This window comes from Chelonoidis abingdonii, chromosome 1, assembly GCF_003597395.2.
Source record: "Chelonoidis abingdonii isolate Lonesome George chromosome 1, CheloAbing_2.0, whole genome shotgun sequence".
NCBI lineage: Eukaryota > Metazoa > Chordata > Testudines > Testudinidae > Chelonoidis > Chelonoidis abingdonii.
In genome coordinates, this window is record NC_133769.1 from 268,389,283 (window position 1) to 268,461,371 (window position 72,089).

The 72,089-nt window shown below is 41.8% G+C and overlaps 1 protein-coding gene across 1 annotated transcript; it reads left to right on the forward strand.

Annotated features, from left to right (window-relative positions):
- Positions 1-29,405: 29,405 nt before the first annotated feature.
- On the forward strand, positions 29,406-45,140 carry SLC10A2 (solute carrier family 10 member 2). The gene is made up of 6 exons (XM_032791725.1): positions 29,406-29,800; positions 37,270-37,388; positions 38,322-38,410; positions 40,835-41,010; positions 43,309-43,466; positions 44,980-45,140. Exons 1-6 carry the CDS (start codon positions 29,406-29,408, stop codon positions 45,138-45,140), a joined length of 1,098 nt encoding a protein of 365 aa, XP_032647616.1.
- The last annotated feature ends 26,949 nt before the right edge of the window (positions 45,141-72,089 follow it).

Sequence of the window (72,089 nt, forward strand, 5' to 3'; positions counted from 1 at the left end):
GCAAAGGGCCTTATATATATATATATAATAGATCGATCAATCGATCGATTGATCGATGCTGGTACTAGTTTGCCAAGTCTCAAGATGGCTGATTAGACCGCGAGCTGTGTCTGTGTTTTTCCAGCAGTGAGACTGCACAATGCTACAGTCAATACTAAAGACAGAAATTGCATTTTCTATCTTTGCTCTTTTGTGTATTTGTCTTGTTTTTTGTTCTAGGACAGGGGTTGGCAACCTTCGGCACGCAGCCCATCAGGGTAATCCACTGGCAGGCCACGAGACATTTTGTTTACGTTAACCATCCACAGGCATGGCCCCCTGCAGCTCCCAGTGGCCACAGTTCACCATTCCCATCCAATGGGAGCTGTGGGAAGTGGCAACCAGCATGTCAGACTTTAACAACAGCAACAGCTCCAACCTATCTCAACTAGCTTTCTTCTCTTTTTGCCCCCCCAAAACGGTTATTACCATCTATGAAACTGTCAAATAGAGGCATTTTCCTTTTAAAAAACTCTCTCCAGCAAGAAGGAAAGAGAACAGGGAATGTTGCTAAAATGAAAGCCTTACTAAATACTTTATATTTAAAATGCTTTAACCTTTCTCCTTTCTTTTCTCTATCTTTAATCAGAAATTAAAAGGATTTTTATGGTGCGTTTGCCAGGGTACCAAGCAGGCTGAGGTCTCCCAACTTTTTTTAACACTTTAATGTTGGCCATGTTAACACCTTTGACTTTCTGGACCCCCGTATTCCAACTCATTTAATATAACATGCCCAATTCAACTCAGTTCTAAAGCAGCAGCACACATTGTACAAACTAGCTCTTCAGACTGACAAGACTCTTGGTCTTTTTCTTTTCTTTTTTAAAACCACCAAAAACATGAGCTTGTAAATGCAGGCACCTAAAAAAGTTGGGATAACTGAGGCAACTTCTGTTTGTCAGGAAAAACATCTGAGTCACCGTGTTTGTATCTATATTTACATCAACAGTAATGACAAAAGATGATCCAGGTCATTGTGACTTATGTTAGCTTCAGAATGTATTTTGCAAGAAGAATTCTGTGGATTATTCCTTTCACCTCAGCAGGGAGGTTTCCTAGTCTTTCAAAACTCCCCTCTCCTGGATATTCTTACCTGAAACATTTTTCCAGTATTTTTTGAATCACAGCTCTCAGCAATCTGGGATCTGTTGTGGGTAAAGATCTTCCACTACAAACTGCAACATGTTACTGGTCTGCTGCCACCATCTTCTGCCTTAACCAGTAAGGATAGAATAGAAAAAAGCAGAAAGCCAGCAGAAAAGGGAAGGTTTAAATTCCTCCTTTTCACAGTTTTTGATAATAAAGCTGTAAGCTCTATGGCCAGAAGGTCCAGCTCTCTACTCCCTCTATTAGTGCAAAGGGAGAAGTGTTGCCATAGGGTATGGCTACCCTTGAGAGTGGACACAGGTACAAGTGCACACACTGCTAGTGTGGATACTCCATACTTATACAGTGGATCCACACTTGCCATTCTGGGCATGGGTATATGCTGTGCACAAGTGTATACCCACATCCACACTGGGCCTTCATGCACGCAACAGTAGTGTTATGAATTCAGGGCCAAAATCCCAGAGTCCTTTGTGTCACAGTAGGCACTCTGGGAACCATCTTGTTGTGTGTTGCTGGTGCTGTGAACCACCTGCACACATGTTGGCAATGACAGCTCCTACTCATCTCATTCATCTTCCAAACTACTTTGGAGACATGGAGCACCTTCAAAAGGATTTGTTTCTGCTTCTACTCATCAGACAAGTGTTTATGAGGTCCAGTACCCGACACTGGAAGCTCTAGAGAATTTTCAGATGCTTAAGGCAGTTGACCAGGGGGAGGGAGAATGAAAGTCCACTGATAACCCACAAAATTGATGTTAAGTGCCAGAAAACAGTATGCTCATCGTTGGACCACTGCTTCTGGTCCTGGGGAATCAGTGTAGTGTGATGGGACCATGTCACCTTGGAAAAACAGAATGATGACCAGTGGTTGCAGAATTTCAGGATGAAAGAGCTGACCTTCCTCAAGTTGTGCAAGGAGCTTGCACCAACCCTCCAGTCCCAGATCACTCGATTTTGGAAACTCATACCAGTAGAGAAGCAAATGCACATTGCTTTGTAAGCTGGCACCACTTGATACTTACAGGTCAGTTGCAAAACAATTTGGGGTTGGGAAGTTAACTCTTGGGGTGATGGATGTATAGGTGTGCAAGGCTATCACTGCTGTGATTACCAGTGGTTGGTTGCCTTCCCCACTGCTGAGAAATTATAGCAGAATTTCAGAGGGTGAGGTTTCCAAACTTCAAGGACCATCAATGTACCACACATTCCTATCCTTTGCCCACCAAAAGGGGCCAGTAACTATGTGATCCAAAATGTTACAATTCACTGGTTCTCCAAGGCTTAGTGGACCACAGGGGTCAGTTCAGGAATATCAGTGTTGGATACCTGGGAAAGGTTCATGACACCAAGATGCTTAAAGGTTGAGACTGTACTGAAAATGGCAAGAAGGGATTTTGTTCTCCAGGAACATTTTCATTATGTGTGGTATTTCTGTGCTGACATTTATTTTGGGCAGCTCTATACACCAACTCCTACTGTAGCCAATGAAGCCATAGCCCAACATCCCTGACCCAAGGAAAAGGGAATTCAACTACAGACTGAGTAGCTGCAGAACGGTGGTGACGTGGACCTTGGGCATCCGCAAGCCTGTTGGTGATGCCTTGGCTGAATACTGAACGACAATGTGGCCAACACAGTTTGAATTATAGCAGCATGCTGTACTTTTACTCAATCTCTATAAATGCAAAGAGGAATATTTCCACAGAGAGTGGGCACAGCAGTAAGAACTGCTTTCCAAAGCCTGTACAGGTAGCCTAATTCAACACATGTACACACTGTTCCTGGGTGTACAGCAGGCCAGGGAAATTCAGGATGCAGAGTGCTCCTCCACCATGGACCACCAGGGAGCCAGAAGGTGACTTAGAACTGTGCTGAGGTAGATGTGTGATTTTATTGCTCCAAAAGCTCAATAAAGCATCCACATTTGTGTTGCATGACACTAACTACTAACTGAAAGCACACAATTTTGGCCTAAGGACACTGTTAATGCACTGCAATGCCACCATTCATCAATGTTTCTGTTACACGTTAAATGCTTTGATTTGATTTGGTTTATGAGAAGCACTTAAGCACTGTTAAAAAAAAATTGGAAAAAAAATATGTTTTTGTTTTGGATGGGACTTCACACATTCCTTCCTCACAATGTTGTAAGATACTGTTGTCATAAATGGATAGGTAGGTAAGGGTTAAGTTTCTTTTACCTGAAAAGGGTAACCGAACACCTGACCAGAGGACCAATCAGAGAACTGGATTGTTTAAAGTCAGGGGCGGGAATTTGTATACCCGGTGTCTTTGTTGTTTTCTTAGCTATGAGGAAACAAGTCTCTTCTAATTCTCTCCTAATACTTCTTCTAAACATCTGTAAGTACCCAGGAACCGAAGTAATTCAGCTATGATGGTCTTTGGGGTGTATTTACCTGTATGTTAATTTGTTGTGCTGTGTAATTGGGCTATCTTTTAAATCAGACTGTTTCTTTATATTTTCTTATAAGCAAGAGCCTGTATTGAGTTTCTTAATGCAAGATGATTGTTTTATATTTTCTTTTTTTTTTCTATAAAGTTTTCTTTTTAAACCTTGTGAAAGTTCTTTTCCTAGGGAGGCAAAGGAAAAGCCAGGCTGTGGGCTATTTTCCTATTTGGGTCCAGGAAAGAGCAGACTACGGGAAAGAGACAAGATCATCTCTGTTCTCTTGTGGTTGAAGTTTTTTCCTGTTACTGCGTACGAGAGCAGCACGGGGAAGGCAAAGCCAAGCTGGTGGCATTTTGCATCTCAATGTCCTGAGGGTGAGAACGCTTATCGCTTGGGGAAGTAGAGAGAACGGTTTCTGGCAAGGCGGGAAGAGGGGAGAAGGGATTTTTTCCCCTGCTTTTAGCATCCAGGGATTTGGAATCTGGAGGTCCACCCAGGGAGGGTTGGGGACACCAGAGAGATTGGAAGGGGTGAGGTCAGGCCCCCTAAAGTAAATTACCTACCTGACCTGGTGGCAGCCCAAATACCCAAGCTGGTAGTGAGCTTGGGGGGAGTTTCAGGTAAGCCCCCAGACTTTTGGACGCAAAAGTCCAGGTTTGGGACAGGACCAGATTGTGGACACTAAAGTTCAGGTCTGGGACTGGGAGGCTAGATTACCACAACTGTGCTGATAGTTCTTATTAGGGCTACACAATTACTCTGCATGACTATTCCCATAGTTGACCATTATGACTGCTTGGGCGAAGAGGGGGTGTACAAGCACAGTGTGACCTGTCTTCCATATCACTTTACTTTTGTTTTCTTTGTATTGTGAGTTAATTGAAAAGTCTTTATAAGTTTGTTAGTGATTTAACTTCTCTGTTGCTCATGTTGCTCCTTTTACAAGCAACCGTTGTTTTACATCTTACTTCATTGCCAATAACCCTTTTTATTTGTTTGTTTTAAACACAAATGAGCCCATGGTCAAGGGCTGGAGGGGTGGTAAGGGTTAGTGTGAAGGATATCATTATTTGCATTTCAGTGGCTCCAGGCTTATGCAGATAACACAGTTACGTGCTGTGGTTCCTGCTATCCCATCCCAAACCTCTGTGTACTAATCACTTTGATCATCTTTGGAAAACAAGATGCATGCACGTACATGTGAAGTGAACAAACTTTTCTTTACAAACGTACATCTAACTAACTGCAAAAATGCTTTGTAACAGGAACTAATTATACAAAAAAACTCAGGCAAATTCCCTGACGGTACGCAAGCATTACTGTCTTTAGGCACAACTACAAGTACTTCCCTTCCCACTGTCCTTGACAAGGAGGGAATGCCCTGAGGAACACTCTGCAGGTGGACAATCCAGGAAATCTCCTGCAGAGGGGGAGAGTGCCAAACAGGCTTTGCTACAGGGTCAGGATTGGGTTCTTTGTTGTCCCTCTGAATGCACTGCCAAGTTTCCATCTTGCTCATCCTTGTCAGGCTGGGGGATGGGATTCACTGGCTCAACAGCAGCCTGGGAGGTAGCTGGAGGAGATTGAGGGGGAGGAGAAGATGGAGGAGGTGCTTCTTGTTCCCAGACAGAAGCAGCAGACAGGGTGGTAGGCAGTGCCCAGAACCATTTCACCTCCAGCTGAACTAGGATCAATACCCTCCAGGTTGTGCTAATGAATAGCACTCAAGGCGGGAGAACTGAAAAATGCTCAGTGCAGGTCACTACTACCACCACCAACAGGGGGTTCGGGACCTTTATATCTTTTTTTGGTGTCATACACCCAAAGGGAGTACTGTGGGAATGGCCTGGGAGGATTAAAGATACCTGTGACCTGGCCACGGCCTCCATCCACACTGCATTGTAGAATGGGTACAGGGCCGTGCTACAGCACTGGCGTGTATAGATCCACCCCCCTCCTGCATGCCAGGGGTGCTGGAACAATTTGCATAGTAGGGTGCTGAGAGCCATTGAACCAAACTGTAAACTCTGTCTATAATGGAAACCACTTCAAGCCAGTGGGTGCTGCAGCACCGCCCCACCCCCAACATCCCTAGTTCCAGCCAGGAGCGGCGCCAGAGTTTCTGGTGCCGTAGGCAGAATTCGGGAGGCGGCATTTTGTGTGCCGCCGAAGGACCCTCCGCCGAAATGCCGCAAGCGACAGTGGCAGTCATTGAGCTGCTCAATTGCCTGCCGCCGTTTTCTGAGGCATGTCTGCAGAAGGTCCTTCTTCGGCGGTGCAACGGGAGCGGAACTGGAAGCTCCCACGGGGAATGCACAAAATGCCGCCCCCGAATCCTGGCACCCTAGGCAACCGCCTAGGGTCAACTAATGGAAGTGCCGGCCCTGGTTCCAGCACCTATGCTGCATGCTAACTTTGGCACACTTCACACTCCTTCAGGAACATGCTTCCTGGGTTCAATTATGGACGGTAGGGCAGTTATTGCACAACAATTCCCATGTAACCATGTACAGTCAAAGGGTACATGGGGCCTGTAGATGTGCGGATTCACTCCTGCGGTGCCTTCTCTGGTGACGCCTGGGAATTAGCTCCTTCCAGCTCCAGAACACCCTCTGCAGGCCGGTGAGCTGCCTGTCCTCTGGCCCCTGTGTCCCTCTCTGGACCCAGTGCCCCTTTAACTGAGGTGCTGCCCCCTGGCAGTAGCTCCTTTCTCTTAGGGTCTCCCCTCCCTGGGGAACCCCCAACCCACTATCTCCACTTTGCCTAAGTTTTGGCTACTGCCCAGTCTCCATCTAGCCCCCATTCACTGGGGCAGACTGCAGTATCAGCCACTCATCAGAAGTAAAGGGGTGTGGACCTGCTTCCTTGGTCTACCCCTCGGCTGCCCTCTGAAACCTCCAGGACCTGTTGGTCTTGTGGTAGGCTGCAGCCTGGGGCTTTCCAGGCTGGAGCTCCCCGGCTCCTCTGTCTTTCCCCAGCCCTGCTCCATTCAGGTACCCTGTCTATAGCTCCCTGCAGCCTGGCCCATCTCCCTCTACAGCTAGAGAGAGACTTCCTGGGCTTCTGGTTCACAGCCTCTTATAGGGGCCATCTGGGCCTGATTGGGGCATGGCCACAGCTGAGCCTACTTTCCCCAATCAGCCCAGGCTTCTTTCCCCAGCCCCAGCCCTCTCCTAGGCTATTTTAAGCCCCAAAGGGCAGGACCAGAGGACCAGAGGACCTGGCTACAGGGCCATAAAAACATTCATTTGGATAGGCTACATACACCCAATTCCATAACTATGTGTAAACCTGTATTTTTGGGAGTAGTGGTTTTCCAGAGAGCTTTGGAGAAAGGAGCTTATGTCCAATCAGGTAGGACTTTCCTCGATCATCCTAAGTGTTCTTGGTTTCTCTCCTGTGAGAGTTGGCAGTGAGAAATGACTTAGAAGTCTTTATGGCAAGTGAGGACAGGATCCGACGCTCTGCTGTGAGTCGCTGCAGAGGACAGAAATGGTGCTGCCTCTGTACCTCAAAACAGCACCCTGGAACCCCCATATTCACCACTGTCATAATTATGATGTTTTGTACAAAGTATGCCTTGTGAAATATCATTTTTAAAGTCTTGATCTGTTGAGCAGTACTATCCTGTTGGATTATATGTACTATCATTATACGTGAAGTTATAAAGTTTTACCGTGTGTGTGCTACTGAAATATGTTGTGAGGTTGAGAACACCCACGATCAGCCTGTCAGGTACAACAATGGAGTGCTGATGGCACAGCTGTGCTGCTGGCCCATTAAAGGAAATCCATTCTCCCAGCAGAAAATGTATCAGAGCAAGCACATAGACAATAGAGACTGCTTGACCAACCGGGGTGGACCCTCACATCACAAGCATCCATCTTTCCAGCAAGCTGCAAGAAACTATAAAAGAGGGGAAGTGACATCATCACTTGACCTCTCCCCTGAACTCAACAGCTGGAAGAAACATATGGAAGACAGAAACTTTGAATTGGGGAGAGTGGTCCCAGGCTAGAAAAAGAGTCCTAGCCTGTGTATTGAGGATCTGTAACCTTCTTTTCCATATGTCAGGGTGAGACACTGCTTGATTCAAATCCTGTTTAGTTTGTAGAACTCAGACTGCGAATTTGTTTTTGTTTCTTAAGTAACCAACTTTAATCTCTACACTTATGACTTATAATCATTTAAAAAGCTAGCTTTCTGTAGTTAATAAATCTGTTTATATTTTACCTAAAACAGTGTGTTTTGGTTGAAGTGTTTGGGAAATCTCAGCCACGGTTACAAAGACTAGTGTGTGTCCTCCCCACATCGAGGGAGGGAGGGGCAGACTGGGTAATGAATTTATACTGGTCAGGCTTCTGTGGTGCAAGGCTGGGGAGCTGGGGGGAATTGGCTGGATCCTGTCTATTGTTGGCTCATGAATGGGTGGCAAGGCATTTGTGCAGCTCAGTTGAGTGTGTCCCTACCTGTGGATGTCTGTATAAGTGTAGTGCAGAGGTTGGCAACCTCTGGCATGTGGCTCACCAGGGTAAGTCCTTTGGTGGGCTGGGCCAGTTTGTTTACCTGCTGCATTGGCAGGTTTGGCCGATTGCGGCTCCCACTGGCCGCGGTTTGCCGTCCCAGGCTAATGTGGGTGGCGGGAAGCTGCAGCTAGTATTTCTCTCTGCTTGTGGTGCTTCCTGCTGCCCCCATTGACCTAGGATGGTGAACTGCGGTGAGTAGGATCCAAGGTCCGCCGAACCTACCGACACGGCAGGTAAACAAACTGGCCCAGCCCACCAGGGTGCTTACCCTGGAGAGCCACTTGCCAGAGGTTGCCGACCCCTGGTGTAGTGCCTGTCAGAGATTTGTGGCTTGACACAGCATCACACTGTAAGGAATACCTCAGGTTGGTGAGACAGAGGGCTCAGCAGTCCCACAGTCCAGGTTGCACCCCAAGGACCCCATCGCAAGTGCTGAGTGAACTCTGCCAACTTAGCACTTCCGTAAAGATGAACCACTATGCTGGGTTAGCAAGCTTCTTGGTGGCAAGCTACGCTCTGGAACTGGATAGACCTATAAAGGAACTCAGACTACTAATCCTTGCTGATCCAAACCATGAGTGGGGGGAGGGATAACTCAGTGGTTTGAGCATTGGCCTACTAAACACAGAGTTGTGAGCCCAGTTCTTGAGGCAGCCATTTAGGGATCTGAGGCAAAAACCTGTCTGGGGATTAGTCATCCTTTGAGCAGGGGGTTGGACTAGATAACCTCCTCAGGTCCCTTTCAATTCTATGAGTGGGATAGGGTGCATGGGAACTATTTATCACCTCTGGGATATATTTTTTTGTGGTGGGAAGCAAGTTAGATGGGCTACTATCAAAGTTTACTGTAAGGAGATATATTTCATTGTTTATTTGCATGTATAATCAGTTGCTATGTCTTCCTAAGTTTATGACTGTGTTCTCTTTCTGCTAAGATTTTCTTGTTTGTATATAATCCTGGAATGCTTGTAACTGGGGCAGTTCTGCCTGTTAAGGCCATCAAAAGAGGGTAGGTTCAGTTTTCTCATATTTCTGGGTAGGGGTTCAAGCAGATCTTCTTTGTGAAGAGTCACCCTAGATGTATTGAACCCCACAGCTGTTGCTGCCATTAACCACCTGAGCTACAAACAAAAGTGATACTTCGACTGAATTCTTACTTATAACTTGACTAAGGCTATGGCTACACTACACTACAGAGCTTATAAGGGTGTAGTCAGTGGCACTGATGCCGCTGTAGCGCTGCTAGTGCAGACATTCTAGGACAACGAGAGAAAGCTCTCCCATCAACTTAATTATTTCAGCCCCCGCCAGCACCGATAACTATGTTGGTGGGAGAAGCTCTTCTTCCAACATAGCACTGTCCATACTGACCTTAGGTTGGTGTAATTTATGGTGCTCAGGGAGGTGACTTAATCACACCCCTGAGTGACATAACTTATACCGATTTAAGCTGTTGTGTGTACATAGTATAAGTAAATGTGCATGGGGTTGTCAGGGAGAGGTAGTACCTCTGATGGGGGAGCAGTCGTACTCCTAGGAGTAGCTTATCCACTTTGGTCCTCACTTGACACCCAGCTCTCACCTGCGGCTCCAAGTAGCTGTCAGCATGCGACAGCAGCCACACCCCGGAAACCATCTTAACTGGCGGGCTAAACCAGGTGAGGGTAGCCGATGAGTCTGAGACCCTCGGTGAGTTAGGGCCTGTCTACCCATTGCATGCGAAGGCTGGATCCTGCTGACTGAGGAAACCTGGTTCAACGGTCAGGAAGGCAGTGACAGCAAGTGTTGTGGAACGCTTAAGAGCACGACAAGACACGTAGGCGTCCTGGTCATCCACTGCACCCTGCCCTATCTCCAGCCGTTTCAACTATTGTCCTGCCACTGGATACAGATAGGAACTGAGAAGAGAGAGTGAGGTTGACATCGTGCAACTCTTCCTCACTTTAATCCAATTCATGTGCAGGTCTCGACATCATATCATATCACATCATATCAAGTCCTGTGGCAATGGGCGAGTGACGAAGCAGCAGGTGTGGATACACTAGGAGCTGTAGCCATGGACCTGCACACAGGCGGCTCAGGTATAATAGTCGTTCCTCACTGACTGAAGCATCAGTGGAGCTCGGCATCTTCCTGTGCGACTGAGCAGCCCTATTCAGGATTGCACTGCTCACCTCCGTAGAATGAGGAGGGGGATAGAAAAGGTGCCCTAAACATTGTCTGCTTCACCTTACCCTGGCCAGCATACCGCTGCTGGCGGGGATCCCACAAAAGTGTTCGAACAAAAACAAAACAGAGTAACACTGATCACCATTGGCACATGGAATGTGCGCATGCTACTGAACAACATCACGGCAGACAGACCGGAGAGAAGAACAGCACTTGTCGCCAGAGAGCTCGCACGCTACAACATTGACATTGCAGCCCTTAGCGAAACTCGCCTTGCGAATGAAGGACAGCTGTTCTAGTCAGGCGGAGGCTATACATTCTTCTGGAGTGGCCGCAGCATTGATGAGCGTCGCGAATCTGGAGCTGGGTTTACCATCAAGAATCATCTTGTTCGGAAACTTGCCAGTCCCTCCAAGGGTGTGAATGACCGATTCATGACAATGCAGCTCCTGCTTCAAAAAAGAAAACAAGCTACTTTGATCAGCACATATGCTCCCACAATGACCAACCCAAAGGATGTGAAGGATAAATTCTACGAAGAACTAGATGCTCTACTATCATCAGTGCACCGCACAGACAAGCTGATCCTGCTTGGCGACTTTAACGCAAGAGTTGGATGCGATGCCGCAGCCTGGGAAGGAGTCATCAGGGAAAAATGGAGTGGGAAAGTGTAACAGCAATGGCCTGTTACTGCTGAAAACTTGTGCAGCACATGACCTTCTGATCACGGTCTTCCACCTCCCTACCCGTAACAGGACTTCATGGATACATCCCTGTTCCAAGCACTGGCATCTGATCGACTATGTCATCATCAGGAGAAGGAACAGACAAGATGTCAGGGTTACAAAAGCTATGTGCAGCGCTGACCGTTGGATGGATCACAGGCTCATAGTATCCAAAAAGAAGCTTCATATCATGCCGAAGAGACAACCACAAGGCTGTAAGGCTCTCGAAAGGATCAACGTGTCGAAGTTGAAGAACAGCCACATCACTGAAAATCTAGCGGAAGACCTAGAGAATGAGCTTGCTGATCTTCGTATTGAGGATGACGCTGAGAAAGACTGGGAGCGATTCTGCAACACTGTCCATACAGCTGCACTGAAGGTATTGGGGCCCTCCATACGCAGGTGCCAAGACTGGCTTGATGAAAATGATGCAGAAATCCAGGTCTTACTTGCTGAGAAGCACTGCCTGCATCATGCATGTCAAAACGATCCATCCTCAGCAGCAAAGAAGACCGTCTTTATTAACACTTGCAGAACAGTACAGAACCGACTGCGCAAAATGAGGGACTTGTGGCTGAGTGCCAAAGCAGATGAAATCCAGGCGTATGCGGACAGGAATGACTATAAGCAGTTCTATGAAGCCCTCAACACTCTGTGATCCATAGTCTTCTGGGAGCTTTCCCCTCCTGAACTCTGATGTCACTGTGCTTCTTACAGAGAAGATGCAGATTCTCCAGAGATGAGCTGAATATTTTGAAGCAGTTCTCATCTGCCCCTCAGTCATCAGTGATGAGGCCATTGACAACATGCCTCAGGTTGCAGTCAATGACTCCATGGATGCTTTACCAGAAGAGGACGAAGTGAAGAAAGCCATCAACCAGCTGTCAAGTGGCAAAGCCCCAGGGTCAGATGCCATACCAGCAGAGGTGTACAAAATCGGTGGACCGTGCTGCTACGCAATCACTGAGTGTTTCAGTCCTTCTGGAGCAGGGATCTTCACAGGAACTTAGAACGTGTCCATCGTGCACCTCTAAAAGAGAAGGGCAATTGCCAAGTATGCAAAAATCCGCGGAATCTTGCTGCTTCTACAGCGGGAAGTTCTTGCACGGGTTCTGTTGAACCGATTGATCATCACCTGGAGCAGGGCTTACTGCCGAATCACAGTGCACTTTCGCAAAGGATGGGACTTTTGACTGTCTTTGTGTCTTGTCGCTACAGAGAAATGTCAAGAACAGAATTGTGAATCTACATAACTTTTGTGGACCTTCACGAAGTGTTTGACTCTGTCATCCAGGCCTGTGGAGGTCATGTTGAATACGGCTGTCCAGAAGATTCAACGAAGTACAATTTCTCACGGTATGATGGCTCGTGTCCTGGATGATGGTGGAAGATTGAGGCTTCCAGTCACCGTGGTGTCACAAGGTGTGTTTTAGCACCCATTTGTTCAGCATGATATTTTGCCACTCTGACTGATGCCTTTCAACACTGCTGAAGAGTAGGCCTGAAGTACAGAACTGACGGGAAACTATTCAATTCTGAGGTGACTGGGTCCATCACCAAGGTGAAGGAAACTGTACTTCGAGACTTTCTCTTTGTCAATGATTGTGCTCTGAATGCTAGTACAGAGCCAGAAATGCAAGTCAGTATGGACAAGTTTTCGTCTGCACGCAACAGCTTCGGTCTCACCATTAACATCAAGAAGACTGAGGTCATGCACCAGCCAGCTCCCCACACTCCATACTCAGAACCGTCCATCACTGTAAATGGACAGAGACTTCAGGCAGTGGACTACTTCACGTACCTGGGCAGTACCCTTTCCCGAGCAGTGTCAATCGATGCCAAAGTAAACTACCGAATTGCTAAAGCCAGCTCTGCACTTGACCTATTGCACTCCAACATCTGGGAATGTCGAGCCTACCAACGAAGCTGAAGGTCCACTGAGCAGCAGTGCTTCCAACTTTGCTGTATGCCTGCGAGATGTGGACTGTCTATTGGAGTCATGCACAAAGGCTCAATCACTTCTACATTTCCTGTCTGCGAAAGCTTCTAAAAATCAGATGGCAGGACAAAGTGCCCGATACTGAAGTCCTTACCAGAGCCAGTCTGCCGTCAGCTCACACATTGCTGATAGGAGCCCAGACCAGATGGGCCGGACATGTCATGAGAATGTCAGACGAGCACATTCCTAAACAGCTCTTCTACGGAGAACTCACCCAGGGAAAGCGCTTTCATGGAGGACAAAAGAGGCGGTTTAAGGACACGCTGAAGACCTCTCTGAAGTCCCTCAAGATCAACAGCACCACATGGGAAACCCTCGCACTGAACCGTCCAGCATGGCACAGCCTCATTCACACAGGCAGTAATATCTCTGAGGCAAGGCGTACTGCTGAGGCTGAAAGAAAGAGTGAGCTGCACAAATCCAGGGCTGCCCGCACATCATCGACAGTGCCATCACATGTCTGCCCGATGTGTGACAGGACGTTCCAACCCGAATCGGACTGATCAGTAATCTTTGGACACACAGAGCCCGGTCATCGAACGAATGAGTTGTTGAGGTCTTCATTGACAATGATGGACGAACATCAAATGTTTTCATTTCAACAGATGCTATAGTCAGTGTTCAGCCACTATAGTGGAAGGTACTATAGAAAACCTTAAGATAGAAAAAAATCTCTTTCCAATGTCAAGTGCAGCATCAGAGCACATTTTACAGCTATATGTTATACTAGTAGTGTGGGCTTAGAAATAAACAGCAAAATTAACCAACAGCGCTCAATTTTATTGTCTTTAAATTCATGGGTTCTTGATAGTAGGATCATAAGGGATCATAGGTTGGCCTGCACTCATCCCGCTGCAGGATGTGAGCCCAGAGTTGCTTTCACGGCTCTGTATTTGAGCATTCTGATTTATATTATATTATTCAGCTCATGTATTTGCTTGACTAATACCTGATCTGCATATACAGATATGGATTTTTCCACATGCTAATTTTGAAAATTTGGCCCTAAATACCTATTAAAACAAGAGGTCATTTCTTATTTTACCCCAGTACTGTAGCCCAGCGATGCAGATGTTACACAACAAAACATGCCAGACTAGAGATTACATAGAGGAGGAGCTGTGTTACAAAGACAGTATCAAATCCGAGTGTGATTATGTGCAGGAGGAAATTCAGTTCATGCTCTAGAAGGCTTGGAGCTGTGAGGCCTTTCCATTGCCGCACTCCTGGTGATCTCTTTATTAGTGTGCCTTTTCACTGTAAAGTGCTGCAGCCTGCTTCCCATTTCCACCACAGCATGGAATATATATGAAATATTCCACAAATGAATGGCCTCAGGCATATGCTGGGGGGATCTCCAAGGAATAAACACATGTGATTAACAAACTGGCCACCTGGCACAACTGTTGCTCCACATAAATGCTGCTGAAACAGCAGCTCTTTTGCAGTGGGAAAAACAGTAGAAGGAGGCAGTGCCTGAATTTGAACTAAATCTGAGCTAGAGAAAAAAAGCTTCTCTCTGATATTCTAAGGAAGCCTAGAATATAGCTCTCTGGACTTTGAGTTCTAGCTTTCTCATATTTTAAAAAAAAGATGACATATTTTACAATGTAAAATGACTTCTCTAGAGTCTGTCTCTGAACCATAGCTGATTTCCACTCCATGCGTTCATTAATGGTCTTTTCATAATCTCTGCAGGCCTACCTTGCATATTATAACTGGCCTTTTGGCTAACTCTGGATTATCTTTTAAAATATTTCCAGCAATACGATGTGAAGGTAAAATCTTTATAAGAAATATTTTTCTTAGTACTGTTGTGAGCAACATTTTGCTGCACACATAGAATGGCACAAATGGTGCCTTCAAAACTTTTTATTAAACTTTGTTAAAAAAGGGATTTCAGCTAATGGGGTGCTGTCAAATCTTCATTGCCTACCAAGCCCCATTCTCACAGAAGAGACAGCACAAGGCCCTTTTTGACCGCTACCATTGTCAGACACAGAATAAAAATACTTTGCCTCTCCCAAAGACTAACCCTTACTTAAATTTTTTCTTACTACCCCTATCCCCAACCAAATGAGTAGCATCACAGCCAATACTGGTCTACCCTCAAGGACATGATCCTGCCCGCTTCTAACTCTTACAACCATATAGCTCCCTGGCAACATTTTCAGAAGTAGGTGACTAAAGTTAAGCTCCTAAATCCATATTTAGACACCTATATAAATGGTCCAATTTTCCAAAATGATCAGAAACTAGCAGCTCCCACACAGGGATTTGCATACATTTAAACTTTTGAAACAATGGCTTTAATAGCCACAGAACCACAACTTTAAAACTTTTATTTCAAGAATTCTTCCTTAACAATTGCTGTGACTACAGTCTTTCACACACAATAAAATTATCTGAACAACCAATCCATCACTGGAATGATGGATTGATCCCTGCTGAAGGCTGCAGGGATCTAGATACTGTTGTGCAGTCCTGACAGAAGTTTCCCATTGTAATGAAAGAAGACATGGCAGTCATGTTAAAGTTAAACTAGGATGACAGGTCTGGGGTAAAAGCCTATTCTCCACAATGGCAAGAGGCAAGAATTTTTTAACTTGATTTTCCAAAAAATAAGGTGCACATGCCATTGCTGCTGTTGTGTATGCAAAGTGGATATTTGTGCAAGCTACAGTGATCATAAAAGCATGCACATGCGCACACACACACACACACAAAAGGCACATAGGGAATTGCAGAAGATGTAAAGCAGCTTCAGGCTTCAAGAACTCTGCTGGGTTTCATACAGGGCCTGAAGCAACAAAGTGTACCCCCACCCACCTGAGCTATGACACTTACTCAAGACTTCGCCTATGGAGTCATAGATCTAGGGTCCAAGGGTTGAATTTCATCAGGTCCCAAGCAGAGAGAGGATAGTGCTAACCTTCCTCATGAAGGAAAGGAGATAGCTATGTGGGAAAAGGGATGTGCTATGTCCGCACTACTGGCCTAGTCATCTGGCTCCAAGTGTCCATACTGGATTTACATAATTCACTTGAGCCAACGTTCAGGAAATTTTATAGGAGCTAAAAATTTTACAATTGTTCATAATTGCCTGGATTCAGAAAGGCATCTGTGAATACGAAAAGGTGATTGGATTCACTAAGCCCAGTCAACATCTGTGAGAGCTACTTCTGGATAAACACTCAAGGACAAGGAGCAGAGGAACGGGGATGACTGACAGAAATGGAACTTATCTCATTGTTCTTGCTTTCTTCCCTTTTTTTGTGTATCATTTTTTCCCATTCCTCTTATGTTGTTTGTCTGGGAGGGGCTGAAAGGATGGAGAAGTTTGCTTTGGAATGAAATGGTGTGATCGTGGTAAAGCATCAGAATGAGGGAGGGTTACTCTAATTGAATTGTGAAATATGACACACTTTCAATCTTTCTTACAAAGCAATAGAGTTGAAGTCTGAACAACAAATTACACTGTGTTCAGAGTACATGAAAAGCCACGATACAGACTCATTTATCTGGTAAATTGTGGCCAATCAATGAAGTATAATAGGTGCTGTTTATTCAGATTAATTGGCTATGTTGCCTTGGAGATGCAGCTATAGACTGATTTTAATTAGAGAGATTTAAACAATTAGTAACTTTGCATGTGCATATGTTTTGCATTACGTTACAAGTAGAGATGTAATACCTGAACAAAACCAAGTTGTAAGTATATGTATGTATTCCTATGAGCACTCATGTTTTAAACTATAAAAAAGTAACAATTTTTCTGACCTTATTTATAGAGCTTTTGGTATAATACATTTTTGCAAATGTATGACCCAATTCTGCAAACATTACTTATGTGGAGTAGTATTTACTTACACAAAGTAGTTCCACTGAAGTCAGTATGACTATTCTAGATCAAGAAGCAGAACTGGGCCCAAAATAATTGAATTATAAAGAGAGATGCTTGCAAAGGATAAGATTTTCAGAAGTTCCTACAGGATTTAGAAGTATAAATTCCACTGGCTTCTGGAAACCATTCCCAGAAATCAGTGCATTTTTAAGAAAAACAACAGGTGACACTGTAAATTTTGAAAACATTAGGATAGAAACATGATTTTTTTTTTCTTTGAGGAAGGGAAGGGTGTTTTAAGGTTGATAATACAACAGACAAAAGTGTCATGGTCAGAAGGAATTGTGAGGGATGAAGAGCCACACCTCTTGCTTATGATAGAATATTGTGCTTTAACCATAAAAGGGTATGGAACAAAGAAATTAGAATGCAGTTAGATTTTAGCAATCAGTGTATTCTGTTCTCAGTGAAGCTCCCATTTTATGTGCCCTTAAAATGAGAACTGTGTATTTATTTTTAAGATAATCCAAAAATGCAGGAGTACATTGGGATTTCTGGGTTGTAGAAGGTAGTTTGCAAAATATAGAAAATTATTGTATAGATAGAGTTCTGTGTTTATAGATTTTGATGCTATTCTGTTTGGCTGATTGATACAATGTTAAGAGAAAGGGTGGCCAAGGACTGAATTAGTCAAACAATAGAAACCCTTCCATGGACTTTGATTAATGGGGATCTCATTGGCATGTTCATTTCTGTGAACTGCCAATGAATATGGCTTTTATCTCCTGGAAACTGAACTAGGCAATGACAATGATATTTGGGGCTGGCCATTTGCTGGTTTACTCCATTGGAATGAAGATGAGAGGGAAAGTGAACACGACTGGGGTGTTTCATTTACCAGGTCAAAGGACACAGATCACCTTCAAATCTGGCTGCCTATATTTTTGTTTAAAGTTTAAAACGAAATAATTACAATAGTCATTTGCTTTCAAGGCCAACTCTCAAAGCAAACTTTCAATGTTCTCAAACTCCTTACAGTTTTCTTGTTTAAAAAAAAAGTAGACAAAGCATTATATTGTCCTTTTGCTGCCAACGTTTCCACCACAATGGTTTATTGCATTGATTTTCGGTGGGTATAATTAAGTTATTGCAGTGAAATTACACTAAATTAATTCAAGCTGAATCCCAGGGACAAAATCCTAGCACTGAGTTCTACTGGACTGTAGACTAGTCCCCACCATTTGAAAGATAAAGTGGGTGAGGTAATGTCTTTTATTGGAGCAACTTCTCTTGGTGAGAGAGAGAAGCTTTCAAGCTTAATAGTTCTCTGTAAGCTCAAAACTTTGTCTCTCTCACCAACAGAAGTTGGTCCAATAAATGACATTACTTCACCCAGCTTGTCTCTCTAATATCCTGGGACGGACATGGCTCAACAACCCCACCACTTAAGACATTTAAAACCAGAATGGGTCCTATGCATGGTGCACCCTCCCTGAGATCATCTGCCCACCTTTTTCACATTTGAATCCAGTTCAAAACCTCTTGAAAATCCATTTCTTCCATGTTTGAAGTGTGACTCATGCTGACAAAAAATTTTAATTAGGAAAAAAAGTGATTTCTCATTCCCCCCCTAATCTTGGTCTACTTGTCTATCTATCCTTACTTTGCAGCTCCTAGGGACAATGACTGTTTTGTTCTCAGTATGGAGAGCACATAACAGGAGCTACTGTAAACAATTTACAGACTGCATTGAATATAGTTAAATATGCTATAAGGAAAAGCTCTGTCCTTGCAAAAGGATGAACTAAATTCACTGGATTTAAGGTTGCACCGATACTATTGATAGACATACGTGTCTATGAGCAGGAATAAACATTGACTTGGACGAGATGGTATGTGAAACTACAGTTGTTCCAAACATTTTCCTTCCACCAGATGCCACAGTTGCATGATTTAGATGTTCTAGGACTGGAATGGGGATTATTAGAGGGGAAGAGGGTCCACAAATTGGCACAAGAAGAGGAAACTGGCACAAAATAAATTTATGAAAAGGAACCTAGGATTAAAAGAAAAGAGGATTTGGAAAGAAAGTAATTGGCCTAGTAAAACCAGGTTTATGAAGTACTGCATGTATTAAAAATGTAAAAAGATGTTACTCAAAATCCAATAAACTAGCAAATATGTAGCTAACTAGAAACCAGGTGCAGGAAAATATAAGACAAATTGCTGGATATGTTTGAAGAATGTAAAGTTGATTAATTTGTTTAATAGGCATAAGTAGCATTTTTATCACTTAATTAATCCCCACCACTTGGAAATTAGTTCCTCATTACAAAAATATTTTGATGATATTTCTTTGTAGGGAAGGGAGCATATTGGAAGCATTCCATTTCTAGAAGACTCTGAACTAAGAAATTTTATGAGCATTAAACTCTGCAGAGTAATTCTTCCTTTTGGCTCTTCTTTGATAACCCTCATTCTTTTGTATTCTAGGGTGGTTGTTGTTTTTATATTGATGCTGTTAGCATGTTCTCAAAATGCTCAAAACTAAGCGCCTCACAAAACCAAGTGAAGACACAATCCTTCCCCAAAGATTGTACGCAAATTTGAAGGGACACAATAAGGGAGAACCATAGGCCAAAAAAAGGAAGGGAGGTGGGGGAGAGGAAATACAAAGCTGACACCATTCATAGTGATCACTTCTTGGTGATCCTTTTTCTGATATGAGGAAGAATGGTCATGTTTAAGGGACTCAGGAGATCTGGGTTTAATTCTGAGATCCACCATAGACTATGTCCTTGTTTACTTGGACAAGTCACTTACTCTGTACCTTTAGTTCCTCAGCTGTGAGCTGGGGATAATGACATTTCCTTTTTCCCCACTTCTTCTCTGTCCTATCAGTGTGGCTCCTCCTTTGTGCCTAGTCAGGGGAGTAAGGGAGTAAGTCCCTTGGGGTAAATCCACAATCAAGTCCTTAGATTGTAAGCATTTCCAAGCAGGAACTACTATTTATTACGTATGTTTACAGCATCTAACACAAAGGAAGAGGGCACTGATTTCAGCAGGGAGTCAGCTCTAGATACTACAATGATGAAAGTGTTAATCTGGTTCATAATTCCAATACAAACCAGATCCCACAAGAAAGTTTCTCCAAAGATATTCTAAGTTGCTGAAATCTATATTAGTTTTACATCAGATTTGATTAAGGTTAATTTCTGATAAAAATGACATTTCTAACTTTGTACACACACATACAAGAATATCATCTGGATCACATGGTTACTCAAAAAAGCAAACAGTTTCTTGATGATTTTGTTACCTTTCCTCTACCCTTTACTTCTCAATTTGGAACAATTTTATTTTTAGCCTGTCTCTTATTAAAATGTTTTCTCAGCATAACCTGGCATACTGTAAACTATCATCTATTTGTTAAACTGTTAATGAGATTGACAGATGTGATACAGCATGGCCAGAGGGCAGCAGGAGAGTGCTAGCAGGGACTGCAAGGGGAGGAAGGTTTGCTATAGATTAACTAGAGCACCTGAAGCCAATTAGAGCACCAGCAGTCAGTCATGTGATAAAAACCCCCTGCTTCAGCCAGACAGTGTGGGAGTTGGAGCAGGAAGGTTTGGTTGGAGCAGAGAGCAGTTTTGAAGAGAGACCAAAAGGAAAGTTTGGAGGAGTGCTGTGGTGGGCTGAGAAATCCAAAAAAACCCTAGGTAAGGGGTACCTGGCTTATGCAGAAGGAGGGCAAGAAGCCCCTTCACAAGCTGAAGGGCAGGAGAGGGAAGCAGCCCAGGGGAAGGAACCGCTAGTTCAAGTGGTTCACCACAAACCTCAGGGCTCCTGGGTTGGGACCTGGAGAAGAGGGTGGGCCCAAATCCCTTCTTCTCCACTCCCCTCCTCAAGGACAATAGTGGGGTAATTTAAAATACCAATTCAGAGGCAAGCAATGATGCCCTGAACCTTCCCCAAAGAAGAGAAAGCGTGAGATCCAGCATAACAGTATTGGCAATTTGCCACACAGAGAATACAACATTGTGTAAAGAAGCAAAAGGTCATCTTGCATTTTGGGTGGCGGCATTCCGGACTGCCAAGAGCTCAAAGGACTGCAGCAGGATCTCACTCTTGGGTTATGTAATGTTTAAATAAAAATTATAGAACTAAATACAAACCTTCTGTACCTTAATAAATCCAAAACTACATGGGTTTATGAATAAGTACATCCAGATCCATTCTTATTTCAAGAGGTTCTCATTTACTCTATGCATGTTTGGATTCACACCTCCAAATTCATCTGCTTATGCTAAACATTTGTTGGGCCCCAACTCATTTGCATATTGAGAAATGAGGGCAGAATTTGACCTGGAAGGTTTACTTTTTTCAGTTTTCAAAGGGGTTTCTAATAATTGCAATGGCTACACTGAGCTTCCCCAAAAGGCAGAGGAACATCACGTACAAACAACCAACAAGAAGAAACATCTAGCAGATCCAATATCCAAGTCTATTCTGTTGGCAGGGTTTTATGTTGCTTACTGAAATTTACTCACTTTCATTGGTTCTCTAATGATTTACATTCATAATTTTATCATGAACTGTGCTCTGGATGTGCTTTTTAGGGTGAAAAGTTTCCTTATCTTGTAATTGTGCATAATAATGTATCACACCCCCTCTTGCCTAGTGACTAATTGGATACTACAGGACTAGGCAATTATATGCAAAATTAGAGGAGTTAATTTTTATTCTGAAAAGAGATTAAAAGACCCTGTAATGATATTCAGTAAGCTGTTGAACCAGAGAGGGAACCACCACACTAGAGTTTGGTCCAATAAGCCCAAATTAAATGTTTCCTACAAAGTAAAACTGTAACTTCTAAAGTTAAAGTAGAGACATTGGGCTAATTTGCATAATGTATTGTCTGTCAAAGTCCAAGGTCGATACTTGCTAAGGAAAATGAAATACGTGCTTGTATTAACAGATTCCAATCCAATAAAATCATTTGAAAACTTTTACATGTACAGTTATGGGATGACTCATTTCTCTGACTTCAATAATATGGAATTATTTACCTTTCAGCTGCTTAGGCAATGACATTTTAGATCACCCTTACAGTTCAATGACCAAAAGGCCAAAAATTACATTTTTGGCAAATCTTTGGTATTTGTCTTATAATATGCAATCCTTACTGCACAGTGTGAAAGTGTAACTCTCATCAGGCGTTCTCATAAATGTAGTAAAAAAAAAAGGAAGAGCCCTTTGGAAGCTAGGGCATTTGCACTCTGTTGCTCTCTGTTAGATAGGTAATCACATGCTTCTGAGATGCAATATTATGTTCTCGTCAAAATGCTGGCGTTTGGCTACAACAGACAGACACATTGGATTAGATTTTCTATCAGGATTTCAGTATGCTAGCATGAAATGTATCACAGAAAGCAAATGTATTGCTGTATTTCTTCATGTGTAGACAGGATTTAAAAAACACTTTAGCAGAAAAATACTCCTCCAAATTGACTGACTGCACAGGCGTAGCCACAGATTGAAAAACCACTTCTCAAGGATAGTGCCCCAGAAAATTGACTTTACGCATGATGCAAGCATATGCAAGCACCTAATGCTTGTTCCTAGCTGGGCTTGTCTGCTTCATGTTTATCTGCAAGACGAGTTGCCTGAGCAAGAAAGCATGTGTCCTGGAGATGTCTTTTTAGTCTGCATAGAAGCATGGAGCAGACAAGCAGAATGTAGAATAGAATTCCATGCATGTATGCACACACCTCAGAACTAGCCTATTAGCTTGTTGATTTAAAAAATTACACTGAAAAACTTTACAGGGATTTACATTTGACAAAAATAAACTGAGTTGTTTAATTCTGCAATGATGAAGTTAGAGATTGAAAAGACATTTGATTATGCAGACTATCTCCCTGAAAATGCAAAATTGTGCTCTACAGCCTGTTTCCTGTATTTTGTCCAAGCTAGTTTTAGCAGTCCCAGGTGACAGGGATTTTCCACCATCCTTTGGAAGAAATTTATGTAGCTAAACGTATTTTAACATCAAGATATTTTTTCTACCGTTAGCATAGATTTTCCTTTTCTTAATTCCTTCCATTACTCTCAGTTATACAGTACCGCTGTCTCCAAACTAAGCAATTATCCTCCTTGTCAATAATATCTAGGGTTGAAATTATTAACAGTTAAACAAAATACGAGACAGGAGACACACAGTAACAGGTTATGGTTTAGTGTGCACTTACTGTTCATGTATTTTTGAACTACTGGATAAATAACTTGGCTAACACAGAGCATATGTATTTAAAAATACATAGGGCCAAATCCCCTTCTGGTGTTAATCAGCCTAGATTTATTTGCTTCAGTGGAACTACCACAATTTACCTCAGAGAAAATCTATCCTATTGCTCCTGAAAATTCAACAGAGCAGTATTCATTATCTAAAGTCACAAATATTGATGTCAAGTATCAGAGGGGTAGCCGTGTTAGTCTGGATCTGTAAAAAGCGACAAAGAGTCCTGTGGCACCTTATAGACTAACAGACGTTTTGGAGCATGAGCTTTCGTGGGTGAATACCCCCTTTGTCAGACACATGGCAAATATTGATGTGACACTGTAGTTACACTAGCATTAATACCATGAAGGTATTAGGTACCATGAAGGTACCATGAATAGTTAGGACTTTCCAGAGCTGTTCTGGAGGTTGGATAACAGCTTTCATGTGCAGAAGAGTCTGCAGGCCATAGGGATCATCCACCACTGAAATTCAAATTCACAATTTGTGGCAGCTTAAGTCAGTTATGACTTTCTGAACACAGGAGGGTTACAGTGTGCAATAGAAATGACAGAGTACACATCCCACAAAAGCTCCCTTAGGAATTATGCTCCAGTCAGTTCTCCACTGGTATCTAGCTTCACCATAACCTGTGCGGAGGGGGAGCTATGTAAGAAAATGGAGGCAGCATAGTTCAATGGCTAAGACAGCAGACTGAATCAGGAGAGCTCAGTTCAGTTCCCAGAAATCCCCAATTGAGTAGGTGACATACAGTAAAATAACATTTCCTAAAACAGGAATACTACTTACCATTAGATTAACAGTGTCATAGGTTATTGGGATCTGTGCTATTTATTTCCCCACAGTATCACATTTCTGTTCTACCTAGATATTTTGCAAAAAATGCAAAAGCCCACTAGTGATTTTTACTGAAATGGATTAAAAAAAAAAACTAGCATGTTAAAAGAGCTACAGTATTGACCACTATGGAAAAAGTTCTGTTATCATTCCCAGATTTCATCCATTACTCTTGGTCTTCTCATTTCTCATTCTGTCCTGCTGTTATTATAACCTACATTCAACCTAGTAGGTAGAACTGGAACAAATGTGTTGCATGTCTGAGTTAATGACTCAACAGTGTCAAATAACTGGCTCAACTGGAATGATTTAATCAAAGATTATCAATCAGATTAGTACAGCACTATAAGAAAGAAAGAAAGACATTGTTAACCCTTTTTGTCAGACCAAGAGTTGGTTCTGTCTTTCTCCTTGACTGTTTGTGGAGGGACCCGCAGTTTTCATTTCCCCCAGCTAAGTTCCCATACCAATATCATTATATAGAATTTTAGACAAATAAACCCTCTTTGTCAAGAATATTCTCCCAGCAACATATGTTCTGAGGTCATTTCTATATATTCTCACTTCACCTGATTTATGTGTGAAGGCATTATTGACAGCTGAGAGAACTAACAATTCCTCAAGATAATCTCTCAGTGGGTCCTTCTTACCCTACAATCATTCTTTCCTATTGATTCCACAACAGAAAACATCTGCTGTAACAATCGTCCTTTATTAGTTTCCCAAGTCTATATATACTTACGTAAGCATTACGGACAGACAAGTTTCCAAGAATATTTGGAGTTGTATAGACATGAAGGCACCGAAGATTGTTAAAGGACAGCATAATGGAGAAAATTCCTGACTAGAATTACTTATCACTCAAGGACCAGTGTTCTGGGCCTTAGAATTCAGACACATTCTTTGCTGAAGATAAAGATTCTTAGGATTAGTTGCTATATAAATGAATGAAAATATGCAAAGAGAAAGAACTAAAAGGGTTAATATTTATTAACAGATACTAACAAACCGTAGCCTTTTACCTCATTATCCCCAGAAATAAAACTATTGTGTCTAAATGGGACGATGACAAAAAATTCATTAAAAAGCCATGTAACTGATCTAATCAGTAGTTCAAATTGGTGCCTCAGTAGGTGTATGAATGAAATAGAGGCACAATCTGCCACCCACAAAGATCCCTAGCAATCATGGGGAAGGGTATCCAGAATCCTGTGGAGGAGGATAGATCTTTGGTCACTCCCAAAGCAGCAGGATCCTTTAGGAGGCATCCAGATAATTCCATTTCAGTCACAGCCCAGGTAACAACATGGATAGCCATTGCCGAGAAATGAGAGAGTAGCATAGAGAGAGGCTCCTAGTCTGTAAACTTCACAGAGCTTAATCTCACACAAAGAAGTCTCTACTGGCTGGGATTGTAGAGCTGATAAACCCCCTTTATGTGGAAACCTAATTGAGACCTACCAGATCAAAATCCCCTCCACCCACAGGAGTACAGGGAAGTTATCTAGTTCCTAGTGTCTCCAAAATGCAAGAATAAATGCAAAGAAAAGCATCAATTATTCCCAAATGGTGTTTTTGCCTATTCATTTTGATTACGCATCATATGCAATACACAGCTGGTTTCTTACCTTGGCCCTGTGTGAGTAACATGTCCATCCCAAACTCATCCAAATAAAGCCTAACCATTATGTATGCACTTCATTGGTTTTATACTTGTATATCATAGAATCATAGAACTGGAAGGGACCTCGAGAGATCATCTAGTCCAGTCGCCCACACTTGTGGCAGGACTAAGTATTATCTAGACCATCCCTGACAGGTGTTTGTCCAGCCTGCTTTTAAAATCCCCAATGATGGAGATTCCACAACCTCTCTAGGCAATTTATTCCAGTGCTTAACCACTGTGACAGTTAGGAAGCTCTTCCTAATGTCCAGCCTAAGCTGACCTTGCTGAAATTTAAGTTGATTGCGTCTTCTCCTAGCCTCCAAGGTTAAGAACAACGATTTTTCTCCCTCCTCCTTGTAACAACCTTTTATGTACTTGATGTATACTTATGAGCATATACACCCATTAGACATACAAGAAGAAAAAGTAGAGGGAAACAGCAGCAAATATACTTCCCAGCTTGTTGGGAAGACTGTGCTGCCTTCAATAATCAGTAGCAAACTGGCCACTTTAGAGCTGCAGTTGTTCATCTGCTCCAAATTTAAAGAATCTGCTACCAGCATAGCATACTGGGCCAGACTTTTCAGAGGGCAGGTACAGACTAAGGACCTCAGTGCTAAACAATCCATCAACTAGAAAGATGAGAAGGCATCTTAAAACCTGTGTTTGAGGTAGTTATGACATGGTTTCCTCTGGTAAGAAGTGTTTCTATACTGAATGATAAAATATTTTTTGGACTTCAACCACTCCTTATACTTCAAATGTACCGCCTCCCTAGCAAATGTATGTACACACACACACATACACACTCACACAGAAACTTTAAGATAAAAAAGCAGCTCTTGGACTGGGATATCAATTCAGATTGGTTAGCACAATTAACCACCAGGCTAAAAATTATAAGGGATGCTGCCTCCTGTGGTTATTTTGGGATAGCACCTAAGTCCACCAAAATAATTATTTTGGCCAAAACAATTCATGAATAGTTTTGGCTGACCACAAGTGCATTTTGCAGCACATGAGCTGTTTGTCCAAAAAAATCACCCAGCTCTTCTAGTGGGCATTAGAAATGAGCTTAGAACACAGTACTGGTTGTCAGGGACCTGCATGCTATTTCAAGCTTTTCTATTGACTTCTTGTGTGGGGAAGTCACTTAACCTCTCCATGTTTCCCCATCTACAACATAGGATAACACTAGCCACTTCAAAGAGATATTGGGAGATCTAATACACTAAAGTTTATGAGGCTAAGTATCATACAAATATCTATCTATAAATAAAATTAAAAATAGTAGCTCCACAGAGAGGTAAAGGTAGGAGGGGGAAGCAGATTCCAGGCAGGGAGGCTGGGGATAAGGAGAGATGACATGCCACAGGTGTCTAGGGAGTCAGGAACCATGTGGAGCTCTTTAAACAAGTGTTTTATATTTTTGCCACACTCTGCAGTGATAGAAACCGAGGCTCAATCCTGTAGCTCTTTCTTATTCATGCAAGCAAACCAACTAAAATAACTACTCACATGAGTAAGACATGCAAATTTTGATCTTAAAAGCTAGCATTTATCTATCTTAGAATTTATTTTTATAGATTTTAGTCATTAAAAGCCCTACTGCAGGCTCTCACACTCTTTGACGTCACATGAGAAACACAGTGACTAATGAGGCAAACTTTTCTATTGTGCAATGCAAGTCGATTGCAATGAGCCATACAATGTGATAAATGCTTACGGCCTACCTCCAGCAAAGCACTTAGGTAGAATCACCCTAATGGTTTCAGTGAAACTACTCATGTGAACGAAATTATTATTAAAATTTATTATCTGTATTATAGCACCTAGGAGTCCTAGTCATGGACTAGGATTCCATTACACTGGGCATTGCGCAGAGTAAAAAGATGTTTCTACCCCAAAGAGCATATAATCTAAGTAAAAGGGGGTGGGAGGAAGATCCCTGCAAATGAGATGGTGGAGTGACAGGAGTGGAAGTGAAGGGCACTACTGAGACTAGGTGTGGGGGAGCAGTCTCCAGGCTGGGAAGATGTCAGGGTTTCCTACCTGGTCCATTCCAGCCTCCACAGGTCCAACTCTCTGGCTTAATCTTGGGCCCCGGGGCAGCCACTCCAGCCTTTCTGGGTCCCACAGCCTCTTTGCCTCCATACTGACCACCCAGGGGTGCACAAATGTATACCATGTCAGAGCCCCCACAATATTTCCATTGTGGGAATGCTATCCCATCCCCAATTCCCCAGTTGTGCTGCCCCAATCTAAATATAAGACAAGAGACTACAGATGAAGACAGATGGGGGAGTACAAGGAACCAGTGAGTATATGCATGAGTATTTGCATCATCAGGGCCTTCATTTCTAATTTTTATTTGAGCAAAATGTTTAGTCTCTAATTCTGCCCAGATTCAGCCTCACTGATTTTGTTTGCACTTAGTGCAGAACCCTGCCCACAACATTCTCAGTGCAGGATAAGGACCGTAGTTTGTTCTGATTTCATTTCTGCATAACTGCTACAGAACCTATTGAAACAATGGTATTTTGTACGCCATTTTCCAGTGATGATAGTTGTACACATACACACAAAAAGTACCTGTTATTGTTAAAGCAATACCCCTAGCTCCCCTAAAATGTAGTTTTGTGCATATTGTGTAGTAAATTCAATCCATGGGCTTTAAACCCGCAGTTTCTCATACTTAAGAGGATTGCTCACCATTCCCGAACCCCATTGACTTCAAAGGCATCCTGTGCAGAGGGAGCAGTCCAACCTCACATAAGAAATGGAAAGATTGACGTGATCATAGACTCATAGACTCGTAGGTCAGAAGGGACCAATATGATCATCTAGTCTGACCTCCTGCACAAAGCAGGCCACAGAACCCTACCCATCCACTTTTATAACAACCCCTAACCCATGACTGAGTTATTGAAGTCCTCAAAATTGTGGTTTGAAGACCTCAAGCTGCAGAGAATCCACCAGCAAGTGACCCATGCCCCACACTGCAGAGGAAGGCGAAAAACCTCCAGGGCCCCTGCCAATCCGCCCTGGAGGAAAATTCCTTCCCGACCCCAAATATGGCGATCAGCTAAACCCTGAGCATGTGGGCAAGACTCACCAGCCAGCACCCAAGAAAGAATTCTCTGCAGTAACTCAGTTCCCATCCCATCCAACATCCCCTCACAGACCATTGAGCAGACTTATCTGCCGATAATCCAAAATCAATTGCCCAAATTAAACTATCCCATCATAACATCCCCTCCATATACTTATCAAGCTTAGTCTTAAAGCCAGATAAGTCTTTTGCCCCCACTACTTCCCTCGGAAGGCTGTTCCAGAACTTCACTCCCCTAATGGTTAGAAACCTTCGTCTAATTTCAAGTCTAAACTTCCTAATATCCAGTTTGTACCCATTCGTCCTTGTGCTAAAGCTATTTAACAAACCTAGCTCACGCTTTTAAATATTAACACGATTGCTCTTCTGGTGTGGAATTGAACATTACGGCATGAATAAATGATTAATTAAAAGTTTGCCACTTCAGTAAGATAGCACCAATTATATATACCTTTGTGACTCAGCACAATACTAGACCCTAAACTGGTAGAAACTGAGTTCAAGTATTTATTGCTCTTTATTGCCTCTCATGACATTTAAAAAGAGCTACCAAGAGAAAAGCATTTGCAGAGGGCTTAAAAGTTTGACCTGGATGAACTGCGAATTTCTTTATTTTAAAACACAGCAATAGTGACTTTGAGAAATTTAATTTTGGCGACTTCAAGATGACGACAGCAAACTCAACCACAAATATTTCATACTGTTCTGCAAATGCCACCATTTGCAATGGCACTTCATGTGTTATAGCTGATGACAATTTTAACCAAGTTTTGAATGTAGTTTTAAGTACTGTCCTAACAATCTTATTGGCATTGGTGATGTTCTCCATGGGCTGCAATGTGGACATAAACAAATTCTGGGGACACATAAAAAGGCCATGGGGCATATTTGTGGGCTTCCTCTGTCAGTTTGGAATTATGCCTTTGACAGGCTTTGTGCTGTCACTCATCTTTAATGTGCTTCCTGCTCAAGCTGTTGCTGTGCTGATCATGGGATGCTGTCCAGGTGGAACATCTTCCAACATTCTAGCATATTGGATAGATGGGGACATGGATCTAAGGTAAGAGCATCACTTCTCTGAAAGAATTACTTTCTTTTTTAAAATTACCCATTAATCTCTTTGGAGCAGAAATGAAGGATGGGTCAGTGTTTAGTGCAGTAGCATAGGATTTGGGACAGTCAGGTTAAGTTTTCTTTTCCATCAGATTTTCTGTGTGACCTTGAGCAAATCACTTAGCCTCTCTGAATCTCAGTTCCTCATCTGTAAAAACTGGGATAATAGTATTTCCCTAACTGACAGGGGTGTTGTGAGGATAAATACCTTAACGATTGTGAAATACTTTGAGATCTACTGATGAAAAATGCTGTATAAGAGTGAAGTATTATTATTTACTACACTATGTATCCGTTCAGTTCCATGCACAATGGGGCTCTGACCTGGTTCAGGCTTCTAGGGACTACTGCAAGATAGATTTCATAACAATTAACTTTATAAAGAGAGGTCTATAATCAATTGTTGTTCTAATGTCTCGTTAAATAAATCACCAGTGGAAATATATTTATCCATCTATGTGTTCTTCACAATGGCTAGATTTGCAAAGTTTTTATCCAGGATCCAAATTCATTTGTAACAATTCTGTATGCATCTGGCACGCATGCAAAGTTTTCAAAGAGTGTTTTGTAGGATATAAGCCATAGTCTACTTACTGGTTGCAATCAAAATGCTTCTTTGTGAGTGTGATGATCTCAGTGGCAGGTCACTTGGCTGCAACTTCAAGATGCTGTAAAGTCAGAAATTGTGATGTGTCAGGCAGCTGGCATGTTTGCGGACATCAAATATGTACTTAAGGTGAACGCTGCTTTTGATGCAAATCCCAAGACACTTATTTTTTCCATCATTTAGCTCTAACAGCCTCTAAAAAAGAGCAATTTAAAAAAAACTGATTACCTTGTTCTAAAATAAACAAAAAAGTTTCTCTACTTCCCACAGAGTAACATAAATTACAGCATGTGTCTACTTCATCATATGCCAGTCTGAAATAGCAATGGAAAAACTAATAGAAGTAAGAAAGATGGAGAGCTAAGGTGCATAGATGAAGAATTTTAATATTTGTGGTTTTAAAAAGGCATTTTACCACACTGCAAACAGTGAATTTCTCTGTAACATACAGGTGTTAATGTAATATGTGGTTTTTAATACAGTCTGTAATCAGCTGTGCTAATCACCAGCTTTCTTGCTCTGGAGAAAAGACCTAGAAATATTATAAATTGCCAAGTACTTTATTTCAGTAAAGCACTGATCAGGCAAAACCACAAAGGGAAGGAAATTCAGCAAAAAAGGCTGAAATTCTGTTTTGGTCTCGACCCATTTTTTCAAGGTAGAACAGTGTATGTAGGGCCAAATCTTGCTTTCACTGATATCAGCGTAAATTCAGAAGAACTCCATTGAAGTCACGGGCATTAATCTGGATTGACACTGATGTAAATAAGCACTGGATCTGGCCATTTATTTGAGAGAGGAAACTTCTATGACCCTTACAAAGGGAAAGATAAATGCCTACAAAGGGAATATTCTTCAGGTAGAGACTTTAACCCTGAGACTTCAATGGGCTTTCAATCAGACCCTCAGGGTATATCTACACTGCAAAAAATAAACCACAATCGTGGCACTGAGTCCACGTTTTTAGCCCTGGAGCCCAAGTCCCACAAGCCCAAGTCAGCTGACCCAGGCCAGCTGTAGGCCTTTCATTGCAGTGTAGACATACCCACAGCGACCATGACTCAGGGCCCTGAGGATGAGGGTTGTGTAAAGTAGGGAACAATGTAGGAATCCTCATGCCTGGTAGAAGAATGACCACATGAAGGAAAATATTGCAGCCAGCACTGCAATGCAAAAACTGTGCATGTCATACTACATAAGTGACTGGCCATTAAATAGATGATATTTTATTTGTTTACACAACAAACCACCCCAAGTGTGAAAGGGCCATTGCATTCTAAGTCTTACTTCAGGGTGCAAGCTGATCACCAGCTGAGGGCAGAAATAAATTTCTGTCCATGACATACTCAGAGTGAGTATATACCTTCCTCAGAAGATCACCCTTATTATAGAATTATGATTATTTATTTGTATTACCATAATGCTTAGGAGCCCCAGTCATGGACCAGGGCCCCACTGTGCTAGGTGCTGTACAAACACAGAACTAAAAGATGGTCCCAGCTTCAAAGAGCTAACAACCTAAGTACAAGGCAAGAGACAACAGATGAATAGAGACAAGGGTGTACAAAGAAACAATGAAACAATGTTGGTCAGCACAATAGAAAGTAGTCAACATACCATTGAACACTCAGCAGCTTGTCAAGGGTTTTTTAGGCATCATAAAAAAGGAGAGTTTTAAGGAGGCTTTGACAGGGGATAATGAGGTAGTTTGTGGATGTTAACGGGGAACACTTCCCAAGCATGATGGAAAAGGCATGACAGTGCTTGTTTGAAAATGGGCAATGGATACTGGCATCATAGGCCAATCACAGGCTGGAGTGAATGCGAGATACGTAGAAGGGAGATAGGCTGCAAAGAGTCTTGAAAGTGAAGACAAGCAGCTTATGTTTGATATGAGTGGATACAAAGAGAGGTGTGCCATGGTCAAAGCTACAGGCTAGGAAAATAATCTTTGCAGCAGCATTCCAAATGGATGTGAACAGGGGAAGATTGCATTTGTCAAGACCAGAGAGAAGGATGTTGCAGTAATTGATACATGAGATGATGAAAGTTTAGATGAGAGTTTTAGCAGCCTGGATGGGTAAGAAAGGCCATATCTTAGAGATGCAGTGAAGAAAGAGTCTGCAAGATTTAGACATAGTCTGAATGGGAGGACCTTTAGAGAGTGCAAAGATGATGCAGAGGTTACAGGTCTGAATGACAGACAGGATAGTGGCATTGTCTGCACTGATTGAGAAAGGAGGTGATGGGAGGATTTGAAAGGGAAGAAGAAGAGCTCTGTTTTAGCCATAGTTATCTTGAGACGATGTCTAGAAATCCACAAGATGTTGTAAAAGAGACATGCCACAATAGAAGTTCAGACAGCACAAGACAGATCTAGGGTAGAGATGTAAGTTGTCAGCATAAAGATATTAGGTGAATTTGTGTTTGCGGATGAGTTTACTCATAGCCAATATGCAGAGGGAGAAGAGAAGACGACCAAGGACAGAGCCCTGTGGACTCCCAACAGAAAGGTGGAGAGAGGATGAGGGGACTCCTCCAAAGGACATGCCAAAGGAACAATTAAAGAGCAAGGAGAACCAAGAGAAGACAGTCACGGAAGCCAAAGGAGGGCAAGATTTCAAGAAGAGCATGGCTGACTGTGTCAAAAGCAGCTGACACAACAAGGAATGAGGCTGGAATACTTGTTCTGAGCTTTAGCTAGGAAAAGGATATTAGAAACTTTCGCAAGAATAGTTTCCGTTGAGTGCCAGGGGCAGAAGCTGGTCTGGAAAGAGTTGAGGAAGTAAGTGGAGGAAAACAGCTCCAAACAATGATCACAAACAGTTTCAATGAGCTTAAAGAGGAAGAGTGAGAGGAGATGGTAGTTGGAGAGGCCTGGGTAGGTTTTTTAAGATGGGAAAGATGAAAGCATGCTTGCATTGTGAGGAGAAAGAACCAGAGAAGGGAGGTTAGGGAGAAAGGCAAAGCAAGGGGTGAGAATGGGCATGAGGGAAGTCAGGACATGGGCCAGTGACCTCACCGACTCAACTATATACAGAGAATCCCCTCTTGTTGCAGACATCCCTCCTCCTCTATTGGAGTGAGGGGCTTGAGGCAGAGAAGGGACAGACTTTGAGGAAGAGTAGATTGGCCAACAGAGAGGTAAACCCATATCATCCCCTGTAACAAAGCCCAAGACCTAACTCCATCTTTTACATGGAGCCCTCCAACTGGGCAGCCATAGCCAAAGGGCTAAAGTGAAGGGCCAGAATCAATGTGAAAACACAGGGCTTCCACATGGATGGTCCTGACCTCTCATGGATCCCTCACGTTTGAAGGAAAGCCCCCATGGCCTACTCTGTTGGCACAGTCAGGGATGCATTCAGATTTCTGTCGTAGAATTATCTTCCAATGGGGTTACCACAGGAGAGGGAATTTAGGGCCAGGCCTTTATCTACATTGCCCATGTGCCTGAGATTCTCTTTGTTACACATCTACCTTTTCCCTCTACCTTTTCACCCCAATGGTAGTCACATCTCTTTGACAAAGCCTATCAACCCACACTGCAGTGCTGATTAATCAAATGACTGAATGTCTTAAACAGAAAGAACAACTTCTAAAGCCTTCACATTTAAAAACAGAAAGATCCATGAACAAATAAGGAAGCAATAAGTCTCATGCAAAGCTTCACTATTTAACTGCACTGCTTTTCACTGAACCCATCCTCCATCCTTTGGCCTCAATCCTGCAATGTGATGAACATGGAGAGACCCCTGACACCTGTGTGGTGCCCCAACAACTTCAGTGGGGCCCCTCAAGGACACAGGGTTCCACCCCTACACATCAAGTAGCAGAATATGGCCTTTGTTTGCACATTGGCTATTTAGGGCCTGATCCAAAGCCCACCAAAGTCAAAGAGAGCTTTAGATCAAGTCCCCAGATTAGAAGCTTTTTGGGACAAAGACTCTAGATTGACTTCTGTCTTGCAAAGAACCCAAGGTACTAAATATATATAAATAGATAATATTCTGGAAATTTCCCATAAGTACCCCACGGACAGTATATTTTTAAACTGCTCTAAGTATCTTTTTACCAGAAGCAGTGTTGTCATGATGTACCAAGTAACAAGGTGGTGTCGATTTTAATAATTGAAGAGAGTACACCACTATTACCTGAGGTGTGTCTCTCAGCTCCTGCTGATTCTATGGGAGATCTTTCTGATTTGTTTTCATATTTCTAGTATTTAAAGAAAGGAAATTATAAAACAATACCTTACATTAATGTTAACCAGAAAAAACTGCTTATTTACCATTGAGCCTACCCTTTGGGCTGACTTTTCCTCCCTTAATTTCTCTCTTTGCATCTAGGTACCAAAGGGGCCAAGTTACAGAATCTGAAATATCATATGGTATTAGATAGTATATCCTATGATATACTGTATATCACCTGGGCAGGCAGTGTGGTTCCATGGTGAAGGCACTGATGCTGATCTAACTGGCTAACCTAATTGCCTTCACATGCCTGACTAATCTAATTGCCTTCTATGACGAGATAACGGGCTCTGTGGATGAGGGGAAAGCAGTGGATATGTTATTCCTTGACTTTAGCAAAGCTTTCAACACGGTCTCCCACAGCATTCTTGCCAGCAAGTTAAAAAAGTAAGGGCTGGATGAATGGACTCTAAGATTGATAGAAAGATGACTAGATCATCGGGCTCAACGGCTAGTGATCAATGGCTCCATGTAGTTGGCAGCCGGTATCAAGCGGAGTGCTCCAAGGTCAGTCCTGGGGCCAGTTTTGTTCAATATCTTCATTAATGATCTGGAGGATGGCGTAGATTGCATCCTCAGCAAGTTTGCAGATGACACTAAACTGGGAGGAGTGGTAGATATGCTGGAGGGTAGGGATAGGATATAGAGGGACCTAGACAAATTAGAGGATTGGGCCAAAAGAAATCTGAATCATGTTAACAGGAAAAGTGCAGAGTCCTGCACTTGGATCAAGAATCCCATGCACTGACAGACTAGGGAACTGAAATGACTCAGGCAGGCAATTCTGCAAGAAAGATTTATGGCTTACAGTGAGACAAGAGAGCTTGAAATGAGGTCTTCAATAGTGTCCCTTGTTCCAAAGAAGGCCTACAATGCATTTTGGTGATGATATAAGTAGGGAGGCATTGCCCAGCAGATCAGGGACTGATCATTCCCCCATTTGCATTGGTGGGGCCCTCATCTGGAGTGCTCTGCTCCAGTTTTGCGTCCCTAACAACTACAAAAAGGTTGTGGGTAAAAATTGGAAAGAGTCAGCAGAGGGTGGCAACAAAACTGATCTAGCGGTTTGGATGCAACAGTGCCTTATTGAGGGAGGCCTGAGGGAACTGGATTGTTTGTCTGCAGAAGAGAAGAATGAGGGAGATTTGATAGCTGCTTCAACTACCTGAAAGGGTTCATAAGAGGTATGGATCTAGATTTTCTCCAGTGGTAAACAGATTGACAGAATAAGGAGTATTGTTGATTCACATAGTTGAGTGTGGAGGTTTTTAGGTTGCATGTATATGAAGGAAAAACTATTTCACTAGGAGGTTGGTGAACACATGGAATGGATTACCTAGAGGTGCTTGAATCTCCTTCCTTAGAAGTTTTTAAGGTCAGGCTTGACAAAGCCCTGGCTGGGATGATTTAGTTGGGGATTGGTCCTGCTTTGGGCAGAGGGTTGGACTAGATGACCTCCTGAGGTCCCTTCTAACCATGATATTCTATGATCTCAGAGTCCTTGGTTCTATTCCCAGTTCCATAGCTTGCAGTTTGACCTTGGGGGAAAAAATCACTTCACTTCTCTTATGTCCCCTTTCAGTAAAATTGGACTAATACTACTTACCTCCTTTATAAAGGAATTTGGGCACTACTGACAAACAGCCATGTATTATTACTAATGGTAAACAAGCTGCAATAGCATGCATGGGTAAGGAGCCAAATCAAGGTTTCCCGGATAAAAATAATTGGACATAAGGTTTATTCAAGTTAGAAACTTACATAGAGCCAATTCCAACACAGTGCTCCAGCAATTAAGAGCCAGTTTCTGTAATACTTTACACCATGAGTAGTCTTATTGATTTAGTGAGCCTAATATGACTAAAAGTGGCAGAATCTGGATCAAAGATGGGAGTACATAAAGCTTACCGGGTATCTCTGCTCCTATCGCCTCCACATGCTTAATTCAGCGTGAATCCCCATCAGATAATCTCCCAGTCAGTTAACCATACCCTTTAGCTCGCCTAGGTTACATCTGCACTAGGGATATGGGTCAAGTCAAATACTTGCACTTGCTTGAGGAGAGCCAGCACAAATATAAATAGCAGTGTAGCTGCAGCAACATCACAACTTAGCCATGCCAAATATGTACCCATAGGATTCAGGCAGGTTTGTACTCAGCACAGCTAAGCTGTGCCTCCAATGCCTGTACTACTGCAGCGACACTATGATTTATACTCCTACTATCTCAATGAGAGCTGGCACAAGTGTGCATACATGAGCTGGAAATCATATCCCTAGCTTGTAGTGTAGATGTAGCCCTAGGCGCAACAGAATAGTTTAGGGTGAAGATTCCATCTTAACTGGAAATAGTTCACTTTTTTTTTTTCAGGATAACATGGCACTCTAACATTTCTTCAATTTAGTTTTTTTGTGAATTAATATGCAGGATAAATTGTCTGCAGCCAGTAGCATTTTCTTCACCATTTTTCATAAATTATTAAATTGCAATAAGAAAATGGAAGACTCCGTTGGAGAGTATGAAATGAACTATAACTTTTGCCAATTTCCTTGCAGTATCAGTATGACAACATGTTCAACGTTGCTTGCACTGGGGATGATGCCACTTTGTCTCTTTGTCTATACCAAAATGTGGACAGACACTGAGTCCATCGTAATCCCCTATGACAGTATAGGTGAGTCAAATCAATGTTTTCTTTCTCTCTCTCTCATATCTTTCTCCTTTTGGAAGCAACTACCTTTGTACCAGCAGCCTATAGTATCCATTCTGACAGATACTAGGACACTCCGCACCTTACAGGATGGAGCCCTACAGCCATTACTATCTGTACTATTTATAAAAAGAGTACAGATATTTACCGTAGGGTAACAAATTTCTATATCCTTTGTGGAGATGTTGTAAGGATATAGAAAAAAAACAGGTATAGAGATTTGCCCCACTTTTGGATAAATATCTGTGCCATTTTTGTAATGGCTGTAGGGCATGGGACTGCAAGATGCTGAGTGCTGTGGCCCTGATCCAGCAATGCACTTAAGCACATGCTCAGATTTAAGTTAGGTTGCAAAAAAGGACAACTGAATGCTTGAGGTCAGTAGGGCTACTCGTATGTTTAGGATTCAGCCCTTAATGTCCACTGGTTTAGGTTCCGGAATCTGTTCCCTACACAACAGTGAAGTCACCTTCATGTACTTAAATTTCAGCTCCAAAAGAGAGTCATGTAAACCATTTGTGTTCCTAATATCAGCATTGGGAAAAATGCCCACAATGTAAGAAGCTCTAATATGAGTGCTGCTATGGCACAGTAGTAACACCTGCAGGCAAAATGCACGTTTAATACCACAGTAAACAAACGGTACACCACACTAAAATAGCTGTATGCTTTTTTACCCTGATGAATATATATGTCACTACAAATACCTCACAAGGTTTCTGAAGATAGTACAATTCATATTCTTATGCTTTACATTACGCTCTGTATGTGGATGTCCATGGGTATAACCAGAAACTTACATACAGCAACCTGCTATTTAAACATATTCTCACTGTTCAGTGTCTGTTTTCTTATTATGACTGTTCTCTGTTAAATGTTGTTTGTTCTTATTTTCAGGTATTTCACTGGTAGCTCTTGTAATTCCTGTTTCATTTGGAATATTTGTTAATCACAAATGGCCCCAGAAAGCTAAAATTATACTTAAGGTAAGATATCAAACTTTCATATACTGATCTGAACCATTACTCATTGCGGGTCAGGTTATGGCTTCAATACTCAAAAAATATGTTTCTACTCACAACAAATAAGAAAATCAGTAACTAGCTTCATGATAGCAATGAAATTCCCCATCTAGCAACATGTTGCTCCAATCCTGAACAAATGTGTGCGAGTTGCATACATCATTATAAATCAACATTGTTCAGTGATTTCACATGTGATTTGGTATTAATTGAAATGGATTATGGACCCTATCCTACAAGGTTCTCATTGCTTCTGAGAGATGCTGAGTACCCTCAACTCCCACTGATCATCATTAATTAGTACACATATTTTCTCATTAAAATAATCTTTTGAAGAATAGTTATTCCCTTAATATTTGTCATCCTTTCAGTGATATCAGAGCTCAATATAATGTTTCTCTTTATGTCAAATTCATTTTCTTAACATATTCATTTACTGTGCTATATTTCAAAATCTACTCATAGCTATTTATAAACTTGGACATGGTATATTTTTGGACCCAAAAGAATTGACAATTGCATATTAAAACTGGTAGTTTTATTTTTTTTTAAATACCTTGGTAGCAATGAATGGAAGTTTCAACTTTCAGACATGTTTACATCCTACACATAAACAGAAGGTGCATAATAAATAGTATACATGCACACTTTGCTTTGTGTAGGCCAATGAAGGGTCAAGAATAAGTCAAGAGCAATATGAAGGAGACAAAGCTGACAAGGTTTGGTTCAAATAGGGGGAATGAGTACAACTAGAATTTACTAGAATGAAATCAAACCAGATTTGCACAGCCGGACGCTTTTCTCTTCACTGGAATAATCTGGTTATTAGCTCATCGCAAACCAAAGCAAGAATAGTCACATCAACTCACTATTCTTGTAGGCCTGGGCCAAAGACCATTGAATTCAGTCTTTCCATTGAATTCAATCAGAGCTGGGTCAGACCCATAGTCTCTATGGTTGAATAATTCACTCCACCTGAGTCCAGCTACATAACCCCAAGTGTTCTCTGACAGTGTATGCCATCAGGGGTAGAATTTCTCCTCAGGAAGAGATTTAGCCTTTTCTCTGCCAAACACAGGATGGGATCTCCATACATCCCATCACAAGGACCTAAATTAAGTTTTCAGTACTACAAAAAATAAGTAAAGAAAAAATTGTAAATATAAGTTGTGAAAAGACAATCATTCCTTTGGAGACTATTGCAGTAAGAATTTAAAGTGGTGTTAAAATTTTGACTCAAAGGATCTCCTGGTGTCCCCACACATTACTTTTATTGTTAACTGCATATCTTACAATTATATGTCCTAATACCTTGTTTCAGCATATCTTGCTGTAATAGGGTTCACAAACCCCATACTGAGCATAGCCAGAAAGGAGAACAGAGTATTCTCCATTTCAGAATACCAGGCTAACAATATGCAGTACAGCTGACAGAACTACCTGTCATGGAGGCAAGCACCCACAGCTGGGAAAACAAACCCATCTATAAAGGGAGCAGAACAGAGGGTGGGGGGAAGGCAGAAAGGCCTGGTATGATAGAAGGGTATCAGCCCAACACTAGGATGTGTCTAAGGACAAGTCTACACTACATCGGCATAGCTGTGCTGCTGTAGCGCGTCTGTTAAAGATATGCTATGCAGACAGGAGAGCTCTCCCATTGGCATAATTACTCCGCCTCCACAGGAGATGGAAGCGATGTCAGCAGTAGCATCTTCCGCCAACATAGTGAGGTGTAAACAGCACCTAAGTAGATATAATTTACGTCACTTGGGGTGGGGGGAGGTCTTTTTCACACCCCTGAGAGATGTGTTACATCAACTTAAGTGGTAGTGTAGACCAGTAGTAAGAAACTGACAGGGAGACAAAGGAAGACTGGAAGCACTAGAGATTAGTGGGAGGAAGCGGTGGCCAGCACATCCCTCAGCCCGCGCCGCTTCCCACAGCCCCCATTGTCCTGGGACAGCGAACCACGGCCAGTGGGAGCGGCAATCAGCTGAACCTGCGGACGCAGCAGGTAAACAAACCGGCCTGGCCTGCCAGGGTGCTCACCTTGGCGGGCCACATGCCAAAGGTTGCTGATCCCTATAGGTTAAATTGGTGGATCAGGCTAATTTGAAATGAATAGAGAAAGACCAGTTAGAACGCTGGGACCTCCAGAGACGCTGCCCCTAGAGCAATGGATATTTGGCCTTTTGAGTATAGGCAGCTAGCTTTCATACTATCTACTGCAGCTTTTGTGAATCATTAATGTAAACCCTTTCTTTTTAAATGTAAAACTTATTTCAGTATGATTAAAAGAAAGATATGTTTGTGCGTGATTAAATCATGGTGATCTACTTGATTTAGCCAAGGTTTATTTTAAAATACAACCCTTTTTAATCCCTTCAGGCAGGTTCCATTACTGGACTAGTTCTCATATTGATCGTTGCCGTAGTTGGAGGAATATTGTACAAGGGATCCTGGATTATCAGCCCTCAACTGTGGATCGTTGGAACCATATTTCCAGCTGCTGGCTACTCTCTAGGTTTTCTTCTGGCTCGCATCGCTGGTCAGTCTTGGCAAAGGTAGAGATTGCTCAGTTACGTAGTGTGTGTAATCTTATTTCAGTCATAAAAGAAAATTGGCCCATATGATGCTTATATTTAGTGCCTAACCACTAACTCACTCTTAAGAGCTAGTTATGTTACAGAGTCACAACCCACAACTTGGTGTATACATCAAAGTGCAACTTTTGTTCTGAACACTTTTCATTATGGTTTCTGGCTATTCTTTAGTTCCACAAAGCCTTCCTGAAAGTGATTGGGTGTCCAGTAGAGTTCCCTAGGAAACCTAGATGTCTGTGCACCTGATGTTTTAGTTTGCAACCACCTTTTTCCTTCACAATAGAGGTCGTGTTGTGACTGACTTTCAGCTGGAAGAGCAACATGTTACCCAAATGTTGACAAATTAGGAGCCATCACTGCATATCGATCCCCTACACACCTGCATATATGTATTTGTCCACATCTTTCCGAAACTAGAACTCAGAACTGGACACAATACTCTAGTTGAGGCCTCGTCAGTGCACAGTTGAGTGGGACAGTTACCCTGCATGAATGATTAGCCTTTTTCATATTGTTGACCCATACTCATTTTGTGATCTTCTATGCACATGCATACATAGGCTCACATCCTTTTCAGCAGTGCTACCACCTACCCAGTTATTTCCAATTTTGTAGTTGTGCTTTTGATTTTTTTCTTCCTGAGTGTAATGCTTTGCATTTGTCTTAGCTGAATTTCATCTTGTTGATGTCAGACCATTTCTCCAATTTGTCCCAGTAATTTTAAATTCTAATCCTGTCCTCTTAAGTGCAAGCCTGGTGTCATCTGCAGATTTTATAAGCACACTCTCCACTGCACTATCCAAGTCATTAATGAAACTATTGACTACTGGATTCAGGACTGACCCCATTGAATTTTACTATATAAGTTCTCTCAGTTTGACAGCAAACCATAACTATCCTTTGAATCTGGTCAACCAACCAGGTTTTCATTCACCTTGTCACAATTTCTTCCAAGCCACATTTCCATAGATTGCTTATGAGAAAGTCATGTGTGACTGCATCAAAAGCCTTACTAAACATCAAGATATTACATCTACAGTTTCCCCCCACTCCTAAGTCAGTAACCTTGTCAAAGAAGAAAATTGGGTTTGTTTGACATGATTTGTTCTTGACAAATCCATGCTGGCTATTCCTTATAACCCTGTTATCCTCTAGGTTTTTACAAAGAGATTGTTTAATAATTTCTTTAGTATCTTTCAGGTATCCAACTTAGGCCAACTGGTCTATAATTACCTGCATCCTCTTTGCTCCCCTTTTTAAAGATAGGTGCTATGTTTGTCCTTCTCCAGCCCTCTGAGAACTCATGGAAGACAGGTGAGGTCCCAAAGATCATTGTTAACGGTTCTGAAATGGCTTCAGCTAGATCCTTAGGTACCTTAGGATGAATTTCATCAGGCTCTGCTGATTTGAATACATTTAACTTATTTAAATATTCCTTAACTTGTTCTTGAGCTTCCATTCCTTTCCCCTTGATGTTAATATTAATTGTATTAAGCATCTGGACAGAATTAACCTTTTTAGTGAAGACCGAAGCAAAGTAGATATTAAACACCATAGCTGCCTTGATATCATCAGTTATTAGCTTTTTTGCTGCTAAGTAGAAGATCTACACTTCATCTGTCTCTTGCTCCTCATGTATTTATACAACCTCTTCTTATTGCCTTTTATGTCCCTTGCTAGGTGTAACTCGTTTTGTGCCTTAGCTTTTCTGATTAGCACAAGCATGTAGAGACATTCTTTCGTATGCATCCTTCGACATTTATCCATGTTTCCACTTTTTGTATGTTATACCTATACTAGGCAGTATGTAAATTCCCCTCATCCCACTCTTGTGGCTACGTCCTACAATCTTCCTTTACTTGATCAATCTATGCTATGTCATTTGCAAATAGTTGGATATGTCATATGCTGTGAGTCACTAATAACGCCCATGAAATCCATAGACTCCTGCTGACTTCAAGGGGCATACCTTAAATTCCCTGGCCAATTCTCTAAGTGTGGGCAATGAGATCTCACCACATGAAAGATGCTGAGAAGAAAATCCTGCATTGCCACAGTGGTCTCTGTACATTTGTGAAATGGGTCCTTTCCAATTCTCACATTTCATTGAGTTCTGTAACTGGATTATGTAAACCAGATGGTTCTTTTCTGCCCTGATATCTGTGATTGTATGTCTCTTACATTCCTTTGTATTCTTTCAAAGTTACATAGGCACAACAGGATACCATATGAAATTTTTCTTTTTATCATTCTCTTTAGATGTCGTACAGTAGCTCTAGAAACAGGTATGCAGAACACTCAACTGTGTACAACTATAGTCCAGCTCTCCTTCACCTCTGAACAGCTTGCACTGATGTTTACTTTTCCACTCATCTACAGTATTTTCCAGATAGTGTTTGCTTTAATATTTGTAGGAGGTAAGTCACAGATATCTTCTACTATACTAATAGCTTTATTATTAGTATTTATTCCTTGGGGTCCAGAGATAATGAGACAATTAGGAAGATAAAAATACAATATGAAATGATAATTTAAATAATGTGTCCCCACTGTGCTAGGCACTGTACAAGCGATAGGAGACATGGGCTTCAATTCTGCATTCTGGCTGGGTCATTTACTCCAGCACAAAGGGGCTCTAAACATCTAGAATTAGCTATCTGGGAATGTCCCCAATTCAGAAGCATCCCCTGGAAGGCATGCCAAGGGTATGACCATGGTAGGAAGGAGGTACACTAGCACAGAACAGATGTGATTGGACTTAGTGCACTCCAACTATTCTGAGAAGTTGCAACAGCCCATACAGGACCAGGACAGTATAAACTATACCTGTCCCTGCTGCTACTCTTTTCTACTTCCTGTATGAAAGATGTTTTACTGTATAGGGCACTGAACTGGGACTCGAGTGACTTGCATTCAGTTTCTGGCTTGGCCACAGACTTCGTGTGACCTTGGGCAAGTCACCTAGTCTACTCTGTGCCTCAGTTCCCCATCTGTGAAATGGGAATAATACTTCACAGGGATATTGTAAGGGTAAAATCCATTAATGAATGTGAGGTGCAGACATACTGTGATAATGGCCATAGATAGATATGCTGGAAGTGTAGCTAAAGTAAGAGCCTCATCCCTCTTCCTACCTTTTTACACCATATAAATGGGCCAGAGCAACATAAAGGGGTGGGGGTGGGCTAAAAAGGGAAGGCAGTGTGATCTATGGATAATGCACTAGCTTGGGAGTCAGGAGCCCTGGGTTCTAGTTCTCAATCCACCAGTGGTCAGCTGCTCTTAAGTCACTTCACAGCTATGTGCCTGGATTTCCTTATTTGTAAAATGGGAATAATGATACTACTCTCTTTTTAAAGCAGCTTAAGAGCTAATGATGTTATAAACTAGCTAGATGGTGGTGGTGGTATTTTAAGTTCCAGGTCTATCCAGGGGAAGATACTTCCAACCCAGACATTATGAAAGACAGCCATAAGGCTGCCTCCTCATTAACTCCTCCCCCCAGAATCCAAGAGGTACAAAAGTGTCACTTAACTATTCTTCCCCCACTCCCTCAGCTCCTGCACCAAGTACAGTCCAGTCAGAACTGAGAATTGGTACCATGGGAATTGCCTGAAGAAGCCAACATTCTAAATTAAATAAATAAATTAAAGCCTATAATCCACTGGATGATCAGAAGACAGTCAAATTCCCAATGCAGTGCAAATATTTATCTTTATTTCAAATATACTTTTTTCCAGGATGGGTTACTATTGACAGACTTTTGTGTAAAAAGCTATGTTAAACATTAAACAGTAGCTGGATCTACCTTTTATTAATATTAGGAAAGTAAAAGTCTTTAGTACCTTATACCACTAGCTTCTGTGTATTATTATAAATTTCTGCCTTTATTGTAACATTATATATATATATATATATATTGATTCCTAGTCTACTACTTGCACAAAAGATTCTGTAGCACACCAAAGACAGACTTCACAGAACCAACAAGTGAAATTGAATCGACACCAGAAACATATGCCCAGATGAATGGAGGATTTACATCAAATGAAAAAAGTACAAGAAACACGAACGACGCTATCATCTCCTGACATTGTGTAAAAGAGTTTCGCAACGATTGACTGGTGAACAGTTTCTTTGTGGTTTTGTGTTTTAATTTTTGAATGAAGCTTGCACCACCAGGATACAAATCTAGGTTTGACACTAATTTGCTACAATATTTAGTGTTCCATAATTGTCCATTTGATCAAGGAAGGACAGAGTAAACCTAGAGGAAAGCTGAGCAAAATTTCAGGCATAAGTGTCCTTCCCCCCGTCCCAACGTAAAAATGAAATGACAATCCAAAGAGCAAATAATTAGACAAAATTTCATTTTGGTCAGCATGAGCAGCCAAAAACATTTTTTTTGAAATAACTGAGTGCCATTATCAAGGTATGCAATTTGTTGTTTTTAATCTGACATATTTACTGTTTATCACAATAGGCAGATCAGATCAGGACCCTCAAATTCCCTGTGTTTCCCACAGACATAGGGCTTAAAGTGAGTTTATTTCTCATAGTCCCGGGGGGGCAATGGAAACCACACAATTTCAAGCCATCTCTTTCAAGAAGTACCAAAAGGATTAAATTTATACTAAAGCTATTATTTTAATAAGTAAAAAATGTCTCAATTTGTGCCTATATTCACTACAGTAAAAATTTTCATGTCTTCAGTTTAGGTCAATTAGATATGAAGGTGCCTGATATTCTGGTGAAATCAGGAACTTAAAGATTTATATTATCTAAACTATGGACAGTAATTGTGAATAAAAATGTACCTATTTATTCCTGAAGATTGGAGGCTACTGTTTGAAAATCTGCCCCTGAATGCCTGAATGATCCGAGTTCAATTCCAAGAAAGCACAGTAACTCTGTAAACCCCAAACATATTCAATAGTCCAAATTCAGCAGTCCTTATGCAAGGAAAACTTACATTTTAATGCCAATTAAAGGTTAGTTGAATAAGGACCTCAAGAATGAGCCAAATATCAACACGTGGAAATAATCACTCTTTTTCAGAGATTAGTTAACTCAAGGAAACATATCTATGTGTTGTAAGTTCCCCACCACACACATTAAAGCACTTTATATTTTCTATCCAAAATATGCATTTTGCAAATACAATTTAGGTAAGGAATTTAAGCTCCAGCCATACAGTTTTTCATCATTTCAGAAACATGCTCAGTATCAGAGTGAATTACTTTAATGTATTAGATGTGGGGGAAAGGGTCTTAAAAATCATTCATCACTTAGCAAAGTGCTGGGAAGCCTTAAATTGTATTGATTTGGGAGTTGAGGGCTCCTAACCTTCTAGGAAGTGCTCAGCATTGGCGTGAGCTGGCCCATACCACCACCTTCACTTTTATTTAAACAGGCAGGTACTCCGCAGCCTAATATGGAGAGATCATAAAACTGAAAAGAAACTCAGCAAGCAAAAGATAAGCATTTAACTCCAACAGCTGTGGGAAATGTCTTTGGATCGGATTGTGTTCCTCTTGGGTCAATGGAAGTTCTACTGTTAACCTCACATGGGTTAGGGAGCGGTCTTCATGTTTGTTCCTGTTTAAACTGCGGAAGCAAGGCAGAATTCTGCTTTGTTAAAGCTAGAACCACCTCTGAGCTTTTGAAATGAAAATTTTCTGTACATTCTTTTAATGTATTTTAAAAATATATTAAGTTTCATAATTTGTCTTGCTTGTATCATATTAAAGCATGCGTCACAGGGTACACTCACTGCTGAGATAGCCTCGTCCTGGTTGCTCTGGGAATTAGCTCACTCCAGGTCTGACACTCACTTCTGTCATCTCACCCTCACCACAGCCCGCTTGGACTTCACATATTTCCTCTTTGTGACTCAGTCCTCCAGCCAGGTCATTATGTAGTCCTCCCCTGCAAGGTATCAAAGTCCCACTGGATCAGCTGTATTCATCCACTCCTGACAGTCTTCCAATCCACAGGTAAGTGCTGTGCTACTTTCCCAGCAGCTGGTAGGGGAACCCAGACCCACCCACCGCTCCAGGTTCCAATCCAGGGACCCTATGTCTAGCAACTATGATCTGCACCCAGACACTATTACTATTTCCCTGGGCTTTTTTTTCTTTCCTGTCTGCTCTGTCTTCTGCCCCACCCTCTGGATTTACCAGCCCAAACTCTCTCCAACCAGGGAATAACTGCAGACTAAACACTATAACCCCAAACACACCTCTCCCGTAGAGTGAATGCAGAGTACTTCCCCTGTAACCAGCTTCTGCTGCCAACTTCCTGGTTTTACACCAGCCCCATCTGTTCCTTCTCAGCTAGGCTGAGAAGACTTTCAAGCCTTCAATCAGGCTTTCAAGCCCTGACTGTCCCCCAGATGCAGCTTATCAGGTTAATTAGACTAATTTAAAATGCTCTGCCTTGGGTATGGAGTGGACACCATGCCCAGTCACAAACAGATATGTGTATATATAAAAACTGAACGAACGTTTGTAATTTTGGTCACTGGAGTCATTTAAGATGGAAAGAACCCAGCCTGAATCCCAAGACCTAGGAGTTCACAAAAAACCCTCTTCTTACTTGTAAAATTAACGTTTGATATGAAAATAATCAGGAGACAATGAACATGGAACACTATGATGTCCATGTTTTATTACAGAATCACATTTCAGCACAGAAGTTCACTTTAAGTTCTATGAGCCAGATCCTCTGCTTAATGTAAGGGGACTGGGGGCGGTAGGGGGGAGTTGATTGACCACCTCCCAGTACGAAAAGAAAGGGAAAACTTAGACTGACAGTCCTCAGGGGCAATGGGGAGAGGTCAACATTCCAGATCAGCCTGATTGACAGGGCAGGCAGGCTAATGAGGGTGTCAGAAGGCCAGGGGTCCTAAACTCCATGTGGCCTGGAGCTGTCTGGGACAGAGTGGTGCTGAGTTAAGGAGAAAGAAGGTGCCTGGGATGAGCTGGAATGCTGTGCAGGCCAGAGCCAGAGGAGCCCTGAGCTGAGCAGAGTCATCCTGGCCAGAGTCAGAGAAGTAGACCAGAGAGCATATCCATGCTGGGAGCCATAGTAGCCAGGGCCAGAGGCGCAGCCCAGAGAGTGGTGCTGGAGGCAGAGCAGTGCTGGGGCTGGAACTTGGACTGGAGCAGTCTGGAGCCAGGTGCAGTGAGCAGCTGGGAAGAGCGAGGGGAGATCCTGGACAGAGGACCCAGAGCAGGGAGATGAGCCCAGCCAAGAGGCTTTGCAGGCCAGACATGGAGGGGGATCATAACCCCAACAGGGCAGAGGACATGCTGGGAAGAATGGACCTGCATCCTAGAGCCTGAGGGCATGTGGCCACCACCAGAGCAAATGTCCGACCTGCGGCATCCCTGCAGCACAGCCAGGGGCCTGACCAGGAAGCCTGGCGCTTGTGAGGAACAGAATGTGAACTGCCCTTACATTCCAGAGAATGCTGGTTGTGATGTCCCCATGCCACAGAGCAGGGTTATATGTGTTCCTTTAACCTTTCCCATTTTTCTCTTATTTTTTAAATTCTTTGCTGAACTACATGTAATGATCAGTGGGCCAGGGAAGAATCCAGTGCAGAGAGAGCACCTCGGCGTGGGGACACCCAAGCCCCTGACCTAAGTGACCATGACAAGATTGGGGATGGAGCCCCACCAGGATTCCTGGTCCGAGCCTTGTCAGGGTTACAAGGACAGTGGAAGAGGAGTCCTTCAGGTCAGGCAGGCCTCTGGGTAAAGGGAGTGGGAGTGAGGACTCAGATCCTTTTGCTAGCCCATTCCACCAGGGGTGTATATAAACCACAAAAGTTCCTCACATAGCAGGACCTTTCCCTCACTTACATTTAGGCTGCTTATTCCACTCCAGCAAAGCAATTGGAAAGTAAGTGTTACCAGCTAGTAGCAATTTCTCTAATATAAGGACAATTTCTAGCTGGCTTAGCCTGCTCTACCCTATTCCCTTTCCCAGCCTCTAGCATAAAGGTCATGTCAGGGAAAGGGAGCACGACTGGAGCATCACTGCTTTTTGACAATCCTCATCTGTGGAATAACTGTTTGTAGGGGGAAGAGCATTGGACCCATGAACAATTTAGAACATCCCTCGGTCCACGCCGCTTCCCACAGGCCCCATTGGCCTGGATCAGAGAACCATGGCCAGTGGGAGCCACGATCGGCCGAACCTGAGGATGCGGCAGGTAAACAAACTGGCCCGGCCCGCTAGGGGCTTTCCCTGAACAAGCGGTGAACCGGCTTAGAGAACCACTGTTCTAAGTTGAATCAGCACCCACCCAACTCCAGCATCTCTAGATCTGTAGAGCAGTTCTCAAAAGATGTAAAGCCCCATTTGTCCCCCAGCTGAGTATCTGGCCCAAAAGCAGTAGATAAAACTATAGAAAATTGAATATATTTCCCTGATTAAGGGTTTGAAGTTTAGCATAACCATTTCCGCTGAATCAACAGTGGTTGGACTCATAAAGACACACAGAGCTCCTGGCATATGGTAAGTTTGTCAAAGTAAGACCATGCCAGGAATTGAGGAAAGAGCCTTAACAATTATATGCTGTTGACATTCTAGTAGTTGAAGGCACTTAGTGGCTTCTGTGAGTTAAGTAGTATCTCACAGAACTGGAACCAAAGTTAGGTGAAAATCATTAGAAGGGTATGGGGGTGGGGGTAGAACCTAGTAATTGTTTTCCCCAGTCCCCTGGTCTAACATTGCTACATGAAGATGCATTGAAAAGATGACTGTCAAAAGAAAGCTATCCCATATTCATTCCAGATGAAGAACTGGTTGCAACAACAGCATGCCATAGGATACTTACATTACCCATATGCATTCAGGCATTCCTTCAAGAGTTTACTCCTGGAAAGATGGCAGAAAAAATTATTAAACAATCAGTTGGTAAAGACCTAGCAGATAATAAAGAATAGCTAGCATGGATTTGTCAAGAACAGATTATATCAAACCAATCTAATTTTCTTCTTTGACAAGATTACTGGCCTAGTAGATGGGGGGAGCAGTAGATATATCTTGACTTTAGTATGGCGTCTGACATAGTAACACATTCTCATAATCAAACTAGGGAAACATGGTCTAGATGAAATTAGTATAAGGTAGGTGAACAACTGGTTGAAATATGATACCTAAAGAATAGTTGTCGATCGTTTGCTGTCAAACTGGAAGGACACATCTACTGTAGGCCCACGGGGATCAGTCTGGGCCTGGTATTATTCAATAGTTTAATTAATGATTTGGAGTGGAAAGTATGCTTAACATTTGTAGATGACACCAAGCTGGGAGGGGTTGATAGGCTTTGGATGCCAGAATTAAAATTCAAAATGACTTTGACAAATTGGAGAATTGGTCTGAAATCAACAAGATTAAATTCAATAGACAAGTGCAAAATACTACTACACTTAGGAAAGAAAAATCAAATGCACAACTACAAAATGGGGAATAACTGGCTAGGTGGTGTACCATGGAAAAGGATATAGGGTTATAGCAGATCACAGATTGAATGAGTCAACAATGTGATGAAATTATGAAAAAGGCTAATATCACTCTGGGGTGAATTAACAGAAGATTTGTTTGTAAGACACAGAAAGTAATTGTCATGCTCTACTTGGCACTGGTGAGGCTCAGCTGGAGTCCTGTGTCCAGTTCTGGGTACCACACTTTAGGTAATATGTGGACAAACTAGGGAGAGTCCCAAGGACAGCAACAAACATGATAAAAGGTTTAGAAAATGTGACCTATGAGGAAAGGTTAAAAAAACTGGGCCTAGTTGGGCTTGAGAAAAGAAGATTTGGGGGTAACTGAAAACAGTCTTCAAATATGTTAAAGAAGACTGCGATCAGTTGTTCTCCATGTCCGCTGAAGATAGGACAAGAAATTATGATCTTAATCTGCAGCATGGGAGATTAAGATTAGGTAGTAGGAAAAACTCTCTTACTATAAGGGTAATTAAACTCTGTAAAAGGCTTCCAAGGGAGGTTGTAGAATCTGTCTTTGGAGGTTTTTAAGTACAAGTTAGTCAAACACCTGCCAGAGATGTTCTAGGTTACTTGGTCAGCAGAGGGGGCTGGATTTGATGGCTTCTCAAGATCCCTTCCAGTCCCACATTTCTATGATTCTTTTACACAAACAGTGGGCCAGATTCATTCCATCCTGGTGCTACGCCATTAACTTTATTGAAGTAACACCAGGTATGAATTTGGACAATTTTTTTCTGCCAACAGTACCTGATTGTGTCACACATCTCTTATTTTAGACCCAAAGTCACCACTGCCCCATGCTTGGTTGAAGATGTGGGTGACATAGAATTACGTACAGTTACTTACCACCAGGGACTTAAGGTTGTCTGTTGTGAATTTTGGTTTGCTTTCTTTCTTTGTTTCCTAGAGGTATTGCCAGCTGTGATGCTAGGCAGTACTTCGTTTAATAATACGTGATCATCATTTAAAATTCCAACCACAGCATGCAATTATTTTTTCTGAAAAAAATTCAGAATCTAGCTATACTGCAAGTTAAGAATTGTCATGTAGTAATTAAATGGAGGGAACACAGTATGCTAAGAAATGAGAATTAAAAATATAGCCCTATTTGTTAGGACTGAGAGAAAAACTGTAAGCATTCCCATTTCATCACTAAGACCATCAACATGTTATAAGACTATTGTGAAAATATGTATTAGACAAGTTTTAAACCACATATACTCCTCAATCTAGAAAAGCACTTAATGAGGTATTTTGGTTTATAAAGTGAACACTGTATAGGTATTTACAAACCTTTCTAACTCATTTTTATTCAGTAGTCATTACTGGCTTTAAATAATCTATGGAGCAAACACAGATTTAGTCCTACAATAAAAATCCATGTTTTTAAAGCTATTGATCATGCATTAAGAAGATGAATTTTCAACCTCAGTATACAAACCATTTTATGTATTCATTTCTTTTTTAAAGTATTACAGAGGAACAAAGTACATTATGGACTAAGCACCTGATAAATTTCCTTTAACCACAATGTCTTACATTTTGAACATCCAAAAATGACCCCAAAACAAATCTTTTTTCAGTCATCTTTATCTTATAAACAAACCAGTTTTTTAAATGACTAAAAAACTATAGGGAACTGTCTGGCTCAGAGTACTGGTAATGTTGTATGTAGCCTTCAACTAGTAAGAACTGAACGTTATTAATAACTAAGCCCTATCTGGCGGCCTATATGAAAAGAGTTTGTGATTTCAGTCCAATTAGGTTATAAAGTCAGAAAAGCCAGTGCTATAACTGATACTAATTGATATTATTTTTGGCAGCCTCAGCAGAGAGGCCTAGTGTAATGAATTGATGTGCTACAGACAACAGGCTTTATTACTGTGTAAATCACACACACATGGGGAACTGCAGCTCCAAAAATCACAGGCTTCTATTACTGGTAAATGGTCCTTGATCTTCTTTGCAAACCAGCCACACCACTCAAACACTCATAGATACAAGTACATTACATTAGGACTGTGTCAGAATGAAGATTAAACTAACCTCTCATTAAGCAGCAGTCTTGCCAGGCCAGGACTGGAAACCAGTATTGGGAAAATGCCACTGCTGCTTCTTAGACTGACTTATTCTGTGCATAAGACTTGAACTTCCAAAGCTTTCAGCTAAGCATTAAATTTACTTAAAAATATAAACTGATTGAAGCAAAAACTGTTAGTGGCCAGGTTCGTTGCCAAATTTCATACCAGAGTATATGTATATGGCTAAGTCATAACCCCCAAAAGATATGTAACATAATGAATAGTGATGCTATAATAAACAATATTATAAAAAAATCTACTGCCATTGGCTTGGTGTCTATTGAGTCTATTTTGTAACTGAAGTCTATTTTGTGTTATATGGTATGCTATTATGGAGCCTGTACATTTCACAGAAGAAGAGCTCCTATAAGGTAAAACACCTTTACCTGTACCTAGTGATACCATCTTTCATTTATCCTGGTATATAACCATGATCATAGTAACGGACATTAATAACATACAGCCAGATCACACCTGACCCAGAACCACATGAAGGGGATCCTCTCTGCAAACTAATCATCCTCTTCAGAAATAGAAAGTGCCTCCACCATATCACACTGCTCCCCCAGGATTCTGGGTCAGGAATCCATGCCTGAGGACAGGGCAGGACAAAAGGGAATGGGGGGTATGAATACCTTCGGGAAAATCCAAGAAAAAGTTAATTCACCTTAAGTTCTCCCCTCTATGCTGTGAATTTCTTCCTTTGTTCCAGGAGCATCTGTCATTTAAAGAAACCCTGGCAGTGTGTTTCCAGTCGAGACATTCTCCAGGGGAACAGGGTTGGGGGAAGGGTTTCAGAAGTTCTGTGGACATATGGCCCTCTGCACAAATGCCCCGTGTTTCTTGCAGATCCTCCATGATTCACAGAGCCTGGAAGCTTAACTCCCTGCTCCTTCAGGGGCCAGACCAGGGGGACAGAAATACCTCCCATGCAACAATTACAATTCCATAAGATTGTGAGTTTTCCTCCCACAGGGCACTTCTCATGAGATTTTGTTTAGAGTTTGGGCAATATTCCAGAGTCTAGTAAATATATTATTTTAAAATGAATCATGTAACTTTAACAAGCTTTACCCAGCCCAATCTCTTTGCACAGAAGGATCTACAGAGGGTCTTCAGAAGGACCATAAGTAAAATTCACTGAGGACATTGAAGGCTATGAATACACAGATAAACAACACAGAGACTATGCATAGCTCATTTTGCTATCTATGGCCTTGATTCAACACCCATTAATAAAATCCAATATTATCAACCCTAAGCACTTGAAAATCATGAATCAGGCCCCAAAAAAGTAATGGGATTGCTTTAAAATCATAATACTGTGTGAATAATAAATTTGAGGATGGGTTTTATTTACCTTCTGGGCTTTGAGTATGTAGGGTTCATATTTTCACACTTTTCTCAGCAATCGTGAGGAATAGAAGTTTGCTTTAAAAAAGAAATCTGAGATCCTCATAAAATCACAGGATTCCAGAAGCTGTGGGTTTAAGGAAAAAAAAACACCAAATATTGCAAGACTTGAGATAAAATTGCAAAAGTTGACAACACTGCCTGGAAAACTCCTATTTACTTCAAGGAAGGTTGTGTAGTGTATCCTCTGTTTATTAGTTATTTTAGTATAAATTATCATCTTTCTATTGAACATTATGGACCAAATTCTGTTTTTAGTCATGCTGGTCCAACTCTAGGCAAAAGCATAGCCCAAAGGCTTTTTCTGAGAACATGCAGTTCATGGATACACTCCCTTATTTCTCCAAGGACTCACTACCTTGTATAGATTTATATGTCTCAGATGTACTTGACCGTGAGGAGCATAATTCATTTTATACCTACACAGTTAGTGTTATCTCACAGTTTATAGCTATAATTTAATTGTAGCAGATATGCTGAATCGTTAAATTGTAGAAAACCTGACATACATTTTTAAAATGAGCTCCCACACCTCACTTCCTCTTCCCTATGATGGGTTACAGATATCACCTTTATCACACATTTTTATTGAAGTCCTTTCAAGAATTTTTGCTTTTCAGTACAAATATCACTATACAAAAATGATAAATAAATGCTATAAATTAATATTTACCCATCTGTAATATACAGCATCATGTCAACATACATATGCAAAAAAAAATTTTAAGCATCTTAATCTATAAAGTCAACTAACTCAGTACTTTACAACTAATGGAGGGACAACACTGATAAGGTAAGGAGGGACGAAGCAGCTAATTTAAACTCTCCTCTTTCCCAGACATTGTCCTGGTTGGAACCCCAAGGCTCCTCTCTGCAGACCCTTAAATTTTCCCCAGAGTCTTATGGCCCAGGAACTACTTCCTCTTTCTCAGCATCTGTTCCAGAAGTCCTGGAATGGGGTTTGGCTGGTGCCAGTCCTCACTGCCTGTTACAGGGGATAGATTACCCTGCTACAGCGCCCAGTCCTGTATTCCTTACACAATCAAAACTCCCACTGGCTTTAGTGTGGACAAAAATGCAGTACCAGGCCCTTTCATATTTCCTTAATGTTGCCTCATAGACCTATGACAACCCTGATTCATGCTGTTAATCATCAATGAAGTCACATAACCATTGTAAATGAAATTTCTTCACTTTAATTCAAATGTTTTCTCTTTCGGTGGATAAAATATAGGCTTCCCAAGTGTCAGTATCTTTGACACATTGTTAACTTTAAAAGCGGGGGGGGGGATTAATTTAGTACCATTTATATGCTAGTTAGTTAGAGGATTTTGTTAGATTTTTATTGATAAGCAAATTAATGGATTATCATCAGGAAATGAAAGGGTACTCTGCCCTGGCAACAAGGGATGAGAAATCTCCCCCAAACGTGGAGGAGGAGAAGCCATGTACCCCCATGGCTATGGCTGCAATCCTCACCACTCCCAAGATGAAATGAAAAGTGGTAGTGGTCGGTGATTCCCTTCTTAGGAGGATGGAGACACGCATCTTCAAGCCTGACATGGCATCTTGGGAGGTATGCTGCCTGCCAGGGGTCCATATCTGAGACATTGCAGAAGGATTGCTGAGGTTCATCTGGCCTTCTGACTACTATCCATGTGGGCACTACTGATACAGTGAGGTTTGATCCTGAGTTGATCAGAAGTGACTACAGGGCTCTGGGAGTAAGGGTAAAGGAATTGGAGGGGAGGGGGCAGGTGTTGTACTGACTGATCCTTCTGGTCAAGGGTAGGGGCCTGAGCACAGACAGACACATCCTGGATATAAATACATTGCTGTGAGAATGGTGTCACCAATAGGGCTTCCACATCCTCAACCAAGGGATCCTGTTCGGAGAAGAAGGACTGCTGAGCAGAGATGGGGTCCACCTGTCAAGGAAAGAGAAGAGTATCTTTGGATACTGAATGGCTAACCTAGTGAGGCAGGCTTTAAACTAGGTTCCACTGGCAGGAGATAAAAACCCACTTGTAAGTGCAAAACATGGAGACCTGGATGAAGAGTCAGAATCTGGGAAGAACATGAGCAATCACAGCAGGGACAAAGGAGAGACAAGGGGGAATACAGAAGGGAACTCAAATGAATATCTTAGATATATGCATACAATGCAAGAAGTATGAGGAATAAACAGGAAGTACTACAAATAGTAGAGAATAATCACAAGTACAACATAATTGGCATCATAGAAACTTGGTGGGATAATTCATGACTGGACTATTGGTATAGAAGGGTACAGCTTGTTCAGGAAGGACAGACAGGGAAAAAGGAGGAAGTCGTCGCCTTGTGTATCAAAGATGTATACACTTGCACTGAGGTTGAGATAGAAGTGGGAGGCAGATCTGTTGAAAGTCTCTGGGTAAGGATAAAAGGGCTAAACAACAAGGGTGATGTCATGGTAGGTGGCTACTATAGACCACTTAACCAGGAAAAAGAAGTGGATGAGGTTTTAAATAACTAACAAAATAATCCAAAACACAGGATTTGGTGATGGGGGCCTTAACTATCCAGACATCTATTGGGAAAATAAATACAGCACTGCAAAGATTATCCAATATTTTCTTGGAATGTATTCAAGACACAGGCACTGACTTTCCAAAGTGCTGGGGTTGCTCGACCCACAGCCCTGCCCCAGGACCCACCCCCACTCCACCATTTCCCCCCAAGACCCCACCACCACCCCACCTCTTCCTGCCTCTGCTCCACGCCTGCCTCTTCCCACCCAGTCTTGCCCCCTCCCCCGAAATGCGCTGTGTCCTCGCTCCTCCTCCCACTCCCCTTGAGCCTCCTGAATGCCACAAAACAACTGATTGCAGCAGGTGGTAGGCGCAGGGAGGGAGGGGTAAGTGCTGATCTGCGGGACCCGCCAGTGGAAAGGAGGTACTGGGAGTAGGGGAGCTGATAGGGGCTCTGCTGGTAGTTTTTCCCACTATTTTTCCCCGTGGGTGCTCCAGCCCCGAAGCACCCATAGAGTCAGCGCCTATGATTCAAGACAACTTTTTATTATAGGCAGTGGAGAAAATGACTAGGGGTGAGGCCATTCTGGATTTGGTTCTGACAAACATGGAGGAACTAATAGTGAATCTGAGGGTGGAAGGCAGCTTGGGTGAAAATGATCATGAAATGATAGAGTTCATGATTCTGAGGAATGGTAGGAGGGAAAACAGCGGAATAAAAACAATGGATTTCAAAAAGACTGACTTTGGCAAACTCAGAGAATCATATGTAAGATCCCATGGGAAGCAAGTCTAAGGGGAAAAAAAGAGTTCAGGGGAGTTGGAAGTTTTTAAAAGAAACATATTAAGGGCACAAGATCAGACTATCCCAGAAGCTAAAATGACATATTGAGTGGGGTCCCTTAGGGGCACGGTTCTATTAAAGATCTCTATAAATTATTTGGATAATGGCATAGAAAGTATACTTATAAAGTTTGTGAATGATACGAAGCTGGGAGGGGTTGCAAGTGCTTTGGAGGACAGGATTAGAATTCAAAATGTCTTGACAAACTGGAGAAATGGTCTGAAGCAAATAAGGTGAAATTCATAAGAACAAAATGCAAAATACTACAGTTAAGAAGGAATAATGAATTGCACACATACAAAATGGGAAATAACTGCCTAGGAAGAAATACTGCAGAAAACAATCTTGGGATTATAGTGAATCACAAACTAAATGAGTCACCAATATAATACTGTTGCACAAAAAGCAAACATCATTTTGGGATGTATTAGCAGGAGTGTTCTAAGCAAGACATGAGAAGTAATTCTTCCACTTTAGTCAGCACTGACAGGGCCTCAACTGGAGTAATGCATCCAGTTCTGGGCACCCCACTTCGGGAAAGATGTGTAAAAATTGGAGAAACTCCAGAGGAGAGCAGCAAAAATGATTAAAGGTCTAGAAAACATGACCTGCAAGGAAATATTGGAAAAAAGGGGTTTCTTTAGTCTAGAGAAGAGAAGAGTGAGGGGGGACATAACTGTCTTCAAGTACGTAAAAGGATGTAATAAAGAGGAGGGTTATCCTTAAGCCCTGAAGACAGGACAAGAAGCAATAGGCTCAAATTGAAACCAGGGAGATTTAGGTTACACATTAGGAAAAAGTTCCTAACTATAAGGGTGGTTAAGTTCTGGAACATATTTCCCAGGGAGGTTGTGGAATCTCTGTCACAGAAGATTTTTAAGAACAAGTTAGGCAAACATCTGTCAGGGATGATCTAGACCAGGAATAGGCAACCTTTGGCGTATGGTCCATCAGGGAAAGCCGCTGGTGGGCCGGAACTTTTTCTTTACCTGAAGTATCAGCAGGTTCAGCAGATCGCAGCTCCCACTGGCCACGGTTTGCCATTCCAGGCCAATGGGGGTTGTGGGAAGTGGTGGCCAGCACGTCCCTTGGCCCATGCCACTTCCTGCAGCCCCCATTGGCCTGGGACTGTAGTGGGAGCTAAAATCGGCTGAACCTGCGGACATTGCAGGTAAACAAACTATGTGCCAAAGGTTGCCGATCTCTGATCTAGATAATACTTAGTCCTGTCTCAGAAGAGGGGACTGTAGTAGATGTCCTGCTGAGGTCCTTTCAGTCTTACATTTCAATGATTGTATTAAATGCATTATCAATTATATTTACCGTTAAACATACAGGCAGGAAAAAACTCACTTTTGAACCCCATCAGATGGGTGCCTGAATTTTACGGAAGAGGAAGGATGGTTCAGTGGTTAGCACACTGGCATAGAACTTGGGAAACCAGGTTCAATTCTCTTTTCCTTTGCAGGTTCAATTCTCTTTTCTTTTGAAATGTAAAGCCCAAAAAAGATTGATTACGAAACAACTCCAAGGCTTCCAATCAGATATTCAAATTGAATGTAACCTGCTATGACTGTAATGAAAGATAACAAATCCAGATAGAAATCAGATAGGGTGTGCCACACAGTTTTATTAAAGAACCCCATCATTACAACTCAACAGTTGAAAACAGTTTTTTCTTATCAGATAAACTGTGCCGATAAGAGGACTAAGTCCAGATAAAAGATATGCACTTTGAATGGGGCAGTCGCCTTTAGTAAACTGTAAAGAAGCACAAGGAAATTATTTATTCCTCTCCTCCCCCCCCCCACCCGTAAGCCATACCCTGCTGTACATGGAAAAATTTCCTAACTTTCATTCTTCTGAACAATTATTTCAGTCAAGTTTTCTGTTTTGAAGCAAAGCTGAGATTTATTGAGCTGAAGAGCAGGACATAGGCCCCACGTCTTCAGTCCATCATTAGCCTAACACTGCTAGACTCTGCTGGATTAGTTATCAGGGTGGGTTAGTATGATATAGGGAGGGAGATGGCTTTTGTTCTCTACTTTAAATAGCTTCATCTAATGTGCTATTAAACTAAATTTATGTCATGCTCCAAGTCACCACAATGGTGAGCTTAGCAAAATTATTTAACCATATATTTTTCCATTTTTATTGTGTCTTCAAATATTGGTGTAATACAATCACTTCAAATATAGCTTGCACTTATAGGGCCACATTCACAACAGAGGCTAAACAGGTTCAGCAGATCGTAACTTACACCTTCTTCTGGTCCCCTCAGCACATTACTTACACTAAATTAAACTCCCTTTCACTTAATTACATCCCATGTTGCAGTTGCATCTTTACAGGTAGACCTTTTCTCAGCATGGAGGTTCATGTTCATTGCTGGGCACTGCCTATGGGAATAAGCCTCTGGCTGCATCAATTTATCTGTCAAATTGAGACCTTGAACTCTCTTAGAACAATCAGACCCATAGCTATTGACATGCATTTTAAGTAACCACTGGAACAATTTACCTGGGAACTTGATGGACTCTCCAGTGCTTGAAATCTTTAAATTAACAGTGGTTGTGTTTCTAAAAGATGCTCTAGCTCAACCAGAAGTTATGTGCTTGGTGCAAGAATTACTGGGTGAGGTTCCATGGGCTGTGTTATGCATAGGGCCCTACCAAATTCATGGCCCTGAAGAACATGTCATGGACCGTGAAATCAAACTTCCTCTGTGAAATCTAGCTATTGGAGGGGCAGGGCTGAGGGGGCTCCTACCATTCACCAGGCTCCAGCTGCTATCCGCTGGGCTGGAGAGAGATGGGACTTCCTCTTCCTCTGTATATCCGTTCTAGGGGGGAGATCAGACCCACCTCCAAGTGCCTCCTCCATGGCCACACAGACCAGCTCTGAGGGCAGCACAGAAGTGAGGGTGACAATCCCATGACCCCCCACTTTGTGACTCTCCCCCCATGATTCCTTTTTGGGACAGGACCCCCATGGTTACAACACCATGAAATTTCAGCTATAAACTTCTGAAAACATGAAATTGACCAATTTTAAAACCCTCTGTCTATGAAATTGATCAGAATGGACAGTGAATTTGGTAGGGCCCTAGTTTTGCAGGATGTCAGACTAGATTATCATAATGGTTCCTTCTGACCTTAAAAATTTACGAATCTATTCATTCAAACCCACTTCCTAATGTGTGTCTTACACATTACCTCTGATCTGTCTAGTATTTTAAGTAATATGGTTACAGTTATACTGCACCTACTCTGCCATAGTATACTATAGTAGTTTGTCCTATATATATTATTGACAATGTTTTTTCAAGCCAAGATTCTGAAATTAGTAGGATTGTTTGAAATATTTACAGTGAAATGTGAAAACCCCAACATTTGCACTGAGGTATCATTGGAGCAAAGCAACTAAGATCAGGGATAGATCTTTGTTCAGTCAGCTCCTAAGGCCAAAGACTCTCATTGGACTCCAACTCACATACAATTTGAGAGGAGGGCAAAAGAAACATTACATGTCAGAGCCCAACATATGAAGGTTATTGCTTCTCAGTATAATTTGCTCTTTGGAGACCAGGAAAATTGCATCAGGAAGATGCATGTTACAATGGTGCAGTTTAAAACTAGACCTTCCTTAGTTTACTATTTAGCTTTAAACAACATAGATACAGACCACACCTATTACCCCTTTTAGAGCTCTTGTCAAACTGTATCCGATTCTACTAAAAAGTTCTATGTTCACTACTGCGATAAAAACCCCACCTCACTGAAAGTCCTAGAACCAAAATGAGTATGTGATTCACACAATCAATACTGACCTACTGGACAAGCCCACTCTAAGCCTGGCCATGTTTTGGCCTTCTTTGCAGCAATGGGCAGATATGCCACAGATCATTGCTTTATGGAAACACAGGGAGAAAAGTCACTTTGCTTCTCCATAACACAGTCTCCTCCCACCCCACGCAGCACAAAGACTTCCAAAGGTTTTGTGATTTACTGAAGTCCAAGTACATTAGATCAACTGCACTTCTCTTATCTAAAATATCAGTTATATCACAAAGAAGGAAATCAGGTTAGTCTGATCTACTTTTTGTAAACCCATGTTGCATTACAGCCCATTTACTTCCATGAACTTATTTATTTTTTCCTTCACAATTTGTTCTAAAGCCTTGTACACTACTGATGTCAGACTAACAGGTCTGTAATTTTCCGCATCTCTTTACTTCCCTAAAGAATATATATAGCCATTTACTTTTAATTACATTTGGCTGACATTGTAATAACAGAGTATTCATGTTATTTTTTCTGCCTATTAATATGTCCTTGTGCATCCTAGGAGAATGGCACAGGGGACATTGGGACTTTGAAATACCAACCTTTATATTCAACCACCTGATACTGTCAGCAAAAGGAAGGGGTGCCTGTTTGCAAGAAGTAGGTCTGTTATCCACAAAAGCCTAGTCCTGTATCCAGGGAGGTTGAAGTGTTCTCCTTCAGGTTTTTGTTTATTGCCATTCCTAATATCTGACTTGTGTCCATTTGTTTCCTTATTTCCTCATGCAGGTATCAAAACAAATCAACAGAGCCAGGCGTGTACCCAGAAGTCTCCTGCTGCAAGATAAGCCCAAGAAAGAAACCAACAGAACTCCACTGGCCATCACCTACAGTCCTCAGCTAAAACCTCTCTAACGCATCATCAGTGATCTACAACCCATCCTGGACAATGATCCCTCACTTTCACAGGCCTTGAGAGGCAGGACAGTCCTTGCCCACAGATAACCCGCCAACCTTAAGCATATTCTCACCAGCAACCACACACTGCACCATAGTAACTCTAATTCAGGAACCAATCCATGCAACAAACCTCGATGCCAGCTCTGCCCACATATGTACACCAGTGACTCCATCACAGGACCTAACCAGATCAGCCACAACATCACTAGTTCATTCACTTGCACATCCACCAATGTAATATACACCATCATGTGCCAGCAATGCCCCTCTGCTACGTACATCCGCCAAACTGGACAATCTCTACGTAAAAGGATAAATGGACAAAAATCAGATATTAGAAATGGCAATATACAAAAACCTGTAGGAGAACACTTCAACTTCCCTGGACACACAATAGCAGATTTAAACGTAGCCATCGTGCAGCAAAAAAAGCTTCAGGATCGAACTCCAAAGAGAAACTGCTGAACTTCAGTTCATTTGCAAATTTGACACCATCAGCTCAGGATTAAACAAAGACTATGAATGGCTTGCCAACTACAAAAGCAGTTTCTCCTCCCTTGGTGTTCACACCTCAACTGCTAGAAGAGGGCCTCATCCTCCCTGATTGAAATAACCTCATTATCTCTAAACTGATTATTTTCTGCATATTTATACTTGCCTCTGGAAATTTCCACCATATGCATCTGATGGAAGCTTATGCTCCAATATGTCTGTTAGTCTATAAGGTGCCACAGGACTCTTTGTTACTTTAATTTACATTATCTCTCACCAACCTCCTAGCCACCTTTCTTGCTCCACACTTCTTTTCCCACTCATCCACATGTAAATTACCCTTCCCTAGTTCTTCTAGACTCTGTTAGACAATCATGAAACCCACTTTCTGGTCTGTAACTCATATCACCTCCAAATTCAGTCTGTAATGTAGATATTATTGCATATGTTGGAATTCCTTGCTAGGTTATTAGATGGCATGTGGCTGTGCACCATAGGAAAGTCATTTTTAGTTCTTTCCATCTAATCTGTCTAAGCATGTATACTACATTCATCACCATGCTTCTGATCATTTAGTGTGTGTGATAGCCTACAAGGTAAAATCCTGGTTAATCCACTGGTCTTTATTTTGGTGACTTCTGTCATAGGACCCCACTCTGGGCATGTATTTAAATCTGTATGGTTGAGAGGGGGAGGAGAATTTTGGTCCCAAAATCCCTAGTAGCAACAATTTGAGCAGAAATTTGAGGTTATTTAAAACAACCCTGCTTTCTTTCTGCATTCTTCCTGCCTCTATTGATACAGCCAGCATTAGTGTTTCTCCTGGGGGAGCCAGGACAGCTATGCTTTGGCTAAGTGTATGTCTCCCCAGACTGAGAGGAAACCTCTCCTGTTAGCAGTGTGTATGTATCTGGAGCAAGATGACAGATGGTTCCACCAAGCTAGCTCTAGGGGAGTTCTTTGGAGGCTTTAGCCAAGCTGGCAGGAGAAAACATAGATTATTACAATTTAACATATGAAGGCTGAGCTAAGCCAAAAAGAATGTGAACACGTCCATGTCAGTCCAATTATACTTTATGCCAGCACACTTTGTCCTTTGGAGCTTTTATTTTTTGTCCTTTACAATAATTGGCCTGAAAATGTAAATCATATCTGATCAAACCCATTCAGTATCCACCAAAGGATGGAAGTTAAGCGGGGAAGAACAGCCATATAAAGGTGTGATATCAGCAATAAGAGCCAAGTTGCTGAAAGGCTAGCCCTTCAAATGGCCAAGTTTAATAAAACAGAATTAGTATTAACTTAGCTTCCAAGAGCTCCCAAATGTGGTCTTATAAATGCCTTGAGGGACAAGTTAGCCCCAATTGTTTCTTATTTAACTTGGCCATTTTGATGGCTGACTCTTTTCTAACTTGGCTCTTGTTGTATATGTCACACCTTTATATGGCTTACCATTAATTCTAACCTGGCTTTTTTGTACATGTTAAAAAGTCTTGATTAGTATTGCCATACATGTATGTGTACATAATAAACACATACTCATGTAAACGTGTGCACATATATTACACACACACAGCCATATATATGAGATGACATGGGAAATTTTGAAACCTGTTTCTAGGGTCTCTTAGATTGTTTGTTTTTACTGTTTCTCTAGAAGGTCAGACAAACTGAGGGCCAAATCCTGACTTAGATAATTGGTTTTCAAAGGCAAAAGATCCTCCCAATACCTCTTTATATGTTAACTGTGCATAATGCCAATAAATCCTTGGGAGACTCAGGTCCATTGCGACAAGGATGTAGAGGGAACCCACATGGGTGGGTGGTACAGAGCTGCTCTGGAGGGGAAAAGGGGGACCTGCACCAACGAGAATCCTACTTCTCCCCTCCATATCATATATAACTCTCTCACCAATGAGCCTGGAGAGGTTGCCCTAGAACTGCAGTAATCCCCATACTATTCCTATGGCAGGGGAGACAGAGCAGGCCAGGTTGTAATTAGGATGCTCTGCCACACCTCATTCTAATCACAATGGGCAGAAGTGTTCCTCGCCTCCATGGGCCCTGCTGGCACTCTGTGTCTCTGGTTGCCAGCTCCATTTGCGAACTGCGAGCAGCGAGATCTTCCATGAGTCATGCGGCCCAAACACTGCCCCTGATGTCAGCTGACACAGTACCAACTGACTTCTCAAACTGATAACTTCCAGGCCTGCTAAGTCTGCAGGTTCAGAAATTTGGAGATTTCATGCAAATGACATAATGTCCTGATTTGTATATCAGATAAACATATACCATCTCACTTGCATAAACTCCATTTCTCTCTGTCAAGATCTTCTGCAGTCTCTGGCTGACTCTCCCTTCTCTCTGAAAGTGTCTTCCCATACCTGCTCTCTGACTCTGGCTCCCCACGGTTTCTCCTCATCCATCTACATTGTGCTTCCTAACCACAGAGATCCTGCCTATAGTCTTGTCCCCATCCCACTTTTGGTCATAGAGATATAGCTTGAATGGCAGATTACACAATAGCACTCTATCCATTTCACTGCTTAATACTTTAGCTATATCTCTAATGGCTATGAGCAGGTTGGGGGCTATGCTCTAGGCAGGACCTGTATGGGACCTAGAACATGCCTCCAGGATTCTAGCCACAGAGGTATAGCCTAGAGAACCACAGCCACACTGCTTCCCTGCCCACTCACCCCCAAAATAGGAGAAAGCATCAAAAATTGGAAGCCACTGAGCCAGTCTAGTCCAGGAGACCTATCGTCTCTTCCATTCTAAATGGTTTATTATTCTATACACATCTATTTTCTAGAAATGGAGGGATAGGGGTGATGGGTAATTCAGTTCTTGTGCTCTCATCAACACAGTAGTCTATTGCATTCCAACACATAAAACTGTAAACATTCCTTATTAACTCCAAAATTAGTCAGATCCTGTATTTCCCAAAAGTTAGCCTCTATCTTATTAAATGCATTCAACCTTGTCCGTAGAAGGGACTGTTTGCATTGAAATCCACTTCAAATCCCTGTCAGTTCTTACTCTACTTCCACACCATGTTAGCAATATCACTCATAGCACCAACATCCTTTATTCATTTCCAGTTCTGCAAAATTTAATTCTTAACTTGTAAGTTGCTCTCATTATCTATCAACAGTCTTATTTTTTCTTTAGTGCTCATTACAGAGGTATCTGAGTGCTCATACTTTATCCATTTTTTATGATTTGTGCATATCCATTAGCAAGGCAAGATCTCCCAGAATATTTTGGATCTTTAGATTAAATCAATTTGAGGACCATATTTACTCATTTGATTACCTCTTCCCAGAAGCAGTAAGGCCATTTAAAATTCCAAATTGTTCTCACAGTAGAGCTGGGCCAACTATTGATTGAGAATTTTATTCTGTTTGTGACCAATGATTTTCCTCCTTTTTTGTTCATTATTTATAATTATTCACTGAGCCATTTGTACAAATAAATGACTGATTACCTGTGAATTGAGATATATAAATCTATTTGGGATTGATTACCTAAGTCGCATGGTACTGCTCCTGATTGGATGGCTGAAGTATTTCGAAAAGATGAACAACAAACAGTAAACAACAAAGTCAAGCATGAATAGAGGTATTTAAACAAAAGCTGATATATCTTTAAACAGAAACATTTGTATGGAACATTCACCCAAACACAAACCATTTAGCCCATGTTTGCAGATAAACACAAAGGATCACAAAGCTGGCTACCTCACACCACAAGTCAGATATAGTGCATATTTTCATTAAGATTTTTTTTCAATTTTAACAAGATGTTCCTGGATGGGCTGGTGTCTTTTGGATCAAATTCCAGAACACCTGGATCTAAAAGCATAAGTCTGTATGATCTGATTTAAAAATACATATTTCTTAGCTCAAAGCTTGTAGCAGACTCCCTAACCACTCTGCACAGTCCATTAATGGTTGTTAGCCAGGATGGGTAAGGAATGGTGTCCCTAGCCTCTGTTTGTCAGAGGGTGGAGATGGATGGCAGGAGAGAGATCACTTGATCATTGCCTGTTAGGTTCACTCCCTCTGAGGCACCTGGCATTGGCCACTGTCAGACAGGATGCTGGGCTGGATGGACCCTTGTTCTGACCCTGTACGGCCTTTCTTATGTTCTTACACAGTTTAGCCACTAAAGGATGACAGAAAGCCATAGTGTATAATGAGTTACACCACCATACAGCTGTAGCCCGAGGTTACACTCATCCAAGTATGTGGTATTGTAACTGAGAGCAGACTCTAGCCCATTCTCATCACCATCATTCCAACATCTTTCATTTGCTGTGGTGTCCAATGGGTCCCTATATTCTTTTGTACTTTGATAACCTAGTTATTATTTTCTCTGGTGAAAGTCAGAAAATGGTCTGACCTGAAGTTATCATTGTCTCTAGTGTTAGGCAAAATAAAATTAAGCAAATAGTAAACTCACCAAAAAAATTGCATGTTTGGGGGCACCAAAACTACTCATAAATTTGGGGAGACTTTTGTGTATAATTTTGACCGAAAAAAATTAAAAATGCAAACTGTTTCATTTCTGTCATTTTGAAATGAAATGTGTCTACTTTTTATTTTGAAACTGTTTCTTTAGAAATTTAGCTTTTATTTACAAAAGGGGGAAACGCCCCCAAAAATGACATAAAACAAAATGCAAAACTGAAAAATGTTGTTTTGGAGTGAACAAAATAATTTGTTTCACCCAAAAATGACTTTTTTGATGGTGGGTTTTTTTTTTCCAATCTCACCAAGCAAAACCAAAAAAATGTAGTTTGGGTTTGAACTGAACTGATTTGTTTTTTCAGATTTTTCAGTTCAGGCACTCAACCAAAAACATTAATTATTTGCTCCGCTTTAATCATCTCCTTTCTCTGCAAAGCTGCTATCATTTACTGTCAAGTTTTGAACCAATTCCTTGCTCAGAGATGCCCAGGTTAATGCTTTTAAACAGTCTCATTCCAGAAATAGACTTTTTTTCCTCCTAACAAGTTTTCTTTTAAAATGAAAACTAAAAATAAAGGAAATGCTCTAATTTGGACAAAGTAAAAAGGGCAGACCACTAGAAACAGAAACTGCAAGATTGATGGGCTGAATAGAGGGGCATTTTCTGTAGGAAACAAGGCACTGTGTCTCCATCTCATTTCTGGCATGATTTCATCCATTATTGGACTATATTCTTTTATAGAATATAGCCCAGAAAAGTAAATTTCACTTCCCCATCACTTCTCAATACAAATTTCAAGGTTCAAAAATGACTGCAGGTGGTAGATAGATTAAGCTGCTACAGACTCCCCTGGATGTTCATCTCAGCAAGATAAGCAACTTAGAAATCCAAGAGCTAGTGACTGCTTCCTCTTTTAATCAATAGTAACTGACCAGCCTATTTTTTAAAATATACATACTTGGAAAGTGTCATCGGTAAAAGTGATTTTCTCCAGTTTTCAAAATGAGTCCTGGTCAGTGCTGCACTTCTTCCATTACTTGTTAATTCTCAGGAGTATAGTGATTGTTTTCTGATGTACAGCTTGAAATCTGAAAAGTAACAGGAATCAGATGAGGATCATGTGCGCTCTGTCCTATGGCCTTCTCTATTTTAGATTCTACCTTTTGGGTGCTATCACAGTCTAAATTATCATACAATGGATAATGAAATTATGCTAGTCCCACCACAGCCATTTCTTAACAAGAAAGTGAGTGCACAAATCACATAAGGTAAATGCAGCATTACTCTGCTTTTCATTCTGCTTCATCTCTTCCCCCATATCTTTATATATAATCCCTATTATCAGTGAAACTACTTAAATGTTGATGAATTAGAAGATTTTCCCGATACTTGTTATTTATTTAGGTGGCAGTGTAGGGCCACATACTGCCCTCAGACAACAGTTTATATCAATGTATTTTTTAAGGTGAGCATAAGTGTTACCAAAGGGAGGTCAACCACGCAAGGTCAGCTACTATACAATAGTTATTCTGCACAGATATGTTGATGTGAAAATGTATCTTGTCATGTATTGTTTGTGTAATAGCAAGAAACTTTATAGAAGAGGAAGGATGATCCACGGAATAAGGGTAGTAGTCTAGGATATTGAAAACTTGGATTTGATTCTTTGAACTGCTGCAGACTTCCAGTGTGATCTTGCAATTCTTTTAGCCTCTCTGTTTTCCAGTTCCCTTTCTGTAAAATGAGGGTAATAGTACTTCCCTACATCACAGGAGTGCTGCGGGATAAATCCATTAAAGACTATGAGGTGTTCGGATATTATGTTAATAGGAGCCATATTAGTACCTCAAATGGACAGAAGAGCACTACACAATATGCATACAGCTCATCTGCTACATCAACTTGCAGTTTTTAAGCCTTTTCATTTAGGTCAAGTGAATTATGCACCTCTCCCAAAAAGACAGAAGAGAGTATGGCAATCGTATTCAGTCATCATCTTACCAGCAACCTCCTCACACTACGTTTGCTCTACTAGAACACCAATCTTTCACAAATACAATGGAGGCCCAGGAAATACCACTATAAAAAGAAAATAATAAAAAAACAAATAAACACCTATATAGTACTTTTCATTTCTAGATTTCAAAGTCACAAAGCTGAGTCACAATGGTAATGCTGTTCCATAATATTCAATTCCTGTTTACAGTCTGCAATTTCATATATAACAGAGTGGCCTACCTTTGAAAGTCCCTCTGCATTGTATCTGAATTAACACAGTCATTCTAGACCTGGTCCAGTTGCTACTAAAGTCAGGGCAAAACTCCCACTGACTTCAATGAGATAGGTTTGAAATATATATGTCCCATGAAATAATAAAACCTTGTATAATATTGAATTATATTAATCTGACATTAAAGCAGCCTTACCGTATTTTTTCATTACATAATTAAATTTTTGCAGTTCATTAAATATTAATATGAACATTTATATCTGTGCACTTTACCGCTGAGAACAATTACGTACAGTAAGTACAGTATTAGTGATGGCCAAGGTCAGACTGCTAAGGACAATGGATAGTTACCACATTATTATCTCAGTAGGGTGAAAGGGTTCCATTCCTAGTCAGCACCCCATGATCCTAGACACTGTACACAGGAGCGGCGCCAGAGTTTCTGGCGCCCTAGGCAGAATTTGGGGGGCAGCATTTTGTGCGCTCCCCATGGTGTGCATGGGAGCTTCTGGTTCCACTCCCATCGCACTGCTGAAGAAGAGCCCTTTGCCGAAATGCTACAGGAGACAGCTGCAGTCATTGAGCTACTCAATTGCCTGCCGCTGTATTCCGCGGCACGTTGGCAGAAGGTCCTTCTTCAGCAGTGTGATGGGAGTGGAACTGGAAGCTCCTGTGCGCCCCATGGGGAGCGCACAAAATGCCACCCCCCAAATCCTGGTGCCCTAGGCGACAACTGTCATAGTATTCTTTCCCAAATCTGAACCTTAGCGTCCAGAAAATGAGATACTAGCATGAATCCTCTAAGCTTAATTACCAGCTTAGATCCTGTAGTGCTGCCACCAGCCAGAAATTCCAGTGTCTGGTACACTCTGTCCCCCAAAAACCTTCCCTGGGGACCCCAAGACTCAGATTCCTTGAGTCTCACAACAAACCTGTGCGCCCCCTGGGGAGCGCACAAAATTGCCACCCCCCATTGGTGCCCTAGGCGACAACTGTCATAGTTTCTTTCCAAATCTGAACCTTAGCGTCCAGAATGAGAACTAGCATGAATCCTCTAAGCTTAATTACCGCTTAGATCCTGTAGTGCTGCCACCAGCCAGATTCCAGTGTCTTGACACTCTGTCCCCAAAAACTTCCCTGGGACCCCAGACTCAGATTCCTTGAGTCTCACAACAAGAGGAATAACCATTTCCCTCCCTAGGTTACCCTGGAGATACTGTAATTCACCCCTTGAATTACACACAGAGGACTTCCCCCTTCTCCCACAAATTCCCTGGTGAGTACAGACTCAATCCCTTGAGCCTTAAATTAGGAAAAAATCAAAAGGTATAAAAAGGCAAACTTTTTATAAAAGAAGAAAAAACATAAAAATTGTCTCTGTAATCAAGAGGAATTATTACAGGGTCTTTAGCTATACCAAATGGATAACAGCCTTATCCGAAAAATACAATTTAAATATTTCCAGCAAACTACACATTTGCACATAAAGAAAAACCAAATAAAAAAGACTTAACTGTCTTTTTACTTACTCACTCTTCTGAATAGATAAGAGACTGTGCAGGGAGATTGAAGAAACCTGGTTACCTCTAGTCCTGGTCCAGAGCCCAGAGAGACAAGCCAAAGCCAAACCCAAACAACCAACACAAAGCTTCCCTCCCTTGAGATTTGAAAGTATCTTGTTTCCTGATTGGTCCTCTGGTCAGGTGTTGTTTGTTAACCCTTTCCAGGTGAAAGAGACATTAACCCTTAGCTATCTGTTTATGACAACCGCCTAGGGTCGCCTAATGGAAGCGCCGGCCCTGACTGTACAACCACAGAGGCGACATGGCCTCTCCCCCAAAAAGTGCTTACAATCTAGTTTAAGACAAGATAGATCAAGTGAGTGTAATAAACAATAGGAGGGAAGTCCAAGGAGGACAGGGCTCATAGTAATAAGACCAAATGGTTGCTCAGGCTAGCTAGTGAAAAACTTAGTTTCTCCAGCTCATCTAAAAGTTTTGTTTAGAGCCATACTCTGCACTGACATACGGCATTCAAAATAAATAGAAATATTAGCTAGACAGATAGCTAGCTCTTCAGGGAAGGCAGGGACATTATCTTTGTATGTAAAAAGAGACAGAGAGTCCTGTGGCACCTTGTAGACTAACAGACGTATTGGAGCACGAGCTTTCGTGGATGAATACCCACTTCGTCACACGCATGTGGTGGAAATTTCCAGAGGTAGGTATAAATATACAGACAAGAATCAGTTTGGAGATAAGGAGGTTAGTTCAATCAGGGAGGATGAGGGCCTCTTCTAGCAGTTGAGGTGTGAACACTAAGGGAGAAGAAACTGCTTTTGTAATTGGCAAGCCATTCACAGTCTTTGTTTAATCCTGAGCTGATGGTGTCAAATTTGCAAATGAACTGAAGTTCAGAAGTTTCTCTTTGGAGTCTGATCCTGAAATTTTTTTGCTGCAGGATGGCTACCTTTAAATCTGCTATTGTGTGTCCAGGGAGGTTGAGGTATTCTCCTACAGGCTTTTGTGTATTGCCATTGAACTAACCTCCTGCTCCAGTACGTCTGTTAGTCTATAAGGTGCCACAGAACTCTTTGTCACTTTTTACAGATCCAGACTAACACAGCTACCTCTCTGATACTTGACACTATGCAAGGCACTGCATTTAGCCGTGTGGAGTGGAAATTCATCAACCTCATGAAGAAACTTGCACAAGTACAGACAGATAT

Coding starts and splice junctions, on each gene's coding strand:
- SLC10A2 (XM_032791725.1), top strand. CDS start 29,406: ATGACGACAGCAAACTCAACCACAAATATTTCATACTGTTCTGCAAAT. Junction 29,801..37,269: donor GATGGGGACATGGATCTAAG/GTAAGAGCATCA, acceptor ATTTCCTTGCAG/TATCAGTATGACAACATGTT. Junction 38,411..40,834: donor AAGCTAAAATTATACTTAAG/GTAAGATATCAA, acceptor TAATCCCTTCAG/GCAGGTTCCATTACTGGACT.